The sequence below is a fragment of the Bubalus kerabau genome, chromosome 6 (assembly GCF_029407905.1).
Source record: "Bubalus kerabau isolate K-KA32 ecotype Philippines breed swamp buffalo chromosome 6, PCC_UOA_SB_1v2, whole genome shotgun sequence".
Lineage (NCBI taxonomy): Eukaryota > Metazoa > Chordata > Mammalia > Artiodactyla > Bovidae > Bubalus > Bubalus kerabau.
The window spans coordinates 11,584,645-11,645,592 of record NC_073629.1 but is presented as its reverse complement, the minus strand read 5'-3'; the positions used below and the strand labels follow the sequence as shown (position 1 = coordinate 11,645,592).

At 37.6% G+C, this 60,948-nt stretch overlaps 2 protein-coding genes and 3 pseudogenes across 2 annotated transcripts; 1 reads left to right on the top strand and 4 right to left on the bottom strand.

Annotated features, from left to right (window-relative positions):
* Positions 1 to 4,198: 4,198 nt before the first annotated feature.
* LOC129655960 (olfactory receptor 6K2) lies at positions 4,199 to 5,143 on the bottom strand. Its single transcript, XM_055586757.1, has one exon. The coding sequence runs from the start codon at positions 5,141 to 5,143 to the stop codon at positions 4,199 to 4,201; it is 945 nt and encodes a 314-aa protein (XP_055442732.1).
* A 10,109-nt stretch (positions 5,144 to 15,252) lies between these two features.
* LOC129655959 (olfactory receptor 6K3-like) lies at positions 15,253 to 16,217 on the bottom strand (annotated as a pseudogene).
* A 5,465-nt stretch (positions 16,218 to 21,682) lies between these two features.
* LOC129655879 (E3 ubiquitin-protein ligase pellino homolog 1-like) lies at positions 21,683 to 22,964 on the top strand (annotated as a pseudogene).
* A 3,019-nt stretch (positions 22,965 to 25,983) lies between these two features.
* Positions 25,984 to 27,429, bottom strand: LOC129655878 (olfactory receptor 6K3-like; annotated as a pseudogene).
* A 10,688-nt stretch (positions 27,430 to 38,117) lies between these two features.
* LOC129655958 (olfactory receptor 6K3-like) lies at positions 38,118 to 39,196 on the bottom strand. The gene has a single exon (XM_055586756.1). It carries the CDS (start codon positions 39,194 to 39,196, stop codon positions 38,246 to 38,248), a length of 951 nt encoding a protein of 316 aa, XP_055442731.1. The 3' UTR covers positions 38,118 to 38,245.
* Positions 39,197 to 60,948: the final 21,752 nt, after the last annotated feature.

Below are 60,948 nucleotides of genomic sequence, written 5' to 3'. Positions count from 1 at the left end.
AGCTTCATTAAAGAGAAGTCTTATACTCAGTTTTACAGGGTGGGAGTACTTTTGAGAACTGTTGTATTTGATCTTGGTTATCAGCTCTGGGCAGAACTGTACTTCTCACACTCATTTAATCAGCACTACCCAGCTTTCCTGAGTCTCTTCTCAGTTATCAGATCTTCATTTCCTGGACTCAGAAACTCCAAGAGATGCTTTATATACCCAAATTCTAAACTGTCCCCACGATACTGGATGCTTGGGGCTGGTGCACTGGGACGACCCAGAGGGATGGAATGGGGAGGGAGGAGGGAGGAGGGTTCAGGATGGGGAACACATGTATACCTGTGGCGGATTCATTTTGATATTTGGCAAAACTAATACAATTATGTAAAGTTTAAAAATAAAATAAAATTTAAAAAAAATAAATAAAAAAATAAACTGTCCCCAATTTGCAACACTAAAATTCACATGCTTACTGTGGAATTTTAGAGTTCAATTTTCTCAACTCATTTAACAACAAGGAAAAATACACCAATTTTAATGTAAAAAATGTTTTCCTATGGAGTAGAGGTCATCATTATTTTATTTTTAAGACTTTATTTTTGCTTCTCCAGAGTGAGTTCTCATTTTAAGAAGCCTCCAGTGTTTGTCTCCTAAATTTAAAATATTAAATATTGTCATTCCAAAAAAAAAAGAAAGAAAGAAAGAAAGAAAGACCTCAATATTCACTTTAACTCTTATTACCTCAGATTCTCCAAAGTTGTGCTGTGCTGTGCTTAGTTGCTCCGTCGAGCCTGACTCTATGCGACCCCATGGGCTGTAGCCTGCCAGGCTCCTATGCCATGAGGATGCTCTAGGCAAGAATACTGGAATGAATTGCTATGTTCTCTTCCAGGGGATCTTCCCAACCCAGGGATCGAACCCAGGTCTCCTGCATTGCAGGTGGATTCTTTACCATCTGAGCCACCAGGGAAGCCCATGAATACAGGAGTGGGTAGCCTATCCCTTTTCCAGGGGATCTTCCCAACCCAGGAATCAAACTGGGGTCTCCTGCATTGGCAGGCAGATTCTTTATCACTAGCACCACCTGGGAAGCCCCTTATTTAATATAATCTTCCCCAAATATCAGATAATAAATAGGTTGGTGAGGTGTAAGAGAACTCACTGCTCAATCCTCAGTAATGTGAATTAAAAAAAAAAAAAAATCATGTAAGAAGTTCCACCAGCAGGTCAGCACAGTGATCTACCCTCTGAATGGTGTCCTTACTTTTGACCATCAGACCCTGCTGTATGCTGTTTCTTTTCCTTTAGCTTTTCTTTCTGTTTGAAATTGTTTTTATTCAACACACTGGAATAGTATGCACACATACACAGTTTAGCTAGTAAAATTACATTTGCAATTTGGAGTGAGGGTGTGTTTAATCTTAGAAGGCTTTTAAGCAGAGTAGTAAACCAATAATATCTAAGTTTAAGAAATAATGTAGTCTCAGTTGGAAGAACAGACTGAAGGTGAGAAAGTGTGAAAGTTTCAGCCATATAAATTTTTTGAAACAATAATAAACCACAATGGCATAAATGTAATTTATATAATATATATAAATGTCATTTATAAAAGACATTATAAGTGATAAATGATGATACAACAATAATCATAATATAACTTATAAATAATTTATAAATTATAATGATAAATAAGTGATAATGATAAAGATAAATGGCAAGAATAAAATTTGAGGGACTAGGAAAGTAGTAGATGGTAAATCTGCCTAAAGTGTGGGAGACTCGGGTTCAATCCTTGGGTCGGGAAGATCCCCTAAAGTAGAAAATGGAAACTTACTCCAGTATGATTGCCTGGAGGATTCTATGGACAGAGGAGCCTGACATGCTACAGTCCACGGGGTGCCAAAGAGTCGTCAGACACAACTTAGCAACTAACATTTTCATTTTCTTTTTCAGGAAAGTGATAAAGTTTATATTTTAAGGCACAACAAGAAAATTTCAACATAAAATTCTCTCCGTGTGTCCATTTGGGCATTCTTTCTCTCTCCCTAATGTGCAGTGTGGACTTGCATTACACGTCAAAAAGAACGTCGCAAAAATGGGAGTGTCTGCTGAGCAGTAAAGATCACTTCTTTTCCTTTCTTCTGACCCTAGCAATGTAACTCCTTTTAAAATAGATATTGTTATTTCCCAACTCTGTGAAGAGTCATAATGACTTGATGTTTGCTTTGTAAATGCTTATATATATCCTTGCTGAACTTTATGTAATACATCAGTATGTCATTTGATGCATGATCCTTTGTCTTGAGGATGTATCTGACTGTGCCTCTGACCTCTAACAGGTGGAACAGTTCTCAAAGCTTTCTGAGAGTCTGTCTCCCTGCTTATAATGCTCAGTTTGGCTCAAATAAAATTATCTTTATTCTTCTAAACTGGATTGTTAATTGAACTTTAATTGAGAAATAGATTATATAATGCAAAATCTTCAAAAAGGGAAAACAGATAAGAAAACTGCATAACCCTTTCATATTCTGGAATTTTTGTATATCAATTCTGGAACAATAATTACACTTAGAAAATTATAGTTAAATAATTAGTCAATCAATATGTAATTTCATTCCTCATGTTTTATGAAAAACAGTAAAAGTAGAACATTAAAGACACACTATTTAATCACAGGAACACTTCTTGTTTCCTTTTTTTCTCTTTTTCCTTGTTTTCTTATGCCAGGTGTATTTTCTGATGACTTCCCTTTACCAAGACCTCTCCAGACCCAAACTGTGACTTTTCTCTCACGGTCTCTCTCTATCTGAGTTCTTTTAGATAGCATTAGCCTCTTCTCATAAGACCTTTCCCTTAACGTTTGTCTTTGCGTCTGATTCTTGAGTATCATAAGATTTAGGGGTGAGGATGAGGGCATGGCTGTGGCATATTAGTGGGGAAGTAAGGCTGACAACCATAGGATTCCTGTAGGTGGGCTACGGAAAAGTGAAAATCTATTAACATTGCATAGTCATCAGCTTTATTATTGCATCACCACTGAGGTGTGGGCCCTGGAGAAAATCACCCTTTATGAAGCATGTATCAAGAGAAGGATTCACAAGAGAAAGAGCCCTCAAACAAAGTAAGATTTTTTAAAAATGGAGTCTAGCATCCTGAAACCCAAGGGAAAAGAGGTCAAAAGGGAAGCACTGTTGTCCAATATGGTAGATCAATTGGCCAGAACAATCTGAATGCAGCATGCTGATACTGGTTTATTCACTAAATAGATATTTATTGATATTTCTGCTCATTAATAAGTACTTTACACGTTATTACAGTGAAACCAAGGATTACATTTCCCAATGTATCATGAAAAAATATTGATTAGCTGATTAATAGAGTACTTATATTACTTTACTTTTCTTAGAGTCAAGGTTTTTGTTTCTTCATTTACTGCATTTAAAATTTTCTTCAATGAACTTCTTGGCCTGAGATTCTTTGCCATGGTCCTTAACTACCACAGAACTGCAACCAACTCCTTTGTGGGGCTCCTCTCTATGTCAATTTTAAAGAGGCCTATCCATTCTCTTCATTTCTAGTGGTCATCAATATTAATGAAGTTAATTTGGTGCTCAACAAATCAACCTCCACTAACTTGGCACATTGGCTCATTGTAGTTGGATGCAGGCCTTAGTCCCTGTTATTGACCCAGACATGGAATTAATATTGTGTAGTACTGCCAAGATAAAAATCATACAAGGGATTCATAATTGGACATACTGAAAAACATCTAGACTGTTATTTATCAACACATGAACACTTGATTAGAAATTAGGATTATTCTTCAAGTATATTCATTATAAATACCATAGAGAGAACTTAGTCTTATGAAGATGGTTGCTCAGTTACCATATCTTATAATCATATGTCTTGACTGTATTAAAATTAAATTTTTATCCCAATTATTTCCACAAGTTAAATTTATCTAGGAGAAATCGAGTAGCGGAAAACCTAATCAACAAAGTCTGATTCAAAATGTGTCAAATTGAATAAAGGTTGGAAAAAACTATTGAATTCAGTTATTAGTGAATTTTGTTTATTGGTGACCTTCAGGAAACCAGTTTCAACCAAAGACTGATAGAAAAAGACAGATGGAAGAGAGTTGAGGATAAAAAGACTTTAACAATTATATAGACTCCCAAACACTAGATCTTATTTGAGGTCCCTGGTCTTATGAAAAAAAGATGTTAGCTTGATTCATGTGCTTTTTTATGGCTTCCTTTATCTCTTTATTCCTCAGGCTATAGATAATGGGGTTGAAAAATGGGGACACAACTGCAAAGGCCAGAGCAATGGCTGTATCCCAGAATAAGGAGTAGGTGGCAGAGAAGCGTAGGTACATGAGAGCCACACTGCCAAAGAAGAGCAGAAATACAGTGAGGTGGGAGATGCATGTGGAAAAGGCCTTGCGACGGCCCTCAGTGGAACGGATACGTAGAATTACAGCCATGATACCAATGTAGGACATGAAGATGAGCATAACAGCTGTAATAATCTCCACTGCATGGACAACATCCACTACCTGAATCATAAGGATAGCTTGTGTGTCTGTGCAGGCCAGGCGTAGTACTGGGAGGAAGTCACAAAAGATATGCTCCAGGTGATTAGAGCCACAAAATGGCAGTGTGGAGATCCAGGCAATCTCAGGAAGGGGTGTGGCAAAACCACAAACACAGCAACCTAAAGTCAGCCAGGCACACAGCTTTGGGGTCATGATAGTAGGGTAATGAAGAGGGCTGCAGATGGCCAGGTAGCGGTCAAAGGCCATAGCTGTCAAGAGACAAACCTCACTGATGCCTGTGGAATGGAAGAAATACATCTGCAGGAGACAGCCATTTAAGGAAATGCTCTTCTCACAAAGCAGGCAAGAGAGCATCTTTGGTATGGTAGCTGTGGTATACCAGATCTCCAGGAAAGAAAGGGCACTGATAAAGAAGTACATGGGAGTGTGGAGATGAATATTCAGCTGGACTACTGTGATGATGACCACATTTCCAACAACAATGAATGCATAAATGAAGAGCAGTAGAACAAAACAGATGACAGAATCTCTCCAGGAATAAGGGAAAGCAGAGAAGATAAACTCATGAGCAGTTGTTTGATTGGCATGCTCCATCTCCAGGTGAGAAATGAGATTTTCAAATCCTACTGCATTTAGACTTTCTAGGTGATGTCTACTACTCACCATAGAGTAAGTACACTTACAAAATACCAGCATCTGGATAAATCCCTGCCTTGGGAGTATAGAAGAATAAGGAATATTCCATATCCCATAGATGCTTACAACTAGAATTGGAGTGTGGAAAAAAATTCAATCAGAAAGCACACCCAATAGATTAGATTAATAATTCTCAAAATTTATCAGGCATCAGGATCACTTGGAGGGCTTGTTAAAACATAGATTACTGGTCTTCATCCTGAGAAAAGTGAAGGAAAAGGCAGTCACCTACCAGCCAAGAAGAAAGGCCTTGAGAGGAATCAACTCTGCCAAAATCTTGATGTCAGACTTCCTAGCTTTCAGAACTGTAAGAAAATAAATTCTTGTTGTTCAAGTCACTTAGTCTATACTTTGTTATAAAAGCTTTAGTAAATTAATATACCATATTTATACTCAGCACTCAACCAGTTTCCCTTGCTGACCTTCTTATTTCTTGGTTCTTCTAGATACCAGCTTTACACATTTTTGCATCTATTGTCTTCTTATGTCTCAAACTTAATCAAAGTCTGCTTAACTTTTTTCTGTTGTATTACCAATACATTTTATTTCTTTTATCTTACCCCTAATTTGATGCTTAGTAATAATGCCTACACTATTGTAATAGATTACCAAAGGTTTCTGCTTCCAGTGTGAGTATTTTCATACAACCCTCTATTTCCTCAAGACTGATCTTGCTATAATATCAGTTTACTCATGTGACTCCCCTTCCATACCTATACTTAAGTTTTACATTCTCACCATGTTCTTCCTCTAAATTGCTTTTTCTTTAAAAAGAAAAAAATCTCAGATCATCTAGGATAACATTTTTATAATCGCTGCAAAAGAAAAAAAATTAGCTTCACTTTTGTCTGTCATTGATTAATAATCTTATGGTATGTTAGGAAAGGGCACATTATTAATGTTCTCTTATTTATATTATCTATAGATGCATTTGTTCATTGATTATGTGACTGAAAATGAACATGTTAAATGCTCAGACATGTCTGACTCTTTGTGATCCCTTGGACTGTAGCCTGCCAGGCTCCTCTCTCCATGGAATTCTCCAAGCAAGAATACTGGAGCCATTTCCTTCTCCAGGAGATCTTCCCTACCAAGGATTGAACCCAGGTGTCTGTATTACAGGCAGATTCTTTACCATCTGAGCCACCAGGATGCCCAATTATGTGACCAAGGCCCATAAAGCTCCCAAGTACATCATCTTTAGTATTGTACTGAAATGACATTTTTGTTATTTCAGCAGAAAACAAAGCCATTTTGTCTACTGTTGCTATGAAAAATTGTTCATTTCCAATCCGATTTATTAAACCTGCTGTTAGTCCAAACATGTCACTTTCAGTTTCTGGTCTCAGAATTCCTGAAAGAAATCTCCCCTGCATGAAATATCCTCTTGTTCATTACAAGCTCTACCTTCTCTTTAAACTAGCCAAATTCTATTGGGTTGACCAAAAAATTCATTCAGATTTTTCCAGAAGATGTTATGGGAAAAACCCAAATGAACTTTTTGGCCAGCCCAATACATGTGTCTTTTCCAATTTTAACAAGATAATTCCACACGTAATAGAAATCACTCTATTTCCTGTAATATTTATATGTCTATGTATCTTTTCCTTTTAAATTTTTTCAAGTGTTCTTGATTTTTCATATACATATCTGATCTTTCCCATAAGACTTGATGCCCCCAGTAGTAGTCCCTACATATTGTGACTATTGCCTTTAAGACAGGGTCCTACAAACTGAACCAGTCTACTCATTCAAGAAAGAGCCTCTAAGCAGACCCAGACTCTGAGCAGAACTAATTACTCATTCTGCTGAAAAGATGTGGCTAAGTAGAAGAAAGATAAGAGAGATGGAAATCAAAAAGAAAAACTTAGATTTCTCCCAATGAACACTTCTCTATCTTTTCCAAATCTCAGTAAAGTCTAGTACAATTGTCAATGATATTAATGCCTCACAACAAACTGGAAATCTCACTTGATTCCTGAAACATTTCAGAAATCAATCACAACGCTCATTTGTTGTTTTAAAGCCATCTGATAAGCTTTGGCCCCACTTGTATCGCTCCTATTTCTTGGGAAATTTAGCAACTGAAACATTTATGCTTTGTACTAACTTGCTTATAACAGAGCTTCCCTGGTAGTTCAGACAGTAAAGAATCTGCTTGCAATGCAGGAGAAGTTCCTGATTCCTCCTTCCCCAGGCTTACCAATAGTTACTCACAGTTTCTACATGCACACTAGGGCTGTCTATTGTCCTGTGTAAGTGTTTTCCTTTCCCTAGATATCTCCCAACTCCCCCAAATTAGCTGATTTACTGACCTTGCTGCTGTTGGGTTCCGAACTTGTAATAAACATGGATGAAGACTCTATCTTTCCCTACCCTAATGTGGTAAACCATATAGAGCTACTGAGCCAAGCTTCCTTTGCTCTTCTGCTATGTTTCTACCCTGAGTCTTCCACCTAAACTACATTTCCTTCATCAGCCAGTGATAAAGAGATCTGACTCTCCCTATAGAGCTCTCTCCTTCTACTCTGCCCCTTTGTGTGCACCTGTGTGTCTTCCTAAGCCTAGCTAGAATAGGAAAATGGACTCTCCTGAGAATAATACACAAGTGATTTAAAATAAGTAGGGAAACAATCCTTCTTACAATAGTTCCAATTAGGAAAAATGTTCAAGCTGGTAATTAGGAGAAGCCCAATCTGTGGTAACTCAAATCCAGGACAAATGAGATAATCCAGAAGTCTGAGATATTGCAATAAGTGTGTTTCTGTTTATTTGTTTACTTTCTTTTTTATGGTACTTCTGATTGGATTAACTTTTAAATAAATCAAAAGCTGAAATTCCAAGAGTCACATTTGAAGAATGTTAATGCAGATGGCAGAGTAGAAGGATGTGCGCTCATCTTCTGCAAGAACTCCAAAACTGCAACTCTCTGCTGAACAGCCAACAACTGGGGAATGTTGGATCTCACCAATAAAAGATGCCCCATGTTCAAGGGCAAAGGAGGAGTCCCAGCAAGATGGTAGGAGGGGTGAAATCAAGTTTAGAATCAAATCCCTTACCCACCAGAGATGATCAGAGGGCTCAAACAAACCTTGTGTGCACCAGGACCCAGACACCCCACAGATATTGAGCCAGAACTGTGTTTGAGTGTCTCCTGTGAAGGTGCAGGTCAGCAGGGGCTTGCTGCAGGGACAGGGGCTCTAGGTGCAGCAGATCTGGGTATGGCATAAACCCTCTTGGAGGAGTTCACCATTAACCCCACCATACAGCTGCCAGAACTTACACAGGACTGGGGAAACAGACTCTTGGAGGGCATAAACAAAACCTTGTGTGCACCAGGATCCAGGAGAAAAGAGCAGTGACCCCACAAGAGACTGACCCAGACTTGCCTGTGAGTATCCAGAAGTCCCCAGTGGAGGCATGGGTCAGGGTTGGCCTGCTGCAGGGTCGGGGACACTAAGTGCAGCAGTGCATGCATGGGACCTTTTGAAGGAGGTCACCATTATAGTCATTGCCTCCACCATAATTTGGCCTCAGATCAAACAACAGGGAGGGAAGACAGCCCTGCCCATCAACAGAAAATTGGATTAAAGAGCATGGCCCCACCCATCAAAACAAGACCAGAAGAGTTTCCCCCTCAATCAGTCTCTCCCATCAGGAAGCTTTCATAGGCTCTTATCCTTCTCCATCAGAGGGCAGACAGAATGAAAACCGCAATAACAGAAAACAAACCAAACTGATCACATGGACCACAGCCTTGTCTAACTGAATGAAATTATGAACCAGGTTGTGTAGGGCCAGCCAAGATGGACCAGTGATTGTGTAGAGTTCCGAAAAAACATGGTCCACTGGAGAAGGGAATGGCAAACCACTTTGGTATTCTTGCCTTGAGAGCCCCATGAACAGTATGAAAAGGCAAAAAGATAAGACACTGAAAGATGAACTCCCCAGGTCAGTAGGTGCTCAATACGTTATGGGAGATCAGTGGAGAAATAACTCCAAAAAGAATGAAGAGACAGAGTCAAAGCAAAACAACACTCAGTTGTGGATGTAACTGGTGATGGAAGTAAAGCCCAATGCTGTAAAGAGTAATATTGCATAGGTGCTGCTGCTGCTAAGTCATTTCAGTTGTGTCTGACTCTGTGCCACCCTATAGATGGCAGGCCACCAGGCTCCCCCATCCCTGGGATTCTCCAGGCAAGAACACTGGAGTGGGTTGCTATTTTCTTCTCCAATGCATGACAGTGAAAACTGAAAGTGAAGTCACTCGGTCATGAGTGACCCCATGGACTGCAGCCTTCCAGGCTCCTCTGTCCATGGGAGTTTCCAGGTGAGAGTACTGGAATGGGTTGCCATTGCTTTCTCTGAATATTACATAGGAGCCTGGAATATTAGGTCCATGAATCAAAGCAAATTGGATGTGGTGAAACCGGTGATGGCAAGAGTGAACATTGACAATTTAAGAATCAGTGAATTAATATGGATCAGGATGGGTGAATTTAAATCATTATATCTACTACTGTGGACAGGAATCCCTTAGAAGAAAGGGAGTAGCCATCATAGTCAACAAGAGTCTGAAATGCAGTACTTGAATGTAATCTCAAAAATGACAGAATGATCTCTGTTCGTTTCCAAGGAAAACCATTCAACATCACAGTGATCCAAGCCTATGCTCCAACCAGTAATGCTGAAGAACCTGAAGTTGAATGGTTCTATGAAGACCTACAACACCTTCTAGGACTAACACCCTAAAAAAAGATGTCCTTTTCATTATAGGGGACTGGAATGCAAAAGTAGGAAATCAAGAGCTTCCTGGAGTAACAGGCAAATTTGGCCTTGGAGTAAATAATTAAGCAGGTCAACAGCTAACAGAGTTGTGTCAAGAGAATGCACTGATCATAGTAAACACCTTCTTCCAACAACACAAGATAAGACGTTACACATGGACATCACCAGGTGGTCAATACCGAAATCAGATTGATTATATTCTTTGCAGCAAAAGATGGAGAACCTCTATACAGGCAGCAAAAGCAAGACCAGGAGCTGACTGTGGCTCAGATCATGAACTCCTTATTGCCAAATTCAGATTTAAATTGAAGAAAGTAGGAAAAACCACTAGATCGTTCAGGTATGACCTAAATCAAATCCCTTAAGATTATACAGTAGAAGTGACAAATAGATTCAAGGGATTAGAACTAATAGACAGAGTGCCTGAAGAACTATGGACTGATGTTCATGACATTGTGCAAGAGGCAGGGATCAAGACCATCCACAAGAAGAAGAAATGCCAAAAGGCAAAATGGTTGTATGAGGGGGCCTTACAAATAGCTGAGAAAAGAAGAGAAGCTAAAGGCAAAGGAGAAAAGGAAAGATACACCCATTTGAATACAGAGTTCCAAAGAATAGCAAGGAGAGATAAGAAAGTCTTCCTTAGGGATCAACACAAAGAAATAGAGGAAAACAATAGAATGGAAAAGACTAGCAATCTCTTCAAGAATATTAGAGACACCAAGGGAACATTTCATGCAAAGGTGGGCTCAATAAATGACAAAAATGGTATGGACCTAATAGAAGCAGAAGATATTAAGAAAAGGTGGCAAGAATGCACAGAAGATCTATACAAATAAGATCTTCATGACCCAGATAACCATGACGGTGTGATCACTCATCTAGACCCAGATATCCTGGATTACAAAGTCAAGTGGGCCTTAGGAAGCATCACTACGAACAAAGCTAGTAGAGGTAATGGAATTCCAGTTGAGCTATTTCAAATCCTAAAAGATGATGCTGTGAAAGTGTTGCACTGACTATGCCAGCAAATTTGGAAAACTCAGCAGTGGCCACAGGACTGGAAAAGATCAGTCTTCATTGCAATCCCAAAGAAAGGCAATGTCAAAAAATGTTCAAACTGCTGCACAATTGCACTCATCTCACACACTAGCAAAGTAATGCTTAAAATACCCCAAGCCAGGCTTCAGCAATACGTGAACCATGAACTTCCAGATGTTCAAGCTGGTTGTAGAAAAGTCAGAGGAACCAGAGATCAAATTGCCAACATCTGTTGGATCATCAAAAAACCAAGAGTTCCATAAAAACATCTACTTCTGCTTTATTGACTATGCCAAAGCCTTTGACTGTGTGGATCACAGCAAACTGTAGAAAAGTCATAAAGAGATTGGAATACCAGACCACCTTACTGCCTCCTGAGATATCTGTATGCAGGTCAAGAAGCAGCAGTTAGAACTGGACATGGAACAACAGACTGGTTCCAAACTGGGAAAGGAGTATGTCAAGGCTGTATATTATCACTCTGCTTATTCAACTTATATGCAGAGTACATCATGCAAAATGCCAGTCTGGATGAAGCATAAGCTGGAATCTGAAAACTAAGATCATGGCATCCAGTCCCATCACTTCGTGGTAAATAGATGGGTAATCAATGGAAACTGTAACAGACTTTATTTTGGGGGGCCCACAATTACTGCAGATGGTTATTGCAGCACTGAAACTAAAAGATGATTACTTCTTGGAAGAAAAGCTATGGCCAAAGTAGACAGCACATTAAAAAGTAGAGACATTACCAACAAAGGTCCGTGTAGTCAAAACTACGGTTTTTCCAGTAGTCATGTATGGATGTGAGAGTTGGACTATAAAGAAGCTGAGCGCTGAAGAATTGAAGCTTTTGAACTATGGTATTGGAGAAGACTCTTGAGAGTTTCTTGAACTGCAAGGAGATCCAATCAGTCCATCCTAAAGGAAATCAGTCCTGAATATTCCTTGGAAGGACTGATGCTGAAGCTGAAACGTCAATACTTTGGCCACCTGATGCGAAGAACAGACTCATTTGAAAAGACTCATTTGCTGGGAAAGATTGAAGGCGGGAGGTGAAGGGAACCATGGAGGATGAGATGGTTGGATGGCATCACTGACTCAATAGACATGAGTTTGAGTAAGCTCCGGAAGTTGGTGATTGACAGGGAAGCCTGGAGTGCTGCAGTCCATGGGCTCGCAAATAGTCAGACAGGACTGAGTGACTGAACTGATCCGAACTGAATGCAGTAGAGGAGAGGAGATTGGTAAAATAATCAAATGAGGGATATAGTCATATCCTATTTCTTACCTGTTTCTAAGTCAGTCAGCCAAATGTAGGAAAATCGATTGGCCTTCCATATACTCCACCTTTAGTTCTGTATTGAAATTTATAGCCAGTGCTTTGGTTAATTATGTCAATTTAATTGTTTAATGTTACCGTTATTAAGATTGTTTTCATTTTTGTCCATTTACTCACTATAATTTCTGAGAATGAAAAGATTAACAAAATGCAATCCATTTCCTTCATTTCTTTAAATGTAATGACTTTTCTTACTCAAAATAAACTAAATCAATATGCTGTAAGAAGTGGTACTATAATTTCAGACAAGGACGCATTCACCAATTTTCTTAATACAGCAATTTCTAGTTAAAGAATATCACATAGAATTAGTATGAATTTTGTACTATGTCTGGACTAACCCAAAACATTTTGCTCATGTACATATGACAAGTAACAAGAATAAAAATTGACTTGTTTTCTACTTGTTAAAATTCTTCTTTCTGTTACCAATACATCTTTGTTTTTTCCACATAGTTTAAAGAGGTTTTTAGCTTTTATCTCACATTGAAAGATAAAATTTCATAAAGATTTAATTTCATAACTTGTTTTTCAAGCACATGTCAGGTGCAAGATGCCTGTAAGCTGCACACACAATGAAGAAAAATGCTAAGAAGGAGAATGTAGCTTCCAAAGAATGACTGCCTTGCATCTTTTTACATTCCGCTACTCAGCCCCTGCTTTATTTCTGCTGCTGCTGCTAAGTCACTTCAGTCATGTCCAATTCTGTGCGATCCCATAGACGGCAGCCCACCAGGCTGCCCCGTCCCTGGGATTCTCCAGGCAAGAACACTGGAGTGGGTCGCCATTTCCTTCTCCAATGCAAGAAAGTGAAAAGTGAAAGTGAAGTCGCTCAGTCGTGTCTGACTCTTAGCGACCCCATGAACTACAGCCTACCAGGCTCCTCCATCCATGGGATTTTCCAGGCAAGAGTACTGGAGTGAGGTGCCATTGTTTAAATGATCTCAAATCCCTTTGATGTGTAAAAGTTCTTTGACATACAAAATAATAGGCAGTGTTGTTAAATAATTGCACATATTATGTACATAATCTTTCTGGGAATTATATTAAAAGATTATTACCAACATAGTGTTAAAATACTTGTAACCCAAAAGAATATTTTAAGATTCAGATAAGAAACTGCTGCTGCTGCTGCTGCTGCTAATAAGTCGCTTCAGTCGTGTCCGACTCTGTGCGACCCCATAGACGGCAGCCCACTAGGCTCCTCTGTCCCTGGGATTCTCCAGGCAAGAACACTGGAGTGGGTTGCCATTTCCTTCTCCAATGCATGAAAGTGAAAAGTGAAAGTGAAGTCTCTCAGTCACGCCCAACTCTTAGCGACCCCATGGACTGCAGCCTGCCAGGCTTCTCCGTCCATGGGATTTTTCCAGGCAAGAGTACTGGAGTGGGGTGCCATTGCCTTTGCCACAGATAAGAAGCATTAGCTATTAATTTCTGCAATCTCAGGATGGTACAATGTCAGACAAAGCCCACACACGGCAGTGTATGTAACTTATTAACTGTTTCGGACATGGATATTAAAATAATAATCATTTATCCTCACACTTAGAAGTCTGTTAGTCAGTTGCAATAGTGAGAGCTATGCTCAACTTCAGACTCTGAGATCTGGGTTGTGGACTTCAAACACCAGGCTTCAAGCAAGTTACAGTTCAGGTCAGCTCCATGTGTCTCTCATTCTCTGAACCACTGACTCTCAGAGACATGGTTTCGTGTAAGTCCAGTGATGAAAGGGGAGCAGTTATCTGAAGTAAACCTGACTGTAAAGGTACATATACAGTATCTATAATATTCATTGCTTTCCCAAGAGTCAATTAAAGGAAAGCCCAAACCAAATCTGTGGGGCAGGAAAGCAAATGGTACTTATCATGAATCCATTCATTGTAAAATTATGGATCTGTAGCAGGGATGTGAAGAATTGGGACGAATGACCCAATTTATCACATTTCCTTTTTATAGTTGTACTGCAAGTTCAGCTTGCCAGTGATAGGATTGATATTTTTCACAGAATAACTAGACTTTTATTTGATCTATACCTCAGTTGCCGTACTACTGAAGTTGTAACAAAAGTGCTACACTAAGGCATTATTTGTGCAACCATTTACAAAATCAATATTTTTACCAAAAGCTATGAACATACTTTCACATCTGCTTTTAATAATTCAACTTCTTGAAATTTATCTTGAAACAGAAGTTTTTGAAATTGAAAAGGACTTTATGCAAGAAAATTATAATTGCCATATTTATAAGAATGTATGTATGCATGTTCAGTCATGTCTGACTCTTCACAGCTCTTTGGACTGTAGCTCACCAGGCTCTTCTGTCCATGGGAGATTTTAGGCAAGAATACTGGAGTGGGTTTACATTTCTTCCTCCAGAGGATCTTCCCCACCCAGGGATGGAACCTGAGTCTCCTGCATTGCAGTGGGATTCTTTATTATCTAAGCCACCAGTGGTAATAGTTAAAAAACAATACAGAGAAGCAAACAATAGAGAAACAAAATGGAAAAATAATTTGCATGTTCAATCAATGAATCAGTTTACCATAATTAAACTGATTATTATAAATACATAGTGAAATAATACATTTTAGTACATAATTCTAATATATTTATTATCAAATTGCATGTATTATACTAAAAATTACACTGACTCAAGAAATTCAGAAGTAGAATTGATATTGCTGTCATCTCTGTAAATCCTCAGAAGACTTTCTTTACCAGTCTGTTCACTAGGTCATGGGGAAGAAAACTAGACTAATTGTATTATTCTTTGAAATTCTAGTCTTTTTGGGCTTAATATTTTGCGAAGAAGTTTCATTTGTATACAGGACTGCAGTCTAAATTACTTACCAGATATATTAAACACCTTCTGGGAAGCAAAGGAGCTTCTTAATAGCATCTTTCATGTCCTTATTTCTCAAGCTATATATAATGGGATTGAAAAACAGAGCAAGCACAAAGAATGTTAGCACAATGGTGGTGTCCCAGAATGGTGTAGCAAAGAATCTAAGATACATGAGAGCTACACTGCCAAAAAACAGCAGGAAGATGGAAATGTGTGCTGCACACGTAGAAAAGGCCTTTTTACAACCCTCAGCTGACGGGACACCCAGGATAACAATGATAATTCTGATGTAAGAAAGAGAAATAATCAGACCTGTTATTAGAATAGCAAGAGCATGAATCACTTCTTGCACCAAGATCACAGAGGTATTTGTGCAGTCTAAATTTAATAAAAGTGTGAAATCACAGAGCAGAAGATCTGATGGGTTTAGTTGGAACCACAGAAAGGTAGGGTAAAAATCCACACAATCTCAGGTAGAAGGATGAGGAAACCAAATATACAAGATCCTGCAGAGAGCTGAGTACGTAGTCGGGGAGTCATGATGGTTATGTAGTGGAGTGGGTTGAGGTGGCAACATACCTGTCAATGGCCATGACAGTCAGCAAGGCTCCTTCAGTGTTTCCAAATGGATGGAAGGAGTACATCTGCAAGAGGCAACCAATGAAAGATGGTCTTTTGACTGCTGGTCAGATTGGAGAGCATCTTAGGAATAGCAGCTGTGGTATACCGCATCTCGAGAAATGTGAAGATATTGATGGGATTATACATGGGATTGTGGAGACAGGTATCCAGTCTTACAGCAAAGATCAATAGGTTCCCAACTATAATAAAGGTGTAGATGAAGAGTAGAGGAACAAAGTATAGGAGGCCACGATCTTGGAATCAGGGGAACCCAGTGAAGATAAATTCAGTCACTGCTGATAGATTTCCATCTTCCATGTCCCCAGAAGAGCTATCTGTGAATGAGGAAGATGGTACACCCAACTAATAGAGAAGGAAATCAATGCAGTGTAAATGTAAATGGTATTTTGGTTACCTGGTATTTTTGTGTTTTGACTTTTTCCAGATTCAAAATAACTGAAAACTTGCCTATATCACTAATCTTTTTATTTGAGAGATAATACAAAATGATGATTAGTAACATGGGTTCAAATCAGACATTTTGAGCCTAAATTCTCATTCTGCCACTTGAGCAAATAAGCAAGTTATATAATCTCTCTCTCAACCTCAGAATCTTCTGGGAAAAATATTAGTGCAAAATTATGAGTATTGAAAGAATTAATGTATCAGAATATTAATATCTGTATTGAGTATTAACATCACTCAATATTTGTTAGTTATTTCCTACCTTGAAAAGCTTTCTGAAAGAATATTAACAATATCTCATTTAGATCTTTTCACTCCTCAATCATTTGCTATGTGACTGCTTTCTTTCTCCTATACAGAAGCCATTCTGTCCCATGTATCACTGATATGTTAATTGCAAAACAAGGGAAAAGTTTCAGTCTTTATAACTTCACTTTGGCATTAGAAACTACTGATTACTACTACTTGAAGACTGTCTCCCTTGGCTCTCATGAAACCACCCTCTCCAGGTTTACCTTCTTCCTGAATAGAAGCTTCCTCTCAGGTGTTTTGTTATAAAACTTTCTTATTTTATGTGCTATAAACTCATCTTCTTGACCCATTCCCTAAAAGACTGTGTGTTCCAGTTTCCTGCTGTGGTCCCTAAAATCAGGTCCTGCCTTATTGTTGATGAATGCACGCCCTCCACATTTTTTCAGTTCTTTCAAGTCTGTATCGCCAACAGAGGTATGTTTCCTGAACTTTAAATCTGCACATACAGTCTTCCCCATCTGCTGCTCTCTCATGCTGCACTGTCACAGTTTCCAGAGTTCACCCTGATTTTTCCTGGATGTTAACCCGCTTTTGTGAATGTTAACCCTCTTCCTAGAAGACCTGCTTACTCGTCTTCACTTAACTAACTCCTAGACTTTCCTCAGGTTTCAGCACAGGCATTGATCCCTATCAGAAGCCCTACAAGAGTTTCTGTGGTTTCATCTCCCTTCCTACGTTTATGCACGCGCACAAACACACACACACACGTTTTTTCTCATATATATCCTACAGAGGGTTTCTACCGTCATCCTTACTATGTTTTTATTATAACTTGTTATTTAACTTCACGAGATTGTGAACTTCTATTAGAGCAGGATCAACATTTTGTGTTTCATAACACTAGCATGCATTGATCGCTTGAAAATAATGGCCATTTTTTAATGAATAAGTTTGGATTAGGCTTAGAAAAATATTGTTGCTGTTTTTCAATTGCTATGTCATGTCAAAGTCTTTGCAACCCCATGGACTGCAGCACACCAGGCTTCCATGTCCACTACCTTCCAGAGTTTACTCAAATTCATGCCCATTGACTCGGTGATGTCAACCAACCATCTTATCCTCTGTTGCCCCTTTCTCCTCCTGCCCTCAATCTTTCCCAGCATCATATTAAAGCTAGAAAAATCTAGAAATAAGACTGGTAGGAAGGAAACTTGTAAGCATTTATGTCTTGGACAGTCGTAAAGTCTGAATAATAGATATTATTTCTGATTTTAAGCGTGAAAAGCCCAGAACCCCAAAGATGGAGCTTTCACATAAATTCTATTCCAATGCCAAAATTTAAGGCTGCCCAAGTCTTCATTATTTGATCTTTAGAGTGTGTCTCATGCCGAACATAAAAAATGAATAGTTTCTACCCAAACCTCAGTGACCCTCAACTCACCTCTGCCAGATGCAGTAGGGGTCTTCCTTTTTCCTGGGTCTCTGCATTCTTAAATGTTCTTTCAACTTCTCTGGAAGGGATTATTATAAAGATCCGAAGAAAAATACTAAAGGGGAAATGAGTTCCATAAGCACTCTTTCTTTTTCCCAGGGATCAGTATCAGAATGTGATTGCACTTTTTTCTCATCATATTTTCAGATCAAAAGAGAATCAGTGCTCCAAGGAAGACTTCAAGTTCTGGTGACCATTGTTACCTCTTTTCTTGTCATCATTGTGAATTAACCAGTCAGCCTCCATTTAGGTGTGGAATTGGAAGAATACCATATAAAGGTACACTCACCTTTGATTGGATCTCATCCTTTCAAAAACACCAGAGAAGGCAATGGCACTCCAGTACTCTTGCCTGGAGAATCCCATGGGCGGAGGAGCCTGGTAGGCTGCATGTAGTCCATGGGGTTGCGAAGAGTCGGACACGACTGAGCGACTTCACTTTCACTTTTCACTTTCATGCATTGGAGAAGGAAATGGCAACCCACTCCAGTGTTCTTGCCTGGAGAATCCCAGGGACCGGGGAGCCTGGTGGGCTGCCATCTATGGGTTCGCACGGAGTCGGACACGACTGAAGTGACTTAGTATCAGCAGCAGCAGCTTTCAAAAACACAAGAAATAGGAGGATATCAAAAAAGCCAACTGACATGTTAATTATTGTGAACAAATTAATGAATAGAAAATAGATCCATTTTCATGAAAATATGTAAGTTAGAAGTATGCCATACTAAAGATGATGGAAGAGTGCAAGTTTTATCCAACAATATATACACAGGGTTTTCCTTCAAATTGTTTCTATTAATTCTGCTGAACTCTATAGTTCCCCCTTTTCAGCACAAAATATATTAAAGATTTGTATGTATTTCTTGTCTACTACTTCCTTCCACTCATTCTTTCTTAAATTCCCATAATTCCTTCTCACCTCATGGCTATAAAGAAATAGCTCCAGAGTAGCTAGTCCATATTTATCATACTGTGAATGCTCACAAAATTGTTTTCATGACTCAATATGAATGAGGCAAAAGCTTAGATATTTAATATTAGCTTGCAGCATATCCATAAATACTATTGATAAATTTAGGTTAGTGTACAACTCATATGTATGTGCAGGCAGACAAGGGCAGGATATCATGTGATAATACAACTTATTGAAATGTTTTGGTTTTTTGGACAACATACTATTAAAGTTCAATTTTAATTATGTGGATATTCACAAGAGCTCTAATTCAGAAAAAATATTTTAATGATAAATAATTCATGTAAAAAAGTGCACAAATTATAAATACATATTTCAATAAATTTTTACTTTGTGAAAATACTTGTCTGACTCTACACAAATCAAGTATTAATTCTATGTTATCACTTATGTCTAGTTTGTTAATCTGTTATTTAAGCTTCCACATGATTGTGAATTTCTCCATTGCTAATTTTGATTCTGTCAATTTTGTCTTGTAAATTGTAAGCCTATATTTGTTTGAAACATAGATAATACAATGTATTCCATTTTAGTTAGAAACATTTATTTTTGTCTGGTTTTGTTTTAAGATAACTTCTTCTATCATAACTACTATAGAAATTTTACAGTTTCCTCAGGGTATTAGTTTCTTTATTTCTGGAATTTCAGTTTCATTAATATTTAATTTCTAGGATTTAGTTTCCATGTAATCTATTTTGCAGGACATTGTACTTTTCTTCTTTAAATTTTATGATATTTTCTCAAGTCAAAATTCTAGATTAGTTTTCTAGTGTTCACTTTTTAAATTTCTTCCATTTAATATTATTACTGAACATTAATCTAGTTAGTTTTTATCACTAACAGTACCATAACAAACTAGCACATTCCATACATTAAAAGACCTTTATAATTTCTTTATAGATTTAAATTTGGAATATTTAAAATTATTTCTGTTATTCTTTCCTAGGGCAGCTTATGGTTAAATATTTGCTATTATTAACAGAATATGCCCATTTTTAATGTACATTAATCTCTCTCCAACCATCACTCCATACCTGAAAATGCAGATTCCAATGTAGTATTCTCATAAACACACGCATGTCCTTAAATGCCACACATTATTACATACACAGAGGCGTATACACAGTGTGGTGCTGGGGAGTGAAATGGGGACATACGTGCCTTTAAAATAAACAAACAAAATACAGAGATATTAAAAACTGATTGCTTACATTTCCAAAATCATTTTTCTCAACTAATCAAGAAGCAGAGCTTCAGATGCTAATCTCCTGTGATCAAGTGCACAAAATTTTTGTGTGATATAGAATGAATCATATTTTCTGAATTTTAAGGCTTTATGAAATTTTCTGGCTAGAAATGTACTGTATTTTGCAAATAAACTTTCCTTGGTTTTCTCCATTTGGTTTGTTTAAGAATTTTTTGGAAAATATAAATTTTCTAGATTGCGGCTCACAGAGGGGCTAAGAAAGTGGTGTATTCAGACAGGGCTTGAAAGATCCATGACCCACTCTGCCTCCCTGTACTACCTTGCTCTATACAGCATTTCTATTTGTTTTATTTAAAGATGTATCCTTTATAGCAAGCTAGTAGATGAAAAAATGTAAAAGTTTCCTAGGGCTTATGATCAGTGACAAAGATTAGAAAAATACAGCCAATATCATGTTATGCCCTGATCAAAAGAATCATCCAGAATAAATTTGATCCATTTCTGTGCACTGTGGAAAATTAAAATTACCAAAGATTCCTTACTTTATTGAAAAAGTATATATGTAATTCTTATCACTTGCTTTCAATGCCTGTTGACTAATGCTGTTTTAATTTGTAAATATTTCTGTAAAAAATAAGTGAAAACAAAGAAATATGGACTTTGTCACAGTAAATCAAGTAACTATATTTCTTACTTCTGGAAAATCATTCTCAAAATTATAACATAATAGAACTTTAAATTTATAGGATATGTCATTTGAATTTATATGTTTTCTCCTACCATAGTCTCTAGATAACTTGGAATAAGCAGAAGGAAAATTGTATGTCTTCAAGAAGTAGCTTTACAATCTTCAATATTCAGACTGAATTGCAGATGACTTCGGAACTCACCATGATGTCTTCTATGATGTCTCTGTCCAAAAATATTTCTACTTTAATTCTGCAAATAATGACTGGTTTTTGTAATTCCCTTAGAGGAGAAAGGAACTGTAAAAACAAGTAGGATATCCACCTTCATTAAATACTTGAAAGTGGTCAAGAGTGAGAGAATATCAGATTGAAACACATTTGCCAGCCTGATTTCTATTCCAGTTAAAGTGGAAGTGGGGCTGATCTTCTCTTGTTACAAAATCTAAAATGATCACTTCATGTCTCAGGATGAAAGGAGGATGTGAAATCAGAAAGTCAGAAATCCAGCATAAGCTTTTTTTTGTTTCACTAATTTTAAATGATTTTTTTTCTTTTGGTTCCTTGCTTTACCTTGGTTAATCTTTCCATTGTTTGGATTTCTTAATGAAAATAAGAACTCTCTTCTAGAAGTTGGTGGTAGTTTTTTGGTTTATTTGCTTTGTGTTTGGGGCTTGCATTATGGATGATTCTTAAAACAAAAAGCCCAATTTATTTAGACATATTATGTTAATAAAATGGTATCTTAAAAAAAAAAAAAAAAAAAAAAAGAATCATCCATCCAAAGCACCAACAAAATATGGTGAACTCATTGCCTTAGGGTACAAAGACTGTCTCCCAAATGGTGATAAAGGAAGAAGGAAAAGTCTATTTGCTTTGTTTTTAAGATATAAACAAATAGAGTGAAGCCCAGCACTGTAGTTATGGCTTGTTCTCCTTAGGTTACAAAGGAAATAAGCAACAAAAACCAGTATAGCATAGCATGGGGTCCAGACAGCAGTAACTGAATATGCTCATGACAGCAACATTAATGTTTCAGATTGGTCAGTTCATTGAAAGTCTCATTAATTTTGTAATAACTGATATAGTTCCAGGAGTAAAAGTAGTGATAATTCTGACACACAGACAGTGCAAAGCACTATATCAAGATTTGCTTTCAGAATTATATGTGAATATAATTTCCCCTTTACATCACAGGTATATGCTGCAGGATTTGACTCATCAAAAAACATCTTTCTGGGGAAGAAGAGTAGCATACTGAAGGTGTCAGATGGGCAGATGAATGGCTTGACCACTAATGGCTGTTTTGTTACACATCCACATAATGGGTTCACAGAAGATTCTAGCACTAAAATATGGAGAGAAGTATCAATGTGTTGAAATGTATTCAGCTTTGTATAAAACCAAATTAGCTCAGCAGAGAGGAAAAATGGTGGAAATTGAAGTCAATAAGCTATAAGATGTCTTGTTAATTCAACTCTGCAATATAACATTGTTGTGGCATACTCCAGAAGGCCTATTCTGCCTCCTGTAATGAAAAATTCAGTTTTAAGACAGACAATCAATGCAGTGCTACCTCAGAACACTATAGAATTCAAAACACTAGCATTTCCTAGTATGAAGAGGAAAGATGTCAATGAAAACAGCCATGGGTGTTCCTAAACTGTAGCCAAGTGTGTTGTTACCATAATGGGGGAAACAGAAAAACACGAGGGAAAAGATAATAAATGTCCCATGTGTAAGTCTGTTGCTTCCTACATCCTTCTGTGGCTTGGATTTGAAGCTAGATTTTGTGTGGATCCTGGTCCTCCAACTTAACGTATGTAGCATCTTTGTTTATGGAAGTTCAGAAAAAATAACTTCCTATGGGCCCCAGATCTCACTTCTTCATGGTTCTCATGTTTCTCACGAAGCCTGGCCCTTTTGTATCCATTGCTTGGTTGGAAAACAAGGCTACATTGGCATTATTTCCCAAGGACCTTTAACAGACAGTTTTCCAATATGTTAGGTTTCCAATCTGTTATCTACATCACATTTTCTCTGACTCTATTTGCATCAAGATGAATAATTTATAAAACTTTATAATAAATGGCAACAATTTCCAGGCAAAAATATAAGAAACTCAGCAAAGAATTTTTGAAAGTGCAAGACTTCTGAATTCTGAGTTTTGAAAATCTATTTTGACAAGAAAAGGCAAAATTAAGTTGATAAAGTTAACTTGATGCCTTAATTTTAGTATTTTTTAATTGTACATCCTTAATGTTGAAAAATTGCTTTGTTTAAGTGAGGGTGCTACTGGTTCAAGCTAATTAGTTTGCAGTTTATTGTAAACATTGTAAAATATGTATATTAACTTTTTTCCTATTAATATTTATATGTATTGTGGAAGACGCCTTAGAAATTTCTAGATAGAGTAGCATAACAACGGTGTCATATCCTGGGCACATTCACAAATAGTGGTTTAGTAAACACAGTTCAAGGATTTGCCATGCTAGGAAGAAGGACTAGAGAGCTTCTCTCCTCACCTCCATCAAATAATGGTATTTAGTAGATTAGAATACATTATGAAGCCTAATTTGTATTAACTACCATTGTGCATAACGTGTTTGTTCTTAACCATTGAAAATAATCAGGAAATATTTTTCCTAGATATTTCTACTAAATTTCTACTAAAATAGAAATTTAAAGTTAAGAAATATTTTATATGCCCCTTTGAATATACAATTATCTAATTTTCTTCCATGAAAACTGTTTTTAGAATCAGCAGCGTTTGGCAAATTTATTTTTCAGACATGATCTATGTTTCATCTGTTCACTATTTTTAGGAATAAAATTATTTATATAAGAAAAGCATAAATTTACAAAAAAGGAGAGTGACAATTTGCTTTTAAAAAGGAAATGCTTCAGTAATTAGCCTATATTTGTCCTTATCCAGGTGTGAGGAAATCTAGATAAAAAGGATTGAATGACAACAGCTCCTTTGGCTAACCTAGCAGACTAGCTTTAACTGTGGGCTTGAATCCTGAAGAGAGTTGTCATGGTAACTTAAGTAAATGGTGGCAAACGGGCATCAGTGGCAGCAGTGTGGAAGGACATACTTTCACAGTCTGTTTGTTCTCTAATGTCAATGAGTTCATTGCTTTCAGAGCAAGAAAAATTTCTTCTCCCCGCTCTTTTATAGAATGTGTCTTTTCTTAAATTCCTCTATTCACAGATTATATAGTATTCTCAGAAAATCTGAGAAAGTCAATTACTTAAAAAAAATAATTTTATTTATGTGCTGTGCTGGGACTTCATTGATGAGTGGATTTCTCTCTAGTTTCAGTGAGCTGGGGCTACACTCTAGTTGCAGTATGAGGGCTTCTCATTGCTTCCCTTGCTTCAGAGCATGAAATCTAGAGCAAGCGGGCTTCAATAGTTACAGTGCATGCGACTCTACAATTCTATGATTCTACACTCTAGTTTTCTTATGGACATGTCTAACAATATTGAGAATTTAGTCTTACTAAACATATATGCTTATTGTAATAAAGAAGAGTTAATTATATAACTAAAAATCAAGGTGCAATTTACTTCTGCAAGTACTATTTTTGCTTTTTTCTTAGCTATGTGCTTCTGGACAAACCTAAGCAGGTAATGGGAATACCAGACCACCTAACCTGCCTACTGAGAAATCTGTATACAGGTCAAGAAGCAAGTTAGAACTGGACATAAAACAACAGACTGGTTCCAAATCGGGAAAGGAGTACGTCAAGGCTGTATATTGCCACCCTGTTTATTTAATTTATATGCAGAGTACATCATGTGAAATGCCAGATTGGATGAAGCACAAGCTTGAATCAAGATTGCTGGAAGAAGTATCAATAACCTTAGATATGCAGATGACACCAACTTTATGGCAGAAAGTGAAAAAGATTTAAAGAACCTCTTGATGAAACTGAAAGAGGGGAGTGAAAAAGTTGGCTTAAAACTCAACATTCAGAAAACTAAGATCATGGCATCTGGTCCCATCACTTCATGGCAAATAGATGGGGAAACAATGGAAACAGTGACAGACTTTACTTTTGGGGCTCCAAAATCACTGCAGATGATGACTGCAGCCATGAAATTAAAAAGATGCTTGCTCCTTGGAAGAAAAGCTATGACCAACATAGACAGCATATTAAAAAGCAGAGACATTACTTTACCAACAAAGGTCTGTCATGGTTTTGCCAGTAGTCATGTATGGATGTGAGAGTTGGACTATAAAGAAAGCTGAGTGCCAAAGAATTGATGCTTTTGAACTGTGGTGTTGCAGAAGACTCTTGAGAGTCCCTTGGATGGCAAGGAGATCCAACCAGTCCATCCTAAAGGGAATCAGTCCTGAATATTCATTGGAAGGACTGATGTTGAAGCTGAAACTCCAATAGTTTGGCCATCTGATGCGAAGAACTGACCCACTGGAAAAAACTCTGATGCTGGGAAAGATTGAAGACAAGAGAAGGGGAAGACAGAGGATGAGATGGTTGGATGGCATCACTGATGCAATGGACTTGAGTTTGAGTAGGCTCCGGGAGTTGGTGATGAACAAAGAAGCCTATCGTGCTGCAGTCCATAAGGTCACAAAGAGTTAGACACAACTGAGTGACTGAACTGAACTGAACTTAATCAAGTAATCCATAATTCATAATTATATAGAAAATATGCCCATGGTCTATTTCGTGAATAAAGACATAGTGCCTTGAAGCACTTGGCCAGCTTCTGAAGTGTAATTCTAACCCTCTAAAGTGGTGAGAAATTTTTCCTTTAATTGTAACTTTTCAGAAGAAAATCTTTAAGCTCCATAATAAAATTCTTAATGAAATACCCATCAAATTTCACAGCGATGGCAGAACATAAATGTGTTTTCCCAATAAAATAATAATAAAATAAAATAATCAGGATAGCAGACAGATGGCTCAATGTGACAAAAAATTAGAGAGAGAATAATTTCATATTCTAATCTGTTAGAGAAATATTAAGAGTGAAAGGCAATCTGTGGCTCTGAGTTAACCTCCAGATGTGTTCAACACTCTTTGAATACAGAAGAGTTTTCTAATTGCATCCTTCATGTCCTTTTTTTTCTCAGACTATAGATGATAGGATTGAAGATGGGGGGAAGAAGAGTAAATATCAGTGCAATGGCTGTGTCCAAAATGAGTGGCATTGAAACGCAAGTACACGAGGGATACACTGCCAAAAAATATCAGGAAAACTGTGAGATGGCCTGCATAGGTACAAAAAGCCTTCTGTTGACTTTTAGCAGAAGGAATTTTCAGGACCATGGTGACAACTCTTATACAGGGCAGGGCAATGATTGAGACAGTAATGATGACGGCCGCAGCAAGGACCACAGCCTCAATCGGAATCATGGATGTATCTGTGCAGGCCAGGCTCAGAACTGGGGCCAAGTCACAGAAGAGTTGATGGATTTTACTGGGACCACAGAAAGGCTATGTTGAAATCATTACAATCTGAGGAAACCAAAGACAAAGGAGTCTGCAGAAAGCTGAGTGCCAAGACGGGCAGTCATGATCATCTGATAGCGAAGAGGGTTTCAGATTGTAACATATCTGTCAATGGCCATGGTGATTAGCAAGATTCCCTCTGAATTTCTTGGTAAATGGAAGAAATATATCTACAAGAGGCAGCCAGTAATAGAGAACGTCTTTTATTTCACTGATGAGATTGTACAGCATTTGGGAATGATGGCTGTGGTATACCAGATTCCATAAAGGAAAAGATTTTGATGAAATTATACATGGGATTGTGGAGCTGGGTATCCAGCCTTACTGCAAAAAGATCAATAGATTTCCAATGACAATAAAAATATAGATGAAAAGTAAAGGAAAGAAGTACAGAAGACTACCTTCCTGGATCTGAGGAAAGCCAGTGATGACAAATTCAGTCACTGCTGATAGGTTTCCATATCTCCATATCCCCAGCAGAACTACCTGTGAATAAAGGAAAGGGTACACACCAGCTCAAGGAGATCAAACCAGTCAGTCCTAAAGGAAATCAACCCTGAAGGACTGATGCTGAAGCTGAAGCTCCAATACTTTGGCCACCTGATGCAAAGAGTTGACTCATTGGAAAAGACCCTGATGCTAGGAAAGACTGAAGGCCAGAGAAGGGGACTACAGAGGATGAGATGGTTGGATGGCATCACCAACTCAATGGACATGAGTTTGAATAAACTCTGGGAGATGGTGAAGGACAGGAAGCCTGGCATGCTGCAGTCCATGGGGTCACAAAGACTTGGACACAACTTAGTGACTGAACAGTGAACAACATACCAGCTCACAAGGAAGAATATTTAGTGTATTGCTAAATAACTTGAATGAATAAGAAGAAATAACTTGAAAGTTTTATGTTTTTTCCCTAACTTCATACTTTATAAAAAGTGACCAACATTCTATATATTTTTTTCTCACTTACTCCTCCAGAGTAACCATTGCAGAAATAGATTTTCCCAATAGATTTCCCAAATAGATTTTTTTAGATAAAAAAAAATCCACAAATCAATCAATGTAATACACCACATTAACAAATTGAAAAATAAAAACCATATGATTATCTCAATAGATGCAGAGAAAGCCTTTGACAAAATTCAACATCCATTTATGATCAAAACTCTCCAGAAAGCAGGAATAGAAGGAACATACCTCAACATAATCAAAGCTATATATGACAAACCCACAGCAAACATTATCCTCAATGGTGAAAAATTGAAAGCATTTCCTCTAAAGTCAGGAACAAGACAAGGGTGCCCACTTTCACCATTACTATTCAACATAGTTTTGGAAGCTTTGGCCACAGCAATCAGAGCAGAAAAAGAAATAAAAGGAATCCAAATTGGAAAAGAAGAAGTAAAGCTCTCACTATTTGCAGATGACATGATCCTCTACATAGAAAACCCTAAAGATGCCACCAGAAAATTACTAGAACTAATCAATGACTATAGTAAAGTTGCAGGATATAAAATCAACACACAGAAATCCCTTGCATTCCTATACACTAATAATGAGAAAACAGAAAGAGAAATTAAGGAAACAATTCCATTCACCATTGCAATGGAAAGAATAAAATACTTAGGAATATATCTACCTAAAAAAACTAAAGACCTATATATAGAAAACTATAAAACACTGGTGAAAGAAATCAAAGAGGACACTAACAGATGGAGAAATATACCATGTTCATGGATTGGAAGAATCAATATAGTGAAAATGAGTATACTACCCAAAGCAATTTATAGATTCAATGCAATCCCTATCAAGCTACCAACGGTATTCTTCACAGAGCTAGAACAGATAATTTCACAATTTGTAAGGAAATACAAAAAACCTCGAATAGCCAAAGCGATCTTGAGAAAGAAGAATGGAACTGGAGGAATCAACCTACCTGACTTCAGGCTCTACTACAAAGCCACAGTTATCAAGACAGTATGGTACTGGCACAAAGACAGAAATATAGATCAATGGAACAAAATAGAAAGCCCAGAGATAAATCCACACACATATGGACACCTTATCTTCGACAAAGGAGGCAAGAATATACAATGGATTAAAGAAAATCTCTTTAACAAGTGGTGCTGGGAAATCTGGTCAACCACTTGTAAAAGAATGAAACTAGAACACTTTCTATCACCATATACAAAAATAAACTCAAAATGGATTAAAGATCTAAATGTAAGACCAGAAACTGTAAAACTCCTAGAGGAGAACATAGGCAAAACACTCGCTGACATACATCACAGCAGGATCCTCTATGACCCACCTCCCAGAATATTGGAAATAAAAGCAAAAATAAACAAATGGGACCTAATTAACCTTAAAAGCTTCTGCACATCAAAGGAAACTATTAGCGAGGTGAAAAGACAGCCTTCAGAATGGGAGAAGATAATAGCAAATGAAGCAACTGACAAACAACTAATCTCAAAAATATACAAGCAACTCCTACAGCTCAACTCCAGAAAAATAAATGACCCAATCAAAAAATGGGCAAAAGAACTAAATAGACATTTCTCCCAGGAAGACATACAGATGGCTAACAAACACATGAAAAGATGCTCAACATCACTCATTATCAGAGAAATGCAAATCAAAACCACTATGAGGTACCATTTCACACCAGTCAGAATGGCTGCGATCCAAAAGTCTACAAGTAATAAATGCTGGAGAGGGTGTGGAGAAAAGGGAACCCTCTTACACTCTTGGTGGGAATGCAAACTAGTACAGCCACTATGGAGAACAGTGTGGAGATTCCTTAAAAAACTGGAAATAGAACTGCCTTATGATCCAGCAATCCCACTGCTGGGCATACACACTGAGGAAACCAGAAGGGAAAGAGACACATGTGCTTCAATGTTCATTGCAGCACTGTTTATAATAGCCAGGACATGGAAGCACCTAGATGTTCATCAGCAGATGAATGGATAAGAAAGCAGTGGTACATATACACAGTGGAGTATTACTCAGCCATTAAAAAGAACACATTTGAATCAGTTCTAATGAGGTGGATGAAACTGGAGCCTATTATACAGAGTGAAGTAAGCCAGAAAGAAAAAACACCAATACAATATACTAACGCATATATATGGAATTTAGAAAGATGGTAACAATAACCCTGTGTACGAGACAGCAAAAGAGACACTGATGTATAGAACAGTCTTATGGACTCTGTGGGAGAGGGAGAGGGTGGGAAGATTTGGGAGAATGGCATTGAAACATGTAAAATATCATGTATGAAACGAGTTGCCAGTCCAGGTTCGATGCACGATACTGGATGCTTGGGGCTGGTTCACTGGGACGACCCAGAGGGATGGTATGGGGAGGGAGAAGGGGAAGGGTTCAGGATGGGGAACACATGTATACCTGTGGCAGATTCATTTTGATATTTGGCAAAACTAATACAATTACGTAAAGTCAAAAAATAAAATAAAATAAAATAAATAGTTGAGTATTTTTAGCTTAACTTCTAATATACGTGTTTGCATTTAAAAGTTATGCACAGGGACTTCCCTGGTGGTCAGGTAGAAAAGACTTCACCTTCCAATACAGGGGCTGTGGGTTCTACCCTGGTCGAGGCACTAGGATCCCACATGCCTCACAGCCAAAACATAAAACAGAAACAATGTTTTAATGAATTCAATAAAGACTTTAAAATGTAAAACAAAAACTATGTGCATGTACTATATTATGATGGACAGGGCACGGCAACCAACTCCAGCATTCCTGCCTGGGGAATCTCATGGACAGAGAAGCCTGGGGAGCTACATACAGCCCACAGGGTCTCAAAGATTCATACATGACTGAGCGACTAACATATACACATGCACACATTATCTAACAATACATAATATCTTAAAGTAAGAAGCATGAGTGAAAATAAACATAACAGAAGTACTATTATTTTCTTTTTCCACCCTTGGGCCATCTTGCACATTTCTATTTGGAGTTCTCTGTTCTAGGGCATGTAGACCTGGAGTCTACATTGAAATCTCAGTGAAGTTTGTTATTATCTATGTGTCTTTTGGCAAATTGCTTAATCTATCTGTCTCAAATACTCATCTGCAAAATGAGATTAATAATAGTATTATTAATTTTCATAGGTATACTGTAGGATTAAGTTAATGTCTACAAAAGACTTAAAACAGTGCTTAACAGGCAGCTTAGTGAAAGGGTAATAAAGTCCAATTCACCACACCTCTCATTTTCCTTTAACATTCTGCTTTGTGCTTCCTCCTCTACTAATCCATGAAGCTCATCTGACTATGTTAAGTAACACCCTGTCTGCTAATTATTAATAAAAACTAGCTCATAAGTTCCCGAGAATGGTTAAATGTAATAAAAATAATAGTATAGCATAATATGATTCATATTATATTGTGAATTCTATATTATTGCATTGATTGTTCAATCACTTAGACATGTCCAACTCCTTGTGACCCCATGGACTGTAGCCCCCCAGGCTACATGGGATTTCCTAGGCAAGAATACTGGACAGTTTGCCATTTCCTCCTCCAGGGGTTCTTCCCAACCCTGGGATCAAACTCGCATCTCTGGAGTCTCCTGCATTGGTAGGCCGATTCTTTACCACTGCTGCTGCTGCTAAGTCGAGTCAGTCGTGTCCGACTCTGTGCGACCCCATAGACAGCAGCTCACTAGGCTCCCCTGTCCCTGGGATTCTCCAGGCAAGAACACTGGAGTGGGTTGCCATTTCCTTCTCCAGTGCATGCAAGTGAAAAGTGAAAGTGAAGTCACTCAGTCATCATGTCCGACTCTTCACAACCCCATGGACTGTAGCCTACCAGGCTCCTCGGTCGATGGGATTCTCCAGGCAAGAGTACTGGAGTGGGGTGCCATCGCCTTCTCCTTCTTTACCACTAGTGCCACCTGGGAAGGCCGTGCTGTATTACACAGTGTTATGAATATTGTGTGCATAGTCAGGAGTGTATTACATAGTACTGAGTCACTAACTGAGACAAGCACAAGTATATATTTCTCATTTAATGCTCAAAATGCTCTAATAAGATAGCATTATTAACCCCACTTTACAAATGAGAAAACCTAGCATAGACAAAGTAAATATATTTAAATGCTTAAAGTATGTTAGAAATGTACTAAACACTCCAAAATATTGGGCACCATTACACTGGAGCGTCTGCATTATATTTATTGTATTACATAAGGATCATCATTATATTTATTGTATTACATATATTTATGGCATTACATAAGGATCATTTATTGTATTACAACTTAGTTGTTTTACCGTCTCAAGAATGAGTTCCTCCTGAAAAGGGTTGACAAGCAAAATATGAGCTGGTGTCAAATAAATCAACTTGGAGCAAGGCCACCATGTGCAATTATGATTAAACCCACAAGACAGTCATGAATAATCTAGCAAAGAAAACTAAGGAATGTTTGGAAAGAAAAGTATGACAACTCAATTTTGATGAGAGTCACAATCAAGTCTGGACAAAGTAATCTTTCAAAAGATGGCACCATAAATGGAGTATTCTCTTTCACATATACCTTGGCCTAGTACCTCAGCGGGCAGAGTTTCTTCTAAACTTTCTATTGCCTCTCACCAAAATTCAAAGCCTCTAATTTTTTATATTGAATGTAATAATAATGCAATCTATAATAATCCATATTATATAATAATGCAATCTTCATGGAATAAGATTATTCTTTTCATGCACAGTGAGTGAATACCTTCTTTCCAAGCCTGAGTCTTCTGCGCTTACCTCTACCAAAGACCACAGAAGCTCTTCTATTTATCTGGGTCTCTTCATCCTTGATATCCTTTAAGTCCCTCAAAAGGCAGACTTGCAATTATATTTGCAGGTACCTCAGGGCATAACAGAAAGGGAAATGGGTTCCATAGGGGACTTCTCCCCTGCACTGCAGCAGACAGCATCACTTTCCCTCATGGGGTTAGTTATCAGAAAGCTCCCCACTGTACTTTCCTCTCATTAGTTTACAGGTCAAAGTTTTCAATAAATATTTATTTCCTGATTGCACTCATCATCCTGACCATTGGAAGCTACTTTCTCCAGCCCTACAATCATTGTCCTTAACTGTGCTACAGGGCACCTTGTAAAGAACAGTTTTGTTATAGTCCTGTTATTACATGAACAAAGAGATATAGAAAGTCTTGAATGAATATGCTGACACCAGTAAAACATGTTGAAAGATATATATAATAGAAAATAAGATGATTTTAAAATAATCATGTGATTAGGATTTTATACCAATATTGAAATGAAGGAACAATGTTATTTTTTTTCTTATGCTACAAATGTATGTGAATCTCTCCAACCTTAAACAGTTCTCTTTAGTCCTGTCAATCACAGTCAACATCTTATCCTTTTTATGAGATTATTGTGTACTTAATCTACTGCTCTGTTGAAAACTCAAAGTTATTTTTTTCCAAATGTAGTTGATTTTATCTTGTAATCTTCTTAAAAGATTACCTAATATGAGATTTTGGAAATATATTTTGGTATAGGGAGTCATTCTTTCTCTGAAAGTTTTGTCTAACAATTCTTCCTGTGACTTGGAAGCTTATTTTCCTTGTCTATTTTCTTATATATGTATACCTGTGGCGGATTCATTTTGATATTTGGCAAAACTAATACAATTATGTAGAGTTTAAAAATAAAATAAAATTAAAAAAAATAAAATAAAGATAAAAAAATAAAAATAAAAACTTTCAGTTGGCAAAATTGTTTTTTCAATAATTTAGCATAGGAAGAAACCATCTTTCTTATCAGATTTATTGAGATATAATTTGTATTTAAAAAAAAATTTTCTGGGAAAAATTGAAGGCAAAAGGAGAAGAGGGCAGTAGAGGATGAGATGGTTGGATACCATCACCGAATCAATGGACATGAATTTAAGCAAACTCCAGGAGAAAGTGAAGGACAGGGAAGTTGCAGCTGGTGTGCTGCAGTCCATAGGGTCACAAAGACTTGATCACTATGAGTGACTGAACAACAAAAATTTGGATACAAAGACCCACACATATTTAATGTGTACAACTTGATGAGTTTGAATATACCGCAAACACCCTTGACAGCATCACAATAAAGGGAATATGCATATCCAATACCATCTAGAAGTTCCTTACACCCCTTAGTTTGTTGTTTGCTTTTTATGGTTTTCTCTGTATTACATGTGAAGAACACAATATGAGATTTACCCCTTAGAAATTTTGAAATGCCCAATGTCATATTCTTAACTATAGGCACTAGGTTATACAGCAGATTTATAGAACTTATTCATGTATCGTGGTTGAAACTCTATACTTACTGAACAACTCATTTCCCTCACCTCTCAGTTCCCGGCAACCATAATAGTATTCTCTGCTTCTGTGGGTTTGACTATTTTATATACTTCATATAAGTGGAATCACATAGTGTTTTACTTTCTGTTGTTAGATTCATTTAGCTTAATATCTTCCAGATTTATTCACATTATTGCAAATGGCAGAGTTTCTCTCTTTTTAAAAAACTAAATAACACTCCATTGTGTATGTACACCACAATATTTAATCAGGTTATCTCACGATGTACACTTGGGTTGCTTCCATTTCCTGGCTATTGTGGATAGTGCTTCAATAAACATAGGAGTGCAGATATCTCTCTGTGATCCTGACTTCAGTTCTTTCAGATGTATACCCTGAAGTGGGAATACTAGATCATATGGTACTTGAATTTTTAATTGTTTGGGAATCCCCATATTGTTTTTCGTATCTGTGACCCATTTTACATACCCACTATACAAGGGTTCCAATTTCTCTGTCACCTCACCAATATTTGTTATCTTTTGTTTTTTGGTGAATAGCCATCTTAACTGGTGTGAGAAGATATTTCATTGTAGTTTTGACTTGCATTTCCTTGATGGTTAATAAGTGCTAGTTGCTCAGTCACATCTGACTCTTTGTGACTTCATGCATGATAGCCCGCCAGGCTCCTCTGTCCATGGAATTCTCCAGGCAAGAATAGTGGAGTGGGTTGCCATTAGCTTCTCCAGGAGATCTTCCTGATCCAGGGATCGAACACAAGTCTCCTGAAGTGCAGGCAGATTCTTTATCATCTGAGCCACCATAATGTTTTAATGTTGATTTTTTTTTATATACCTGTTAGCTAAGTGTATAAAAAAACAAACAAACAACAACAACAACAAAAAAAACAGGTATATAAACAAAAATTCAACATTAAAACATTATGGTGGCTCAGAAGATAAAGAATCTGCCTGCGCTTCAGGAGACTGTTAGCTAAGTGTCGGAGAAGGCAATGGCACCCCACTCCGGTACTCTTGCTTGGAAAATCCCATGGATGGAGGAGCCTGGAAGGCTGCAGTCCATGGGGTCGCGAAGAGTCGTACACGACTACGCGACTTCACTTCCACTTTTCACTTTCATGCATTGGAGAAGGAAATGGCAACCCACTCCAGTGTTCTTGCCTGGAGAATCCCAGGGACTGGGGAGCCTGGTGGGCTGCCGTCTATGGGGTCGCACAGAGTCGAACATGACTGAAGCCACTTAGCAGCAGCAGCAGCTAAGTGTAGTATGTCTTATTTGAAAAAATATCTGTTCAAATCCTTTACCCATTTTAATTGAGTTATTTGAGGGGGTCCTTATATATTTTGGGGTTTCCCTGGTGGCTCAGACAGTAAAGAATCTGCCTGCAATGTGGAGACCAGGGTTTGATCCCTGGATTGGGAAGATTGCCTGGAGAAGGAAATGGCAACCCACTCCAGTGTTCTCCAGTATTCTTGCCTGGAGAATTCCATAAACAGAGGAGCCTGATGAGCCACAGTTCATGGGGTCGCAAAGAGTCGGGCATGACTGGGTGACTAACAAACATTTTAGAAATTTTCTCCTCCTCAGATATATGGTTTGCAAACGTTTCTCTCATTCTGTCAGTTGCCTTTTTGTTCTGTTGATTATTTCCTTTGCTGTATGGTAGTTTTTAGTTTGATGTAGTGTCACTTGTCTATTTTTTTTTCCTGCTTGTCTATTTTTGTTTTTGTTGCCTGTGCTTTTGGTGTCATACGCAAAAAGTCATTGCCAAAATTGATGCCAAGGGTATTTTCCTCTGTTTTCTTCTAGGAATTTTACAGTCCCAGGTCTTATGTGAAACAGTCTCTTCTGATCTGCTGATTCAGTTATTCTTTAGCTCAAAAATAATTTCCTTTAATTTCAATTATTGTTTTTTTTCTACTTTGTTTCTTTATGGAATTTCTATATTCATATGTATGGCAGAGGATGAGATGGTTGGATGGCATCACTGACTCAATAAACATAAATTTGATCAAACTCCAGGAGACAGTGAAAGACAGGGAAGCTGCAGTCCATGGGGTCACAAAAAGTCAGACATAACTTAGCTACTGAACAACAATAACAACAATATATGGTTTGTAGAATAAGTGAATATATTCCTTATATATTTCTTTCCTTACATTTAATCTTAGGCTTTTCATGTTGCTCCTTTTTTTCTGGAATATGTCCTTTAGGCTTTCTTCTAAGTCATTATTTTCATTTTTTGTAGTATTCAATGTATTCAATATTTCTATTACATTCTATTTTTGTATTTTTCATTTGCCCGTATTTTTACTAATAGATATTAATACTATTTTCACAAATTTCATTGAACATTTAAATAAAAATTATTTTACTTATTTTTTAAATTAGATTTATTCTGTTTCATTTGTTTCCAATCCTCAAATCTCTATCTCTATTTAATTATAGTAATTCTTCAAGTAATTACTGAGCCATGCATTAAACACATTTAATGGTCTTATAGCACTCAGTGTAGGGGAAGACTAAAGTAATTTTTTTACAAAAGGATAATCTGGGTGTGGGGGTATATTTGTGTGTGTTCGTGTATGTGACTACATATACAGATACAAAACTAACTAGAGAAGAATATGTCGATGATCTAATGGCTCATCACAAACATGGAAGCATCTGCCATGAAGTCTGACATCAGCTGTAGATGACTGTTTCTTTTTTTTTTTCTTTTTTTTTTTTATTATTTTATTTTTTTAATTTTATTTTATTTTTAAACTTTACATAACTGTATTAGTTTTGCCAAATATCAAAATGAATCCGCCACAGGTTTCTGTGCCGAGAAGTTGTATGTTTCTGGTTTTGTTTTAGCAGCCGGAGATTACTTGGGTATTTAATCACTTCTCTGGCTTGTGTATTTCAGACTTACTTTTCATACATTTCTCTGAACACAGCTCAAGGGACAGCTCCACTGTGATTCTATTTGATTCTATTTCCTGTATCTGGAGCTTCCAAATGCACCATGACTTCTCAGCATCTGCTTTTCCAAGTTTCGATCATTTTTTTTTTTTTCATAGCTTATATGTAGAATTGTATCCATTTTCATCTGTAGATTCTTTTATCCTATTTCCTCTATAAATATCTGTTGATAAGTATGGTCTTCAATTGGACCTTGTATGTATGCATACTGGGGTAACAATTCAAGTTTAGGGATAAATTAAGGGCAATCTTTTTATAGTATTTATAGTATTTTGGTTTTATATTATTTTACTTTTTGTATGTTCTGATTTACTGTAGTTTTTATGTATACAGCTTTGATCATTTCTGGACTACCCAATAGATTCAGCTGGTCCTTTAGACACTTCAAATCAAATATATTAATTTTTTCTTGAAAGGAATGTGACATATGGTATTTCAAGGTATAAAAATAGCCATTATGAATGTCCTTGGACAACACAAAGAGAACAAAAATAAAAGCAAGAGAAGTAGCTCAGAAAGGTCTGTATCTTTAATTATATATATTATCTCTCTATTCATCATCTATCTACTTTTTATCATTTCAGAGTGTGTTTGAAATCACATTAAATCAAATAGTCTAATTCAATCAAATTGGTCAAATTCAACCAAAATAGTTAAAGTGAAGATTGATTCCACTTGGCCCCAGAAAAACAATATTAACAAAACTCTATGAATGATAATCATAGATAAATGTATGAGATTTCATTTCTAATATATCATTCTTTACTATAACATTCTTTAAAACATCCAAAACAAATGCAAGTAATTAGTGGCAAATAATAGTAATAGCTAACACTTATCTTTGCACTTGCCCTATGTTATGAAACATTCTAATTACTTTCACAGAGTAATTCACTCAGTTTTTCTAACAACTATATGAGGTTCTACCTTCAACGTATATTACTTTTATACCCATTTCATAGATGATGAAACTAAGATGCAGAGTGATTAATTAACAACCTATTCAAGCTCTCAAAGCTAGTATGTGGTACCAGTGAAATATGGACCTCACCCTCTTCTCTAGATCTTATGTTTTTAACTACTGTATTTTATAACTTTCAGTTGTTACTAATGCCTATAACATTATAATAATAATATATAATAATTTTAAAACATATTAAAAATAAAATTGATGCTCATAAACAACAAAATAAATTTTCAAGAAAGCAAATAACAATAAAATTAATGCTCAAATATATTTTGATGGCGTAAACATCATATTTCCTTTCTATTATTTATCTATCTGTTCAAGTCTATACAGGTAGTTATTGATATCGTAATTGAATACATATAAATGTAATAAACAGGTACATGGGAAGAAGAACTGGGATAAACAGAAAATATCAGTATGGAAATAAATTAGTATTATGTTAATTTTAGGATCCAGAACATTACAGTGACTATCAAATTAAGAGATTTTAATGATCAATCAATTCTTTGGATCGAGCATTAACTTGCAGATGCATAAAATACCTTCTGAAGGCAGAGAAGTTTCTTAATTGCAATCTTCATATCCTTGTTTCTCAAGCTGTAAATGATAGGATTGAAAAAGGGAGCAAGAACTGCAAACATCAGTGCAATGATTGTGTCCAAAATTGGTGGGAAAGTGGCACAGAAACGCAGGTACATGAGGCATACACTGCCATAGAACATCAGAAAGACACCAAGATGAGATGCACAGGTAGAAAAGGCCTTCTGACGGCCTTCAGCAGAGGGAATTCTTAGGATCACAGTGATGATTCTGATATATGAGAGGGCAATTATCAAGACAGAGAAGATGATAGCAATAGCATGGATCACATCCTCAATCAAAATCATGGATGTGTCTGTACATGCCAAGCGTAGCACAGGTTCAAAGTCACAGAAGATCTGGTGGATTTTGTTTGGCCCACAGAAGGGCAGTGTGGAAATCCATACAATCTCTGGGAGCAACACAAGAAAACCAAAGATACAGGAGCCTATAGAGAGCTGAGTGCACAGCCGGGGTGTCATAATGGTTGGGTAGCGGAGAGGATTACAGATGGCAACATACCTGTCAATGGCCATGGTAGTCAACAAAATCCCTTCTGAATTGCCCAGTGAGTGGAAGAAGTACATCTGCAAGAGGCAACCAATTATGGAGATGGTCCTCTTCTTACTGACAAGATTGGAGAGCATTTTGGGAATAGTGGCTGTGGTGTACCAGATCTCCAAAAATGAGAATATGCTGATGAAATTATACATGGGATTGTGCAGATGAGTATCCATCCTGACTGCAAAAAACACAATGAGATTCCCAATAATGATGAATATGTAGATGATTAACAAAGGAATAAAGAAGAGGAGGTTACCATCTTCAAACTCAGGAAGTCCAGAAAAGAAAAATTCTGTCACCATAGACGTTTGGTTACTTCTCACCATGGTCTCAGCAGCCTTAATTGTTATACGTAAAAAGACACAACTCACTCCCTAGATGAAGTGTGAAGGATCAGGTCAATTACCTTATACGAGTACAAAGAACAACACTTGAGGTAAATTATTTACTTCTATCATTCTTTGATTCATTAAACAAATATTCATTTAGGGCCTATTATGTGCCTCGGGCTTTCCAGGTGATACAGTGATAAAGAACCCTTCTGCCAATGCAGGAAATTCAAGAGAGGTGGGTTTGATCCTGGATTGAGAGGATCCCCCGGAGCAGGAAATGGCAACCCACTCCAGTAGTCTTGCCTGGAGAATTCCATGAACAGAGGAGCCTGGTGGGCTACAGTCCATGGGGTCACAAAGAGCTGGACACCACTGAGCACACACACACACGTGCCAAACACAAAGGTAGGTTTATTGAGTTCAGTAGTGAAGAAAATAGTCTCTACTTTCATGAACCTTATATACTAATTAAGGAGACAGATAATAAGCAAATAAAGTATTAATAATGTCATGTTTATGAGCCATAGTAACTACAATAAAGTAGAATATTAGGGGTACTATTAATAATCACATTTTTATAAGAACTCACAAAATCACTACCAATCACATGCTAAATTCTCTAATAACTCTTGGCTATAGATTAGAAAAATCAAAACTTTTAGTTCGTACAATGATGTAATCATAATAAAGTTACATTTTGCATTTTCTGGAACATCCCCAGTTTCCAATATTATGCTTCTTTATCAGGCCACAGAGCTGCTTTGAGTGTAGCTAGAGAAGAGAATAAGGCTTTAAGACACACATATCGATATAGAGATTTGGTAGGAAACTCCAGCAGCAGCAAAAGTAAATCTAGTAGAAATTGGCCACCACAGAATGAAAGGACTGGTGAAAAATTCAGCACTAGAGCATTTTGTAAGTATGAAGGAGGCCCAGTAAGTGAACTGTGGGCTCTCTCTTGGGAATCTGGTTCTTGAAATCTTTTTAATCAGACTCCTAAAACATCAATCTGTTAGAGATATTGAAAAGAAGAGATTCTGAATGAATAACTGTTTCCCTATTCAGTTTTCTCAGTTGAATTTCAAAAAAAGGTGATTTTCTTAGAATTGGCACTTTAAAGTTAGTAGATTTGGAGAAAGTGGCTGAAATTCTTCAAGGAAAAAACTCAAAGATAATGACATACATTGCTTAGCTTTTGGATTTAGGGGTTTAAGATGGATGTATAAGAATGTGAAGACAATAAGATATTGATAATTATGTGGAAATGGAGGCCTAGAAACTGATACTCCCATGAAATTCAAGAGAAATTATAACAGAAATAATAATGAGATAAAAGGTCATATTCTTAAAGACAGATATATTAGAGTTTAAAATATGTAGGGCAGAATAATTACTATATGTCAAAAGTCCTAGAATGGGAGAAAATCAATCATATAAATTCATGGTAAAAGTTTATGAGAAAAGTTGTTAACTGAGTCATTCCTGTGAACTTTAATGTCTTTGCATGGCACAACTAAGATTGAAGGTATTAAAGTATGTGCCAAAGAAAATAATTTTTAGGTAACAGCAATGTAAGGAAAAGGAGAATAGCAATAAAACATTTTCCCTGGAACTTTTCTCAGCCTAGAAACACAAGGGAAGTGGGAAGAGTTGGCAACTTTCATCTGAAAATGGTATTGTTTTTAGAAAAGAGATTCACTTCAGTTAAGCAAGAAGGTAAATAGACATTATGGACACAGAGAAGACTATTTGCCAAGGGAAAAATGCTGCTGGGTATTCATAGGAAAGAATAGGAAGGAATGGTATTAGTTGGGATTAGTAGGAACAAGGCTATATTAGGAAAGTCTTGGAGAAATCCACAAAAGAAGGAAAGAAACAGGATTGACTTCAAATTCACAGACATGTTAGGCTATCCCAACACCCAAAGGGAAAGAATCAGAAAGGAAAGAATTACACTTTTAAATAAAGGAAGCGGATTTAAGAGTTTAATGCACAGGAATAAAATAATAAGAGAGTGGAAGATCCTTTTTGCTCTACCCTCCACCTCAAAAATACATGGACAGTGAAGAAACTGGCTCCTGACGAAAAACCTGTATGAGTTTTCGGATGTTTCCCGGCAGACTCTCCAGGGGATAGATGCTCTTTCCACTCCTAATTTGTGCACAGCCAGGTCATCACAGTCTCTGAAGGGAGTTGCAGTAAAGACCCAGTCTCCCCTGGTCATTCATGCTTTTTGAACATTTACATTCACCCGGCATTTTCATTCCTAAGTCCCTTTAGCTGAAGCCTCGGACCAAAGTACCAAAGTCATCCTCAGGTATCTCTACTGAGGCCTCCTTATGGGAGGAAAAGGAAAAACCTTTGAGATACTTTTCTCCTCTCTGACTTAGCTCACTCTGTGACTTCCCCTCTATTTCAATGTCTATAAAATGTTACAGTCGTCTGCTCAGAGCCCCCTCAACACTGAAATGACCTCAGTGTTGATACTGCTTATGCTTGACTGATGCTCAGTTTTATAGGAAATATGAAACGGGGTTGGGATGGGGGGAATTGGTCCTTTCTCCAGTCACACTTTCTCGGTAAGTGATTCAAAGCTTCACTTTTACTCTCACTTGTTTCAGTTGTTGCTTTAACCCACCGTTTGGACACCTGGCAATTCAATGCTCTTAGATCAGCTGAACTCAGGAAGAGATTAAGGGAAGGAGCAAAGAAGAGTTACATGAGCTCCGTTTACAAATAAGTAGAGAAATGACTACTGCTAATTCCTTAGAACTGAGACATTTTCGACCTCTAAAGCAGTCACAGCTGCTGGCTTCTTGGGTTTCTAGCATCTCTATTTATTTCCTCTAAGTGACTAGTAGTAATCCTTTCAATAGAAAGTGAAAGTGAAGTCCCTCAGTCGTGTCCGACTCTTTGCGACCCCATGGACTGTAGCCCACTAGGCTTCTCTGTTCATGGGATTTTCCAGGCAAGAGTACTGGAGTGGATTGCCATTTCCTTCTCCAGGGGATCTTCCTGACCCAGGGATCGAACCCAGGTATCCCTCATTGTAGACAGACGCTTTACTGTCTGAGCCACCAGGGAAGTCAATAGAATCCAGGTGCTTATATTTTAGCAAAATCAATATTGTCCTCTACAGAGCTTCATATGAAATTTATCTATTGGAGACTGGGAGAAGAGAAATGAGCTGACCCAACCCCATTGGAGAAAGGAAGATGTGCATTAAAAAACTGATCTGGAGTTAGAGACTAGTCAATTTGAGTCAATACTCTGGGATATGATTTTCAGTAATAGGCTACTGATCCTACCTAATCTCTCTTTATTCATGTTCTCATTTGGTTTATATTCATTTCATTGGGAACAGAAACCAGTATGTAAAATGACTTACTTTTGGACCAGAGTTAACTTACAGAAACTCTGAAGGTGTGAAAACAGAGAAATATAATAATTAGGGAAAAGGTGTTAATTATTCAACCCATCATGCCTCAGATAAAACATAACATTATCACTGATTTTAAATCTATCGCCTCCCATCTGATCCTAATTCCATTCATGCAATCTCAAATATGTCCCCAAATATTGGTATTTAAGTTAACAGAAGAAGCACTAGCTAAGTGTCCTTTTTTTCTACTTGGGAATAAATTTACTTTCTCATTAACATTGGACCAATCTCATCTTGGACCCATGTGCATTTTCCTCTTACCTCTGGCAGAAACAAGGAGGTCCCTTCCCTTCCTACATTTAAGCAGTTCAGGTCCCTTCAGTTCCTCAGGTAGGTCTGTTATACCTGTCTAAAATCTTCTTGGGGATATTTCTCTACCAAAATATTTCCCCTGATGCCTGAAGAAAAACAGCAGTTCTATTTCCCCATGGGTTAATTAGCAGAACCCTTCTCCTCTGGTCTTTTCTCATTAGTTCTCCTTTATGTTAAGAACTCCAAGAGTCTTCTTCCTTAACTATGATCACTTTTGATAGCTATGCTCAGAATCAATACACATGAATACCATTATTCTGAAGAACTGCTTTCAACAGAATTGGGGTCTGTTTTTTTGTGATGTGTTTTGTTGTTGTTTTGTTTTTGTTTTTAACTATTCTCTGAAAGGATAGTGGCCTTTCTCAAGGCCTGTTAAATTTCCCTGAGGAAGATACAATATCATTTGCAATAGCATTGTTAATTGTAGCACACTATGCCATGATAAACTTGTTTACTTTGCTGAAGATACTCCTCTACTCAAGCTCTAAATATAGACCACTGCCTTTCAGTTTGAGCCCACACATACAGGATTAGTTCCAGTGGTTCTAGTGAAAATTTTAGCATAATGTGGGGATACCAATCATCTCTATGTGGCAAAGAAAATCACACAATCTTAACTCTTCCCTGTATCCGTGCCTTTTGCAAGCTACTTTGGCAGCTGTTTCTAATGCAGTGGTAAACAATCTGCTTGCCAGTGCAAGAGAGATAAGAGATTCAGGTTTGATTCTGAGTCATGAAGACCCCCTGGAGACAGAAATGGCTATCCCCTCCAGGATTCTTGTCTGGAGAATTCCATGGAGAGAAGAGTCTGGTAGGCTACAGTCCACAGGGTCACAAAGAGCTGGATATGACTGAGCATTCAGACACTTACTTACTCTACCAAGAAGTGACATTTCTTTCCCCCCTCTAAGTACCCCTTTTGTTGACTATGAGGGCTACTCCATTTCTTCTAAGGGATTTTTGCCCACAGTAGTATATTTGATGATTATCTGAATTAAATTCTCCCACTCCCATCCATTTTAGTTCTCTGATTCTTAAAATGTCAATATTCACTCTTGCATCTCCTGTTTGGCCACATCAAATTAAACTTGATTCATGGACCTAACATTCCAGGTTTGTACGCAAAATTGTTCTTTATAGTATCAGACAACTTTGACCACCAGACACATCCACAACTGGGCATCATTTCCACTTTGGCTCAGCCTCTTCACTCTTTCTGGAGCTATTTCTCAACTCTTTCCCAGTAGCATGTTGGACATCTACTGATCTGGGAGGCTCATCTTTTTGCCTTTTCATACTGTTCATGGGGTTCTCAAGGCAAGAGTGCCAAAGTGGTTTGTCATTCCCTTCTCCAGTGAATCACATTTTGTCAGAATTCTCCACCACGACCCAGCCATCTTGGGTGGCCCTGCACAGCATGGCTCATAGATTCATTGAGTTAGACAAGGCTGTGATCCACATGATCATTTCGGTTAGTTTCCTATGATTGTGGTTTTCATTCTGTCTGCCATCTTATAGATGAGGATAAGAGGCTTGTGCAAGCTTCCTGATGGGAGGGACTGGCTGTTGGGAAAACTGGATCATGCTCTGGTGGACAGGGCCTGCTCAGTAAATCCAATTTTCTGCTGATGGGTGGATATGTACTCCCACCCTGTATTTTGGCCTGGGGCTGCCCAGTCCTGGAGTCTGCAGTCTCTGTGGTAGGGCTATAGTCTCTATAAGGGCTTCCCCATTAGCTCAAATGGAAAAGAATCTGCCTATAATGTGGGAGACCTGGGTTCGACCCCTGGATCAGGAAGATCTCCTGGAGAAGGGCATTGCAACCCACTCCAATATTCTTGTTGGGAGAATTCCATAAACAGAGAAGTCTGGCCAGCTACAGTCCATGAGATCATGGAGTCGGACATGACTGAGCAACTAACACTTTCATTTTCACAATCTCTATGGCAGGGCTAATGGCAACCTTCTCCTAGAAGACTTATGCCAACATGCCACATCTCTCAAGACTGCTGCTGCCAGTGCCCCTGACCCTGCAGCAGGCCACTGTCTACCTATGCCTCTGCTGGAGACTCCCAAACACTCACAGGCAAGTCTGGCTCAGTTTCTTGTGGGGTCACTGCTCCTTTCCCCTGGGTTCCTGGTGCACATAAGGTTTGTTTTGTGCCCTCCAAAGTCTCCATTTCCCCAGTCCTATAGAAGTTCTGTAATCAAATCCCACTGACCTTCAAAGTCAGATTCCCTGGGGATTCCCAGTCCCTTTAAGAGATCCCCAGGTTGGGAAGTCTATCGTCGGGCATAGATCCTTTGCAACAGTGTGAGAACTTCTTTTGGATAATTGTTCTTCCGTTTCTGGGTCACCCACTCAGTGGCTTTATGGTAAGACTAATGGCAACCTCCTCCAAGAGGACTTACACCTCACAGGACTGCCGCTGCCAGAGCCTGTGTCGCCACGGCAGGCCACTGTTGACCCATGCCTCTGCAGGAGACCCTCATACCCTCACAGGCAGATCTGGCACAGTCTTTTGTGGGGGTCACTATTCCTCTCCCTGGGTCACAAAGAATCGGACACTCCTGAGCAACTGAACAAGTCCCCCTTTTAAACTGATTAGGCTGTAGGATGCAACAGAAGGATTTATGTGCCAGTTCTGAAATGAGTCTCTAGGAACCCATGTACTTAGGCTCTATATTAACACCCCAGCTAGCCATTATATGCACAATAGGGGCTAGCCTACTGCAAGATGAAAGACATGGGGGAGAGTATAACTGTCTTAGCCAGACAGAGCATTGCCCTAGTTCAGTCAGTTCCAACCAAACAGTTTCTGACTCTTAATGCATGAGGGAACCAGGACTAGAAGAACTAGCTATTTGACTCCAGTGAAAATTAACCCATAAATTAAGAGACAGAGAGATAGTTTCTGTTTCAAGCTCTAATTCTGGGGGCAGTCTGCTTTGTAACAGAAAAGCACTGTGAAAAATTAGTGTGTTCCCATAATTCATCTTTTCCACCTCCACATTTGCTGTACTCCAACATGTATCCATGGGTTTCCTAGGTGGCTCAGAGGTAAAGAATCACCTGCCAATATGGGAGACATAGGGGACAGGAGTTTGATCTCTGGGTCAGGAAGATCCCCTGGAGAAGAAAATGGCAACCCACTCCAGTATTCTTGCCTGGATAATCCCATGGACAGAGGAGTCTGGCAGGCTATAGCATATGGAGTTGCAGAGTTGAACACGACTAAGCGACTGAGCGTGCGCACAATTTGCATTCATACAACAGCAGGGATGTTATTCCAAGAATCTAATATCTTACTTCAATGTCTTCAGTGTCTTCAGTTGGAACAAATTCCAGTATCTCATAATATGTGCTGCAAGTTTGCATATTTTGCTACTAATCTTCATCTCATGACTCTTACTGCATTCCATTCGCACATATGCATTTGATTCCTTTAAAATGGTTTTCTTAGAAACCCAGCTATTTCTAACCTCAGGATATTTGCACAATTGTTTTATCTTATATATTTTCCTGGCTGATTCCTTCTCAGTATTCAGCTGTCAGTTTAAATGCTACTTCATCAAAAAAGCATTCTCTGTCACTACTTCTAAATGGATATATTAATTCTTTTGATGCATATTGCTAAATTGCTCTAGAAAAGATTATACTATTTAACATCATGTCAGTACTGTCAGAGTGTATATTTATTTTCTTCATCATATTAAAATTGCCATCATTTTTAAAAGTAGCACTTGTTTTTTTAATAAATTGCAATACTTTATTATAAATAAATTAGAAAACTATAAGCAAATACAAAGTGAAAAATAGAAACAGCTTATTAAATACTCATCCAAAGACAGCAAAAATTAAAGACCTAATTTCATCAATTTTTCAAACTTATCACAATCCATTAGGAAGTGGTGAAATCAGTTCCAAAAATGATTTTAAAGAAATAGGATGGGGAAAGGAAGTAAAAAAAAAGATAAGAAGTACCATATGGATTAAGCATAAGTATTCTTTTGTAAAAATACTGTTTTAGCTATAAATATGGATGTGAATATACATTTATGTAGATAGATGTATCCTATATTATGGTTTAAAATATATTGTGACTCACCCTTAACTAAGTATTTTAATGATTCCACTTGCTCCTTATTACCTTATTTCTCTGTTTTCAGTAGTAGTAAAACTCCATGAAAGAGTTATCAGTAATTGGAATTTCTAATTTTTCTTTGATTTTTTCTATCCAACTACTCAGTTCAGGCTTTTACTTTCACCATTTCATGCATACTTCTCTTATTTATTTAACAATGATCTCCAAGTGTCTAAGTTCAAAGTCAACCTTCAGTCTTTACCTTGCTTGACTATTTTGCAGAATTTAACAATCACTTCGTTCTTGATATATTCTGTTCACTTGACTTTCAGAATGCTTTATCTTTGTCCTTCTATCTTATTGATCATGTCTTCTGAGTCAGGTTTTCACTAGCTTTTACTGCTGCCTAGATTATTCATTCGGAGAAGGCAATGGCACCCCACTACAGTACTCTTGCCTGGAAAATCCCATGGACGGAGGAGCCTGGTAGGCTGCAGTTCATGGGGTCGTGAAGAGTTGTACACGACTAAGCGACTTCACTTCCACTTTTCCCTTTCATGCACAGGAGAAGGAAATGGCAACCCACTCCAGTGTTCTTGCCTGGAGAATCCCAGGGACAGGGGAGCCTCGTGGGCTGCCGTCTCGGGGGTTGCACAGAGTCGAACACGACTGAAGCGACTTAGCAGCAGCAGCAGCAGATTATTCATTATTTTATCTCCTCATATTCCTATGAATCACAATTTTATTCAAATCTTTGTTCAAATGTAACCTTATAATGAGGTCCAATTATGGCCACTTTATTTAAAATTATGATATCCCTGCTGCTGCTACTGCTGCTAAGTTACTTCAGTCGTGTCCAACTCTGTGTGACCCCATAGACGGCAGCCCACCAGGCTCCCCCATCCCTGGGATTCTCCAGGCAAGAACACTGGAGTGGGTTGCCATTTCCTTCTCCCTACCCACACTAAATCCTATTATCTTGAAATAGTTTTATTTTTTTGTTTCGTAGAGACCAGATGATTTTATTCTATTTTGGAATTTTTTTCTTATTTTTAATATTTTTTTGACAACTTCCCTCATCATAGTGCAAGTTGCATAATGGCAGGGAACTTTTTTAGTCTTATCACAAGCACCTAAAACAGTGCTTGGCACAGTAGCCTTAGTAAACATTTGCTATATGAATAACAAAATGGGTCATATTATTACTTCTTTAGTTGGTTAGTATCTTTTAAACTCAACAAGGTTTTAGAAATGTTTGATAGAATCAAAACTTATTATCTATATTTTGCACTAAGGAATTTGTATATATTTAGTATTTTATACAGTTGCATTATTTAAGATAATTTGACCTATTAGAATACTAAATCTACCTTGCAATTCTAATTTTAGATTTCTAATTGAGCAATTAATTTATACACTTAAATTTTTTTATTTATTTACTTTTGGCTATGCTGGGTCTTCATTGCAGTGTGGGCTTTCTCTAGTTGCAGAGCACAGGGTCTAGGCATGTGGACTTCGGTGGTTGTGGCATATGGGCTTGAGTTGCGGTTCCTAGGCCCTAGAACACAGGCTTGATAGTGGTGGTATACTGGCTTAGCTGCTCCACAGAATGTGGGATTCTCCCAGACCAGGGATCAAATCTGTGTCTCCTACATTAGCAGGCAGATTCTTTACCACTGAGAGCCCCAGGAAGCCTTTTACTTTTTTAAAAAATTTATAGTTTATAAAATGCACACATTAAATCAAGATTTTACACTTTATTATGTAAAATTTAAATCTTACTATATTTGTCACAGCATTAAAACACTTAAAAGTATTTAGGATAAGCCATATTTATAACTTACTTTTTAGTTTTGGAGAGTTTTTTTAAGATTATAAAAAAGATTGTTTCTTAAAACCTGTGGAGTTTTGTTTATTGAGTCAGAAAATTGAGGGGGAGGAGCCAAGATGGCAGAGGAGTAGGATGGGGAGAACACTTTCTCCCCCACAAATTCATCAAAAAAGCATTTAAACGTCGAGTAAATTCCACAAAACAACTTCCGAATGCTGGCAGAGGACATCAGGCACCCAGAAAAGCAACCCAACTCTTCGAAAGGAGGTAGGAAAAAATATAAAAGACAAAAAAAGAGACAAAAGAGGGAGGGACGGAGTTCCGTCCCGGGAAGGGAGTCTTAAAAAGAGAGAAGTTTCCAAACACCAGGAAACCTTCTCACTGCCGAATCTGTGCCGAGCTTTGGAAGAACAGAGGGCAACATAAAAGGGAGTAAAAAAATAAATAAACAATTAAAAATCACAGATTGTGAGCCCTACGGTAACTCCCCCAGGGGAGAAGCAGCGCAGACGCCTGCGCACGGCATTAGCAAGCGGGGGCTGGGCAGGGAAGCGGGGTGCAGGCTGTGTCCCTTAGACTAAGAATCGGCCGGAATGTCCTGAGCGCTATCTGAGCGAAATAATTTGGGCTAGCAAACCAGACTGTGGGATATCTACCACGCGAAAAGCCAGCCCTAACCTAAGACACCGCCAGGCCCGCGCACAGAACAAAGGACTGAACAGAGATAGCCCGTTGCAGACCTCCCCCCTCCGGTGACAGGCAGCCAGAGCCGTAAGGGGGCAATCGCAGCCCCAGAGAGACACTATCTATAAAACTGTAAGCAGGCTTCTTTGCTAACTAAAACTTCTTGGGGGTCTGGACGGTCAACAGCTGCCTGAGAAGGTGCGCCAGTTTTACACCCAGATAACCGAGTGGTGGGGAGGCGATAAGTCGCAGCATTGGCGCCCGCCAAACACATCACCTGAGCTGCTCGGATCTGGGAAAAGCACAAAACGCAGGCCCAACCGAGTCTGCGCCTCTGAGGACTACCCGAGTGCCTGAACCTGAGCGGCTTGGACCTGGGAGCTCAGCCCAGGGCAGGCCTCTGATTGTTCCCGGCGGAACAACCTAGAGCCCGAGCAGCGTGGGCAGGGAGGCTACACGCGCCGTGAGCGGGGGCAGACCCAGTGTGGCTGAGGCACTGTGAGCGCACGCCAGTGTTATCTGTTTGCAGCATCCCTCCCTCCCTCCCCACAGCGCGGCTGAACAAGTGAGCCTAAATAAAATAAAAAAAAAAAAAAAATAGGGTCCTCCACCGTCCCCTTTGTGTTAGGGCGGGAACCAGACACTGAAGAGACCAGCAAACAGAAGAAGCTATAACAGAGGGAAATGCCTTGGAAGCTACAGGCCATAGATTAAAACCCTGTGGTTACTACGGACTACATAGGAAGGGGCCTATAGATCTTGAGAAATATAAGTCAGACCAAGGAACTAGCCAAAAATGAACTGAACCCACAATACTCACAACAAAACCAGAGAAAGACTTAGATATATTTTTACAATCAATCTTTCTTTCTTTTTTTTCTTTTAAATTTTTTTTTTAAATTTTAAGTCCTCTATTGTCCTTTAATTTTCACTTTTATAACTATTACTTTGCAAAAAAAAAAAAAGACCCTATTTTTTTTCTTTTTTTCTTCTTCAGCAAACTTCATATATATATTTTATAATTTTTTGACCGTGTTTTGTTTTTTTATGTTTGTTTGTTTGTTTTTTCTTTTTCTTCTTTTCTTTAACATTGTATTTTTGAAATTCCAAGCTCTACTCTAGATTTTTAATTTTAGCCTTTTGGTATATGTTATCAATTTTGTACCTATAGTTTTTTTCATAATTTCTGTGACTTTTTCTTTCCTCTGTTTCTTTCTCTTCTTCTTTTGTATAACATCGTATATCTGCAATTCCAAACTCTACTCAAGATTTTTAATTTATGCTTTTTGGTATTTGATATCAATTTTGTACCTGTATTTTCTTTATAATTTTTGCGACATTGTTTTTGTTGGTTTATTTGTTTTCTCTCTTTATTTTTCTTCTTCTTTTTTTTAACATTGTATTTTTGAAATTCCAAACTCTACTCTAGATTTTTAACTTTTGCTTTTTGGTATTAGTTATCAATTTTGTACCTGTAGTTTCTTTATAATTTTCGCAACCTTGTTTGTTTTTCTTTGTTCGTTTTTTCTCTCTTTCTTTTCCTTCTTCTTTTCTTTAACATCGTATTTTTGAAATTCCAAACTCTACTCTAGATTTTTAATTTTAGCCTTTTGGTATATGTTATCAATTTTGTACATATAGTTGTTTTTTTTTTTTATAATTTCTGTGACTTTTTTTTTCTTTTTCTTTTTTTCCCCTCTGTTTCTTTCTCTTCTTCTTTTATATAACATCATATATCTGCAATTCCAAACTCTACTCAAGATTTTTAATTTATGCTTTTTGGTATTTGATATCAATTTTGTACCTGTATTTTCTTTATAATTTTTGTGACATTGTTTTTGTTGGTTTGTTTGTTTTCTCTCTTTATTTTTCTTCCTCTTTTTTTTTTTAATATTGTATTTTTGAAATTCCAACTCTACTCTAGATTTTTAATTTTTGCTTTTTGGTATTAGTTATCAATTTTGTACCTGTAGTTTCTTTATAATTTTCACAACCTTGTTTGTTTTTCTTTGTTCGTTTTTTCTCTCTTTCTTTTCCTTCTTCTTTTCATTAACATCACATTTTTGAAATTCCAAACTCTACTCTAGATTTTTAATTTTTGCTTTTATGTATTTGTTACCAATTTTGTACCTTTAAAAACCCAGTCTTCAGGACTCATTTTTCACAAGGGAACGAGATTACTGGCTTGACTGCTCTCTCTCCCTTTAGACTCTCCGTTTTCTCCACCAGGTCGCCTGTATCTCCTCCCTAACCCCTCTCTACTCTACCCAACTCTGTGAATTTCTGTGTGTTCCAGACGGTGGAGAACACTTAGGGAACTGATTACTGGCTGGATCTGTCTCCCTCCTTTTCATTTCCCCCTTTTATCCTTCTGGCCACCTCTGTCTCCTGCCTCCTTCTTCTCTTCTCTGTATAACTCCGTGAACATCTCTGAGAGGTCCAGTTGTGGAGTGCACATAAGGAAGTGACTACTGGCTAGCCCACTCTCTCCACTATTGATTCCACCTCATCTCATTTGGGTCACCTCTAACTCCCTCCCCCCTCTTCTCTTCTCCATGTAACGCTGTGAACCTCTCTGAGTGACCCTCACAGTAGAGAAACTTTTCATCTTTAACGTAGATGTTTTATCAATGGTGCTGTATAGAAGGAGAAGTTTTGAAACTACTGTAAAAATAAGACCGATAACTGGAAGTAGGAGGCTTAAGTCCAAACCCTGACTCCAGGGAACTCCTGACTCCAAGGAACATTAATTGACAGGAGCTCATCAAACGCCTCCATACCGACACTGAAACCAAGCACCACAAAAGGGCCAACAAGTTCCAGGGCAAGACATACCAAGCAAATTCTCCAGCAACAAAGGAACACAGCCCTGAGCTTCAAGATACAGGCTGCCCAAAGTCACCCCAAAACCATATACATCTCATAACTCATTACTGGACATTTCATTACACTCCAGAGAGAAGAAATACAGCTCCATCCACCAGAACATCGACACAACCTTCCCTAACCAGGAAACCTTGACAAGTCACCTGTACAAACCCACACACAGTGAGGAAACGCCACAATAAAGAGAACTCCACAAACTGCCAGAATACAGAAAGGACACCCCAAACGCAGCAATTTAAGCAAGATGAAGAGACAGAGGAATAGCCAGCAGATAAAGGAACAGGATAAATGCCCACCAAACCAAACAAAAGAGGAAGAGATAGGGAATCTACCTGATAAAGAATTCCGAATAATGATAGTGAAATTGATCCAAAATCTTGAAATTAAAATGGAATCACAGATAAATAGCCTGGAGGCAAGGACTGAGAAGATGCAAGAAAGGTTTAACAAGGACTTAGAAGAAATAAAAAAGAGTCAATATATAATGAATAATGCAATAAGTGAAATTAAAAACACTCTGGAGGCAACAAATAGTAGAATAACAGAGGCAGAAGATAGGATTAGTGAATTAGAAGATAGAATGGTAGAAAGAAATGAATCAGAGAGGATAAAAGAAAAACGAATTAAAAGAAATGAGGACAATCTCAGAGACCTCCAGGACAATATTAAACGCTACAACATTCGAATCATAGGGGTCCCAGAAGAAGAAGACAAAAAGAAAGACCATGAGAAAATACTTGAGGAGATAATAGTTGAAAACTTCCCTAAAATGGGGAAGGAAATAATCACCCAAGTCCAAGAAACCCAGAGAGACCCAAACAGGATACACCCAAGGCGAAACACCCCAAGACACATATTAATCAAATTAACAAAGATCAAACACAAAGAACAAACATTAAAAGCAGCAAGGGAAAAACAACAAATAACACACAAGGGAATACCCATAAGGATAACAGCTGATCTTTCAATAGAAACTCTTCAAGCCAGGAGGGAATGGCAAGACATACTTAAAATGATGAAAGAAAATAACCTACAGCCCAGATTATTGTACCCAGCAAGGATCTCATTCAAGTATGAAGGAGAAATCAAAAGCTTTTCAGACAAGCAAAAGCTGAGAGAATTCTGCACCACCAAACCAGCTCTCCAACAAATACTAAAGGATATTCTCTAGACAGGAAACACAAAAACGGTGTATAAATTCGAACCCAAAACAATAAAGTAAATGGCAATGGGATCATACTTATCAGTAATTACCTTAAACGTAAATGGGTTGAATGCCCCAACCAAAAGACAAAGACTTGCTGTATGGATACAAAAACAAGACCCCTACATATGTTGTCTACAAGAGACCCACCTCAAAACAGGAGACACATACAGACTGAAAGTGAAGGGCTGGAAAAAGATTTTCCATGCAAATAGGGACCAAAAGAAAGCAGGAGTAGCAATACTCATATCAGATAAAATAGACTTTAAAACAAAGACTGTGAAAAGAGACAAAGATGATCACTACACAATGATCAAAGGATCAATCCAAGAAGAAGATATAACAATTATAAATATATATGCACCCAACATGGGAGCACCGCAGTACGTAAGACAAATGCTAACAAGTATGAAAGGAGAAATTAACAATAACACAATAATAGTGGGAGACTTTAATACCCCACTCACACCTATGGATAGATCAACTAAACAGAAAATTAACAAGGAAACACAAACTTTAAACGATACAATAGACCAGTTAGACCTAATTGATATCTATAGGACATTTTATCCCAAAACAATGAATTTCACCTTTTTCTCAAGCGCACATGGAACCTTCTCCAGGATAGATCACATCCTGGGCCATAAAGCTAGCCTTGGTAAATTCAAAAAATAGAAATCATTCCAAGCTTCTTTTCTGACCACAATGCAGTAAGATTAGATCTCAATTACAAGAGAAAAACTATTAAAAATTCCAACATATGGAAGCTGAACAACACGCTGCTGAATAACCAACAAATCACAGAAGAAATCAAAAAAGAAATCAAAATTTGCATAGAAACGAATGAAAATGAAAACACAACAACTCAAAACCTGTGGGACACGGTAAAAGCAGTCCTAAGGGGAAAGTTCATAGCAATACAGGCACACCTCAAGAAACAAGAAAAAAGTCAAATACATGACCTAACTCTACATCTAAAGAAACTAGAAAAGGAAGAAAGGAAGAACCCCAGGGTTAGTAGAAGGAAAGAAATCTTAAAACTTAGAGCAGAAATAAATGCAAAAGAAACAAAAGAGATCATAGCAAAAATCAACAAAACCAAAAGCTGTTTTTTTGAAAGGATAAATAAAATTGACAAACCATTAGCCAGACTCATCAAGAAACAAAGGGGGAAAAATCAAATCAATAAAATTAGAAATGAAAATGGAGAGATCACAACAGACAACACAGAAATACAAAGGATCATAAGAGAGTACTATCAACAATTATATGCCAATAAAATGGACAACATGGAAGAAATGGACAAATTCTTAGAAAAGTACAACTTTCCGAAACTCGACCAGGAAGAAATAGAAAATCTTAACAGACCCATCACAAGCACGGAAATTGAAACTGCAATCAAAAATCTTCCAGCAAACAAAAGCCCAGGTCCAGACGGTTTCACAGCTGAATTCTACCAAAAATTTAGAGAAGAGCTAACACCTATCCTGCTCAAACTCTTCCAGAAAATTGCAGAGGATGGTAAACTTCCAAACTCATTCTATGAGGCCACCATCATCCTAATACCAAAACCTGACAAAGATCCCACAAAAAAAGAAAACTACAGGCCAATATCACTGATGAACATAGATGCAAAAATCCTTAACAAAATTCTAGCAATCAGAATCCAACAACACATTAAAAAGATCATACACCATGACCAAGTGGGCTTTATCCCAGGGATGCAAGGATTCTTCAATATCCACAAATCAATCAATGTAATACACCACATTAACAAATTGAAAAATAAAAACCATATGATTATCTCAATAGATGCAGAGAAAGCCTTTGACAAAATTCAACATCCATTTATGATAAAAAAAACTCTCCAGAAAGCAGGAATAGAAGGAACATACCTCAACATAATAAAAGCTATATATGACAAACCCACAGCAAACATTATCCTCAATGGTGAAAAATTGAAAGCATTTCCTCTAAAGTCAGGAACAAGACAAGGGTGCCCACTTTCACCATTACTATTCAACATAGTTTTGGAAGTTTTGGCCACAGCAATCAGAACAGAAAAAGAAATAAAAGGAATCCAAATTGGAAAAGAAGAAGTAAAGCTCTCCTGTTTGCAGATGACATGATCCTCTACATAGAAAACCCTAAAGACTCCACCAGAAAATTACTAGAACTAATCAATGACTATAGTAAAGTTGCAGGATATAAAATCAACACCCAGAAATCCCTTGCATTCCTATACACTAATAATGAGAAAACAGAAAGAGAAATTAAGGAAACAATTCCATTCACCATTGCAATGGAAAGAATAAAATACTTAGGAATATATCTACCTAAAGAAACTAAAGACCTATATATAGAAAACTATAAAACACTGGTGAAAGAAATCAAAGAGGACACTAACAGATGGAGAAATATACCATGTTCATGGATTGGAAGAATCAATATAGTGAAAATGAGTATACTACCCAAAGCAATTTATAGATTCAATGCAATCCCTATCAAGCTACCAACAGCATTCTTCACAGAGCTAGAACAAATAATTTCACAATTTGTATGGAAATACAAAAAACCTCGAATAGCCAAAGCGATCTTGAGAAAGAAGAATGGAACTGGAGGAATCAACCTGCCTGACTTCAGGCTCTACTACAAAGCCACAGTTATCAAGACAGTATGGTACTGGCACAAAGACAGAAATATAGATCAATGGAACAAAATAGAAAGCCCAGAGATAAATCCACGCACATATGGACACCTTATCTTTGACAAAGGAGGCAAGAATATACAATGGTTTAAAGACAATCTCTTTAACAAGTGGTGCTGGGAAATCTGGTCAACCACTTGTAAAAGAATGAAACTAGAACACTTTCTAACACCATACACAAAAATAAACTCAAAATGGATTAAAGATCTAAACGTAAGACCAGAAACTATAAAACTCCTAGAGGAGAACATAGGCAAAACACTCGATGACATACATCACAGCAGGATCCTCTATGACCCACCTCCCAGAATATTGGAAATAAAAGCAAAAATAAACAAATGGGACCTAATTAACCTTAAAAGCTTCTGCACATCAAAGGAAACTATTAGCAAGGTGAAAAGACAGCCTTCAGAATGGGAGAAGATAATAGCAAATGAAGCAACTGACAAACAACTAATCTCAAAAATATACAAGCAACTCCTACAGCTCAACTCCAGAAAAATAAATGACCCAATCAAAAAATGGGCAAAAGAACTAAATAGACATTTCTCCAAAGAAGACATACAGATGGCTAACAAACACATGAAAAGATGCTCAACATCACTCATTATCAGAGAAATGCAAATCAAAACCACTATGAGGTACCATTTCACACCAGTCAGAATGGCTGCGATCCAAAAGTCTACAAGTAATAAATGCTGGAGAGGGTGTGGAGAAAAGGGAACCCTCTTACACTCTTGGTGGGAATGCAAACTAGTACAGCCACTATGGAGAACAGTGTGGAGATTCCTTAAAAAACTGGAAATAGAACTGCCTTATGATCCAGCAATCCCACTGCTGGGCATACACACTGAGGAAACCAGAAGGGAAAGAGACACGTGTATCCCAATGTTCATCGCAGCACTGTTTATAATAGCCAGGACATGGAAGCAACCTAGATGTCCATCAGCAGATGAATGGATAAGAAAGCCATGGTACATATACACAATGGAGTATTACTCAGCCATTAAAAAGAATACATTTGAATCAGTTCTAATGAGGTGGATGAAACTGGAGCCTATTATACAGAGTGAAGTAAGCCAGAAAGAAAAACACCAATACAGTATACTAACGCATATATATGGAATTTAGAAAGATGGTAACAATAACCCTGTGTATGAGACAGCAAAAGAGACACTGATGTATAGAACAGTCTTATGGACTCTGTGAGAGAGGGAGAGGGTGGGAAGATTTGGGAGAATGGCATTGAAACATGTAAAATGTCATGTATGAAACAAGTTGCCAGTCCAGGTTCGATGCACGATACTGGATGCTTGGGGCTGGTGCACTGGGACGACCCAGAGGGATGGAATGGGGAGGGAGGAGGGAGAAGGGTTCAGGATGGGGAACACATGTATACCTGTGGTGGATTCATTTTGATATTTGGCAAAACTAATACAATTATGTAAAGTTTAAAAATAAAATAAAATTTAAAAAAAATAAAATTGAGGTACTTGAAAGCAAAAATAGTATATATCATGTGCTGTGCTGTGCTTAGTCGTGTCTGACTCTTTGTGATCTCATGGACTAAATAGCCCACCAGACTCCTCTGTCCATGGAGATTCTCCAGGGAAGAGTATTAGAGTGAGTTGCCATGCCCTCCTCCAGGGGATCTTCCCAACTCTGGGATTGAATCCAGGTTTCTCACATTTCAGGTGGACTCTTTACTGCCTGAGCCACCAGGGAAGCCCAAGAATTCTGGAGGGGGTAACCTATCCATTCTCTAGGGGAACTCTCCGACCCAGGAGTCAAACTCCCTGGCCCAGGGGTCTCCTGCTTGCAGGTGAATTTTTACCAGCTGAATTACCAGAGAAGCCCAGTGTATACCATATTTAAATGTAATTTAAAATTATTTAATTGCCAAGTTTATAAACCAGACCAAATATTTGTCAAACACCTTTAATAGTGAATAATAAAATCTGTTAGATTTATAAATGGAATACTAAGCTTTTAAACCAGGAGTTCAAAGGTCTAAAGGCTAGGTTTCTAAACAGTAACCTCAAATAAGTTCATTTTAATTTTATAACCAAGAAAAGTCTATATACTTTTCTTTACACCCAAAAATTTTCTAATGGGTATCAAAAAGCTCACATTAATATGAGATACTTTGCATTTACTGGAGTGAGAGGGGATATAGGATAGCACTGGTCCCCTGATGCATGAGAGGAAACGGGGCCTGGGGCTGATCCAAAGTTGAGAGCTAGCACTGTCTTCCACCTTAACACTCCCAAGTGCATTTAAGAATTTATCTCCCTGATCAAAGCTGACTGAACTTTTTTTTGATGTTCCATACTACTTATATTTCTATTTTTTGGCACCTCTCTTCTCTCTCCTGTGGTTGTCTTCCTGGTATTTGTGATACCACTGAGATGATTGGTTTGCTTTTAACAGGAGCTGGAAAAAATTTTTTTCTAGAGACAATTTACCCCTAAAATCACTAGAGCACATCTATAGGAGGAAGGCATGGACTCATCCCAAAAGATAAAATGTGTGTGAATTCCAGTTAGAATGGCAATCATCAAAAAATCCACAAATAATAAATGTTGGAGAAGGTGTGGAGAAAAAGGAACTTTTCTGCAATGTTGGTGGGAATATAACTTGATACAGCCACTATGAAGATAGTATGGAGATTACTCAAAAAACTGTGAGTGGAAGTACCATATGACCCAGAAATCCCACTACTTGGCATATATCTTGAAGAAACCAAAATTGAAAAAGGCACAAGTACCCCAGTGTTCATTGCAGCACTATTTACAATAGCGAGGACACAGGAAGCAACCTAGATGTAAAACATAAGATAAATGGATAAACAAACAGTGGTACATATATTCACTGGAATATTACTCAGCCATTGAAAGGAGCACATTTTTTGAGTCAGTCCTAATGAGGTGAATGAACCTAGAGCCTATTATACAGAGTGAAGTAAGTCAGAAAGAGAAAAACAAATATAGTATATTAATGCATATATATAGAATCTAGAAAGATGGTGCCAGTGAACCTAATTACAGGTCAATAATAGAGGCACAGACATAGAAAACTGACTTATGGACATGGGTGGGGGAGAGGAAAGAGAGGGTGGGGCGAATGGAGAGAGTAACATGGAAGCATATACACTACCATGTGTAAAATAGATAACCAATGGAAATTCGTTGTATGACACAGGGAACTCAAACTGGGGCTCTATAACAACCAAGAGGGGTAGGAAGGTATGGGAGGGAGGTTAAAGAGGGAGGGGAAGCATATATACTTATGGCTAACTCATGTTGATCTAGATAGAGGTCAATGCAATATTGTGAAGCAGTTTTACTTCAATTAAAAATAAATAAGTTTGAGGTGGGGAAGGAAAAAAAGTGTGTATGGATTTTTTTTTTTTTTTTTAATGTTGAGTATAAGTTTCAAGGCAGAAAATAAGAAAGAGAGAAACATTCTAAAGCAGAAAGGCAATAAGAATAGGAACACTGCAGTGTGAGACCGGCCGAGCATTTTAGTATAACATAACATAGAACATTATTTATATAGTGATAGTGATTTTTTTAGATTAGCACATCAGATATAATTATATATATTTACATAATTTATGGGAGTTTTTTGATCCAAAACCTATTCATTTTGTCTATTTAATCTTCAAGCTTTCAAGAGTACTTGGTCAAGCATTTTCTGAACAGTGTAAAACAAAACCCAAAAGAGTTAATAAAAACAGCAGGACACAAGCATCCCAAGGTCAAAGACTATATGGACTGCACAATCATTGTTAGCTATCATTAGACAACCTATGGGGGGATAAATGTCTCTTAGATGAATGTTAGGAAGTCTGGTTTCTTCTTCTGCCTTAAACTACTTCACTGCTGCACATCTTGTTAACCTTTTTAAAATAAAATAATAATAATAATGATATTATATTGTACCATGAATATAAAATGGAAGAGTAGGTAAGGGAAAAATTTAGATTTGCAAGAAGTAAATATGATTATTATTTAGTTCAGTATCCCCATTGATTTGGTGTTATAAAGTGTACAAAATACTCCATTATAATCTATAAATGTTATAAAGATAGGTAGATCACTGACAACTTCCTTTATTAGATTAAGCAATAGTTCTTATGTTAGAAAAGTGACGCCAACACCTGGACTCACACACACACACAGGACTTAGTGAAACAACACGCTGGTGGTGAGTGGGGAATATGCAGGGCAAGTTCTCAACAAGACTGTATAAGGCAGAAGGTAAGAGAAGAGACTGCAAGTCTCACCTTTACTAACTCATCTCGGGCAACTAACTCTCTGTGACTTTGTTTTACCATCTATAAAATGGAAATAGTACAAGTACACCTACCTCATAAGGATGTTTTATCAATTCCATGAATTAATATATGTAAAGCACTTAAAATAGTGCTGGAATGATGAATAAACAAATAGGGGAGGAAGCAACTTTTGGAGGTGATGGATATGTTTATGGTACTGACTATGGTGATGGGTGTATACACAGTCTCCAAACTCAAGTTGTATACATTAATTATGTCCAGCTTTTCATATCTCAATCATATCTTAAAGTGGTTT

Bases quoted from the DNA above. Each gene is read 5' to 3' on its own strand.
- LOC129655960 (XM_055586757.1), bottom strand. From the start codon at position 5,143: ATGGAGCATGCCAATCAAACAACTGCTCATGAGTTTATCTTCTCTGCT.
- LOC129655958 (XM_055586756.1), bottom strand. From the start codon at position 39,196: ATGGTGAGAAGTAACCAAACGTCTATGGTGACAGAATTTTTCTTTTCT.